General features: G+C 34.1%; 1 protein-coding gene across 2 annotated transcripts; it reads left to right on the top strand.

The window, feature by feature from the left end:
- Positions 1-36,504: 36,504 nt before the first annotated feature.
- IFNAR2 (interferon alpha and beta receptor subunit 2) lies at positions 36,505-71,624 on the top strand. Of its 2 annotated transcripts, XM_051984953.1 has the most exons (10): positions 36,505-36,825; positions 49,462-49,549; positions 51,286-51,321; positions 54,026-54,149; positions 56,996-57,165; positions 58,084-58,241; positions 63,281-63,443; positions 67,234-67,367; positions 68,521-68,571; positions 70,557-71,624. In XM_051984953.1, exons 2-10 carry the CDS (start codon positions 49,495-49,497, stop codon positions 71,238-71,240), a joined length of 1,575 nt encoding a protein of 524 aa, XP_051840913.1. In that variant the 5' UTR covers positions 36,505-36,825; positions 49,462-49,494; the 3' UTR covers positions 71,241-71,624. The 2 variants fall into 2 exon arrangements, with proteins under 2 accessions (XP_051840913.1, XP_051840914.1); XM_051984954.1 differs by lacking the exon at positions 68,521-68,571.
- Positions 71,625-72,089: the final 465 nt, after the last annotated feature.

Raw genomic sequence — 72,089 nt, 5'->3', positions numbered from 1 at the left:
TCTCTTTGTTGCCCATCCCTTCTAAATCTCATCCTCACTACGACCTCTAATCACTTTGTCCTCTGCTTTCCCAGCTCCATGCATCATCTCTGCTCTGGCCTCACTTATATATGATTAGGCCAAATAACTCATTGGCACTCCTATAAAAAAAACCAGCAAAATCCAACAAGAAGTAGAAAGAGAAATTCCATTTGAAATAACTATGGAAGTTACAAAATATTTGGAAATTGATCTTCCTAGATTTGCCCAGGGTTTATATAAATCTAATTATAAAACACTTTTTGCAGGCCTAAATAATTGGAAACATATACATTGCTTATGAGTAGGCTACAGCTTGATCCAGCTGTGTCTCTACTGGGTCTGTATCCCAAACAGATCATTAAAAAGGAGAAAAAATTCACATGTGCAGAAATGTTTGTAGCAGCCCTTCTTAACTGAAAACTGAGTGGATGCCCATGAATTGGAGAACAGCTGAATAAGTTATGTTATATGGGTCCAATTATTGTTCTATAAGAAACAATCAGCAAGCATATCTAACATATATAGGACTGCTTGCCATCTAGGGGAGGGAGTGGAGAAAGGGAGGGGAAAAATCGGAACAGAAGCAAGTGCAAGGGATAATGTTGTTAAAAAAAAAAATTACACTGGCATGGATTCTGTCAATATAAAGTTATTATAAAATAAAATTTAAAAAAAAGAAACAATCAGCAAGATGATTTCAAAAAAGCCTGGAGAGACTTACATGAACTGATGCCAAGTGAAGTGAGTAGAACCAAGAGAACATGGTGCACAGCAACAATAAGATTATGTGATGATCAACTATGTGGACATAGCTCTTTTCAACACTGAGGTGATTTAGGCCAGTTTCAATATACTTGTGATGGAGAGAGTCATCTGCATCCAGAGAGAGGATCATGAGGACAAAATGTAAATCACAATATAGTATTTTCACCTTTGTTGATGTTGTTTGCTTGCTTGTTTTTTTCCTTTCTCATTTTTCCCTTTTGATCTGATTTTTCTTATTCAGTTAAATGTGGAAATATGTTTAGAAGAATTGCACATGTTTCACCTATATTGGATTATTTGCTGTCTAGGAAAAGGAGGGAGAAAAATTTGGAACACAAGATTTTGCGAGGGTAAATGTTGAAAATTATCTTTGCATGTATTTTGAAAAATAAAAAATTATTCTAAAAAATGAGTAGGCTAAAGCAATATAATAAAAAAGATAATACTGCTAAGTTAATGTGCTATACCAATCAAGTTCCCAAAAGAATGGGTTCTAGAACAGGGAGGGAATAACAAAAATCATATGGAGCAACAAAAGGTCAAAAATCTCAAGGATAATAATTAAAAATACATAAAGACAAAAGTTGGAAATGAAAGGAATGTCCTTCTATTTTGGGAATGGCTAAACAAATCATGGTATGTAAATTTAACAGAATGTTATTGTTCTACAACAAATTATGAAATAGACCATTTCAGAGGAAATTGATATGATCTTTATGAAAAAGCACAAGTGGCAAAAGCAGCAAAATAACTTATACAATGATAGCCTTATAAAGTAAAACAATTTTTTAAAATATTGGAACTTGATTACCACAGTGATAAACCACAAGTCCAAAGGAATAAAGATGAAATACAACACCCATCTCCTGATGGAGAGGTTGTGAACTTATAATGCAGAAAAAGACAGACATTTTCAAACATGGTTAAAGCAGAAATTAGGGTTGCCAAACTATGTAGATGTGCATTAAGAGATTTCTTTTCTTTCTGTTTATTGAGGAGAGGGTAGTAGGAGAAGAAAGTTAATTTTAAAATAATTATTGAAAAATTGTAACAAATTTGGGAAGGAAAAAAAGTTCAATACAACAGTCCAAAAAAGCTACTGTGACATTATACTGTATTAGGAAGCATAGTATAATAAATGATAAGCTAGATGCTCTCAGAAAAACCAGAAAAGACTTACATGAACTGATGCAAAGTGAAATAAGTAGAACCAGGAAAAAATTGTGAACACTTACAGCAATATTGTAAGATGATCAATTGTGAATGATTTAGCTATTCTTAACAATACAATGATCTAAGACAACTCTGAAGGACTTATGATAAAAATACTTTTTACCTCCAGAGAAAGAACTAATATAGAGAATCTATATAAATAAAATAAATAAAAATACAGAGGGGGAAGGAGGCATAGTATATAGAAAGAGAAAGGTCATAGCACCTCTATAGTCTAACCTGGTTAAGACCAGATTTATAATATTGTCTTTAGTTTCTAAGATTACATTTTAGGAAACACAATATTAAATCCAAATGTGTCCAAAGTCTCAAAATAAGACTTTAATGATGACTTAAAGAAACTGGGGAAATATAGAATTAAGAAAAGAAAATTTAGCAAAGAAATTATAATTATCTTCAAACATTTAAAAGACTGTTATATGAGAAAGAATGAATTTCTCTTGGCCCCAAAATGCTTCAGAACCAGCACAATAGAATGAAGTTTCAGAGGCAAATTTTGACTTGATAATAGAAGTAACTTCCCAAGCACTAAAACTGTTCAAAAGTGGAATTGCCACTTTGGGAGATAGTGAGTTCTACTTCCCAAGGGGTCTTTAAGCAAATTGGACCAAGAACAAAAGGGACAGATTTAAAAAAAAAAAATGAGTCTCAGCAAGAGAACCAGCAAATAGGGGTCATCAGCCACAAGTGTCAACAGTTTATATTACACTGTACATAGAATCATTTGAATTTTCCTCATTCACTGTATTACCACAAACTTTACTGAGTGGGCTGAACTTTGAATTTTCTCAGAATTAATATTATTTTTCCCTCTCCCCCTTTGTTTCTGTAATGAATCACACCCTCCAATTTAGGGAGTTTGCCACTGTGACTTTGTCTGGAGTCGCATAAAAATTTCTTGGACAAAAAGGAGTTGTAAGTGGGAAAAGTTTAAGACACTCTACAGCATACAGTTTTCTTCACTTAAAATATATGAGCCATTTGGGGAGGTCTAATAGGGTTTGCACAACTTGGAACTAGAATTAAAAGCAAGAACAGACACAGAGTTTAATGTTAAACAAAGAATTAGATACAAAATTAGGGCTGGACATGAAATTAAATGCAGAAATGTTTGAGAAATGGAATTAGGAATAGATATAGTCCCGTGTTCAGGGAAACTATGAAGGCCTGGTTGCAAGCTAGATAAAGCAAGATTAGGGTAGAATAAGAATCAGGAAAACATGGCTTTATCTTTTGCTGAATTTCTGCTCAAACATTTTATCTAATATTCTGATATGAAGGAATCAAAGTCAAATTCTGAGGTTACCATTCTAAGGTTGAAGAGTCAGTCAGTGGCCTTTTAATAATTGTCACAGTCTTCCTCTCTGTCTTCAGGAGGCTGAATGGATGGTCAAAGCTTGTTTTTGCAATATCCTACTAGTATTTTATATCAGCTAGATGGGGCAAAGAATAAAATGCCAGACCTAAAGTCAGGAAGACCTGATTTCAAATTCAGCCTCTCCCATTTGCCTCAATTCTTATCTATAAAATGAACAGGAGAAGGAAATGGCAAACCAGTACAGTTTCTTTGCCACAAAAATCCCAAATGGGGCTGCAAAGAGTCATACATTACTGAACAACAACTAGTATTTTGATCAGAATGCGATTGATTCCAATTTGTGCTGATATTCCAATGATAGAAAGTAGATTTAGACCTACTCATTGCCCTGTTAACACCAAAAAATCCCTTGAAGAATTTTAAGCTCACTTTAATGGATCCCAGCTATGGGTAATTTTTGTCACTTCATGTATTATCACTTCCATTCAAAGACTGGAGAAATATTTTTCTCATGTCTCTTACAAAAAAAATGGAACAATGATAATCTTTGCATTATTCTGTCTAGGACAATAATGCAGTCCCCCCCCCCCTTTCAGTAGTTAGCCATCATTTCCATTTAGGGTCTTATGAGTTCAGGTGAGATAGATAAGGAATTTATGATGAAGTCATGCTACTAAATTTTAAGTTCCAGAGGACCATCTTTCCCTGGCTCCAGAGGATGCTCTTTCCCTGGCTCCATCTCCTTTTCCTAATGTCAGTAATATATATCTTAGCTTCTGCTACAACAACACTACATTACACTTATGAGGGTTTCCTGCCTATATATGGCTATCTTCTCTGCTATTATAATAGAAAATAGTTCTTTCTCGCTTTCTCTGATGACAGTATTCATGCATTAATCTATCATAGTTTTCATTCTCTATTTCTATTAACTTTACTTCCCATCCCTCACTTCTTGTCCCTCACAACATATACAAACATTATAAATATTATCTTAAAGAAACTGGTTTCTTTTGGATGAGAGAATCCTTGGATAATACAGAAAGTGAATGGATTTTTTTTTAAGAAACAAGAAATGAAAAATAGTTTCAGAGGAATTGCCAGTGTGAATTATGAAATGGGGGAGAGGAGAAAAGAGAGAGGAATGAGCATTTATTAAATGTCTATTATGTGTCAGACAATTTACAAGTTTTTTTTCTTATTTGATCCTCAGATCAACTCCAGAAGGTAAATTTTATTATTATCCCCATTTTACAGTTTAATAAATTGAGGCAGAGTGCCCAAAGTCACATTTGTCTGAGGCTAAATTTGAATTCAGATAGATCTTCTAATTCCAGGCCCAGCTCTCTATCTACTGCATCACCTAAATGGTGAGGGAGGAGTTGCATTATTGCTGATTTTGACAGCAAGTTAGCATTCCTTCCTTTCCAATTAGTTTACAATCAGAGAAGAAAAAGCAAGAGCAAGAACTCAGTAATGCTGAGAAGCAAACACTCTTTTGTCTTCTCTCTTTTCCTTATTTTTCTATGTAGTGTTCCTATCCCATCAAGAGCTTATTCACTCTTGAAAGATTTCTCTTCTCTTTATCCTTTTTAGAATAGAAGAATAATGAAAACTATCCTTTCAAACATGATCACAGCCTCAATTCCCAGAAGTTTACACAAATGATAAGAACTTTATATCTGCCATTCATCACAGGTCTCCATAGTTTTTTTCAGTGCTTTCTAATAATCTCATCAATATACACAAAATTTGTTCCAAATATCTAAGCACACGTGGAACAGCAAAGAGCTGGAAGAAAGAAAGTCAGCAAAGAGATGATCAAGAAAGAAGATGAGCTAATCAAATGAAAAGTATGAGGGATTTTCCATATGTCAAGAGAAATAGAGTATGACCCCTACAATAGTGGATTGCCCTGTGGCAACCTTATAAGAGCTTACAAGCAAGAAGTATACAGGATGGATTACAGTCTGCATAATAACCCAGAGGGAACATGTCAATGCATTACACTTTGTAGCTCCATTTGAATATTTAAGTAATATTACACAGTGCTTCAAAATTTATAAAACATTTTGCATATATCATCTCATTTAAAAATGTGAAAGAAAATAACCCATGTAACTTGAATCTGGGCAAAGAACCTCTGGTACTTGGAAGTTAGTTTCAGGAATCCACTACAGAGTGCAATAGAATGCTTCCTCAAGACTAGAAAATGAAAGCCTTAAAATAATCACCTGAAAACAATGTATATGTTCCTTTCATCTAATTAGGGAACCTGCCCAGGTGTTTAGCACCAAAACATCTCTGCCTTAATTGGAAAAAGTCAAGGACAGAAGCTAATTAGCTGTATTAACCCAAAACAAAAGTCTAATGATTGTGAACTACATATCACTATTACAACCATGTCTTTTTATTCTAAGACAGCTTCAGAAGGTGGGGGAGGGGGAAAGAAGGTGGAATTGTTTTTTAAAGTGTTATAATGCTGATTATCAACTACTCTTTCACCAAAAATTTCATATATTCTCTCTCAAGGGGATTGAGGAAAAAAAATGTCAAGTATCTAAACAAACCAAAAAGACCTTAAAAAGATCTCGGAGATTATGTAGTCCAACCAAATGATAACAATTTCATCCTACTAATGAAGAAACTTAAAACTCTTAAAGTGTAGGGACTTGTCCATGTCACATAAAGTCACACAAAGTAATGAGGCAGAATCAAAAGGCAATTTTACTCTGAATCTGACTCATGTTCTTTCTACTACAAAAAGCTACTATCAACCATTTTATAAGTAATAGATTATTTTATCTAAATGTTTTCTGACGATAGCTGTCTGAATTATGCTACCAAAAGACTTTGGAAGCACTAGTGGTTTAAACATTATCAGCAATTTATTGGTAGCTATTTTATGTTCTGAAATTTTTTAACTAAAGGTACTAGGATTTGCATCCTAAAAACACAAGTCTCAGACATTTTCAAGAGGGAGCTGGAACTTTATGAGTTTTAAGGTACTATACTCAAAATCTCTTCATTAATATCTTTGTTTGCCATTAAAATGTGAAATGAAAATACAATTTCATGAGGAAGACAGCATTTCAATATTTAAATGATGAGGACAGGTGGAGAGAGAAATCCCTTTCATATGATTCTTACCAGGAAAAGCAAAGGATCACATTCTAGCCAGCCAAATCAAAGAAACCAGTGAGTTAAGAAAATGCTGCTTAATATTATGTAATAATCAACTATGATAATTTTAGTGTTTCTTAGAAATACAATGAAAGAAAAGTTAGATGGAGTATTCAATTGAAGTAAAGGCCAAAGAAAACTCTCTCACAAGATCAAGGTAGTCAGGAATCCTCATCCTAATATCTGGATAATATTATCTATCTGTATATCTATCTATGCACACACACACACACACACACACACACACACACACACATATTCAAAACATTCCTAATGTCCTTATTTACATAATGCTTAGGGACTTATTTTTGTTAGTGATGTTTATTTTTAATCTTTTAAATCCAATTTCCTCTGTGTGACCATCAATAAACCAGCTTTCCGTGTACTTGAATTTGAACCATATTAGGCAATAGATTTAAATTTTTTTAAACTGTTTCCACTCAAACTCTCCCACTATACCTATTCCATCCTATACCCCTAACTTTTCAAGAAATCAATCCTACAAATTTGCATGTTGCAGAATTTGCCCTTTGAAAAAAAAAATCTTTACCTTTCTTACTTTCTAGAATATAAACTGACTTCGCATTATGAAAACATCCCTGTGTTCCAGAGACCTGGTCCTCCAGAGGTTAAAGCTTAGAAACAGAAACATGTAAATAAAAACCTGTGTGTAATGTAATGCTCACAATAGTCACTATATGAGGTTCTGAAGTGTTTTTAATTCTCTTCTTGCTTGAGAAATATTAGGCTTTCCTGAATTCATATAGTGCATTGCTCATGTCTAAGGGTTAAAATAATAGGGTCATTATTGGACTATTCCCCAGGAATAGGCAAAAAAGACCTGCTATAAAATAGCTGCAGCTGTTCTGTGGCCCTAGTGCCACACCTCAGGGAATTCACTTATTTCTATTTTGCTGTAACCCACCTTTATAAGAAAAAGAAAAGAAACAAAAGAAAGAAAGACACCTATTTCATTTGAACTGTGTGCTAAGAATAATTGCCACCAATATTGATTGGCCCTTAGGGACAGGGTTCAATTTTAAAATTACAAACCGTGAAATCCCAACTGATACAGTCAGCCTTTAGGTTCTTGCCTATTTATGACATGTACCTATGTTTAACTTAGCTATGAAAACTGTGAAATTAATATCCACACATTTAGTACAATATGCCAATACACCCTGCTGAAACTCCCAGCTCAGAAATAAATGCTGGCCTTGGGTTTTAGCATAGTTGAAATCCTGATGATAACGATCTGCAACTGTATCCTTTAAGAAGTCAGAGTATGTTTATGGTTTCAAGATTATTTCCTTCTCCCTACCCTCCCCTCCTACCCACCCCTGCCCCTGAAGAGTTTGGAAGTGATAAAAAAAATTTTTTTTCCCTTTCTTTTTCAACATCTTTGGAAATGAAATGAGTTTTCAGCTTAAGAAATCCTTCATCTCAAGATGTAAAATTGTTAATATCACCTTCTCAGATTTACCTTCAATTTAAAGTTCTTACACAAGAGGCAGAAAATACAAAAGTACAAGTTGCCTAGAAATGGCCTTCCATTTTTAAAAAATCTCTGATCAGAGGAGAAAGAATGTCATAACCTTAGACATTAAATCAAAAGGATTAGGACACACATAGTAGCTTTAGACACCTCCACTATGGGAATTTCAGGTTTGTGGTGAAATGAATCACTACTTAAAAAAAAAAACTGCCTTCTACAAATAATACAAAAATATGCTTTTACTGCAATTTATACAGAAAGAGAGACAGAATAGAATAGTGGGTAGAGGAAGCAAGAAGACCAGAATTCTAGCCTTGCCTCTGATACATACTAACTCTGGTACCATAGACAAGTAAATCACTTAGCTTCTCATCATCTTCTAATTCTCTGAAACTTTTTGCATCAGTGAAGGAAATTTCCATACTCTGAGTTCCCCCACTTGTTTCAGATATGTCTGAATCTCTATGACTACATTTGGGTTTTCTTGGCAAAGATATAGGTCTGGTTCACCATTTCCTTCTCTGGCTCATTTTACAAATTAGGAAACTAGGGCAGAGTTAAATGACTTGTTAAGGGTCATGCAGCTAATAAATGTCTGAGCCCATATTAAAACTCAAGGCTTTCAGATATCAGACCCTCTCAAAGGGATTTGTTCCTATGTATCTACTGCTCCACCTAGCTATTTGTCAAAACCAAGAACAAAAATACAAAAATATCTGTAACACAGAATAATAAATAATTCCCATTGTCTTCTATTTCTATACACTAGGCATCAGGAGACACATTGTGTTAATACTTGTCTGGCAATTTATTGACATGTGGTTAATTGAGGGGGTGGGGGGAAGAAATCTTAATCTTCCCTGTCTCCCATACTCACTGACTCCCCCTCCCCCCTCTCAGAATACAAATTAAAGCAATTAGTTTAAAATAGGACTTGGGACTTTCTTCTATTTTTTTTTTAAAAGAAGAAAAGTAAAGCACTTTGGCTAACCACACTAGGTATGTATTTCACTAGTAAAAGCTTGGCTACAGGGAGGTTAAGGAAGCAGTAAGAAATGGTGTCTGAATCCTGCCTTAGACATTTATCTACTAGCCATGTGATTCTGCATAAATTATTAACCTCTTTGTGCATTAATTTCCAAATCTATAAAATAAGAAGTTTGGGCTAGATGAGCTACCAGTTCTAAATCTAGAGTCCTATGATACAAATCTGTAGAGTTTACCAAGAACTCCATATAGTTTCATATATGAACTGTCTTTATTCATGAAATATATTTATAAGCACAAAAAGTTAAACTATGCTTGTATTTTTTCCTCTCATTTTTTTCCTATTTGATCTGATTTTTCTTATGCAGAATGATAAATGTGGAAATATGTTTAGAAGAATTGCATATGTTTAACCTATATTGGATTACTTGCTGTCTAGGGAAGAGGACAGGTGAAGAGGGAGGGAGAAAAATTTGGAATACCTAGTTTTGCAAGGGTGTATGTGTTTTTGAAAAATAAAAAGTTATTATTATTAAAATTATTATTTTATATATATTATTATAAATATTTATATATTATAAAAATTTAAAAGCTGTTATACCAAAAATATTTATTTGTAGAATTTGAATTTAGAGTTGTCCTCTTTATCATTATGCCTTTAGTTCTATTTGGTCAGTTATCAGTATGGAAAATTATTGTTCTACTACAATTCCTGCTGGTTTGGGGATTTCATAGCTTGCCATCACTGTTTTAGGTTTTATAAAACTTCTTTAGTTGACCATCATGGAAATGAGAATGCTTTTAAATGGACACTATTTTACAAATTTGAACTAATAGTAATGATTTGAATCAATAATAATGAATGCTAAAGAAACCTATGTAATTTGAAGATCCAAATTTTTTTAAAAAGAAGCAAATTTTTCCATTGGTACCATAATCCTAACTTTGTAAAACAACATAAAATCATTGTGCCTTCATTATGTCTCTCTTCTCTTACATTATGGCTGAGCAAGTTGTGATTTATGATTGTGATGGAATACTTTCTGTGCTACAAGAAATGATGAGCTGAATGATTTTAGAAAAACATGGAAAGATTTTCATGAAATAATGAAGAATGAAATGAACAGGACCAAGCAAAGACTGTAAATAGTGATAGTGATATTGTCTTAAGAATGATTTTGAATTAATAAGTAATTTTTACTATTAAAAATACCCAGATTAACTATAAAGGACAAATGAAGAAAGATGCTAATTGTATCCAGAGAAAGAATGACAAATATAAATATGTATGGGGTAATTTTACATATACATACATTTTTGTGTTTAATGGTGGCCATCTGGGGGGAAGGGGGAAAAAAGAAAAAAGAAGCAACATGATAACTTTGTTGTAAGTTTAAAGAGTTTAAAGTTGTAAGTTGTCCATTATAGATTTGTAGTTTCATATGGAATCATTTTTTATTATGCTATTTTGTGGAAATGCTTGTTCTATTCTATGGATTAAAAATAAAATTAAACTTTAAAAAATTATGGGAGCAAGTGAACTCAAATGCTTTGACTACTTTTTTAAAAGTATAAGGCAAAAATAACTGTTTGGACATGTATACTTATTTTGTATTAAATTTATACTTTAACATATTTAACATGTATTGGTCAACCTGCCATCTGGGAGAGGGGGTGGGAGGAAGGAGGGGAAAAATTGGAACTAAAGATTTGGCAATTGACAATGCTAATAAAATTACCCAAGCATATAACTTGTAAATAAAAAGCTATAATAAAAAAAGTATAAGGCAATAAAGAATAAATAAAAACTAAAAATGTTCTTTGATAAATTGCAATCAAAATCACAAATATATGTTGTATAGTTACATTTCTTATTCTTAGATGAAAATAGAATATAATGGATGAAATCACTAAACTCTACAAAAGAACTATTTTATGCTAGGGGAACTGTGGGATTCTTTTACTTAAAACACCTGTTTGTTTGTTTTTTTAAATAATGCTATTGCCAATTTTATTTGCATATCCTTTTTTTTTAAATTACATCACCCCACTGTGGTTTTTCCACTTGGTAAACTTATAACATTTTCAGATCTAGACATAAGACTCTAGACAGGTTGAATTACATATCGCTCTGTTGCCATGTGATGAGGTCCTGAGTTGGCAAAAGCTCTATCTCCCTAAGCATGCAGCAATTCTATAATAACCTCCCTTTGGAATGGCTTCTTATATTGTGAAATTTAACAACTGTTTTGTTTGATAGTATAAATCATTTTTAATGAAAATTAAAGTACAATGAAATCTCAAGTATAGATTTTTTCAAACTGATCAATTAAATGATTTTCTTTGGAGTTTAGTTTGCTTTATAATTCTCATTATGCAAACATGTAATGAAAACATGAAAGGATTAGGCTCTGGGACCTTCCTTCAAAGTCTGGTCTGTCTAGTGTTAGGAATGATAATTGCCAAACAGTGATGTGATGCTGTTATCATTTCAATAAGCATATGCTTACTAATAGTTTTGAAAAGAATATCAGAAGTATTTATACTTCCCTGAAATTTGGAAGTCTAATAACTTGAATCTGAATTCAGGTGCAGAAATATTCTTAATATCACTGCCACTGTGTATTGTGTGAAAATTGATTGTAAAATATATTTAATATAAAGACTCTTATTTGACTCATAGGAGTCAGGCACCACTCCTCTTCATTATTCAATCATCTTACCTGTGGTCCATATTCAGTGCTAGGGAAGCCTTCCTCTAACTTCTGAATCAAGCATCCTTTTTCTCCTATTCACTGGTTCATTAAGCAACACCCCAACCCCCAGCTATTTTTTTTTATTTTAAGAATCAATCCTTTTTGAGTCAATCCCAGGATTTCATCAAAAAAAAAAAAAAAAGAGGAAGTAGAAAAGGGGATACTCAATAGACAACATGAATTAGATATAGGAAAATTAGCACCTAAGTGGTGCAGTGGAGATAGTGCCAGATCTGGAGTCAGGAAGAATCATCTTTTTGAGTTAAAATCCAACCTCAAAAAAATTTTAGTTTGTATAACCTTGAATAAATCACTTAACTTTACCTCAGTTTCCTCATCTGTAAAATAAGCAAACCACTCCAGTAACTTTGCCAAGAAAACCCTAAATGGGTCACAAAGTCAGGTAAGATTGAAATGACTGAACAATATGGGACAGGTTGTTAATTCTCCTACTCAGAAAAAAAAAAAAAGAACGCCATCATAGAAAGAATTACAATGTATGTTAATAAAACTGTTAGAATAGCAGTCTGTAACAACTTATAACTATAGTTACAAATCATTTGAGAAGCTTAAAATATTAGCATTCAGCAGTTGTGTTATACTACCAATTAGGCATTCCAAGTTACACCTCAACTCTAGGAATTGTAGAATCAAATAGTCAAATATGATATTTTTTTCTGGTAGCTGAACTTACTGACGCAGAAGAATCACTTGCTTTCAGTTTCATAGAACAGTATTACAATCTGGTGCCAGTGGTTACTGCTGCTGTTGCCACAGCCTCAGACCTCCAGCCCTTTGAATACTCACAAGGTATCTTGAACTAGTTATTTGCCAAAATCAGAAAAGAACAAATACAAAGAGAGGCAAAAACAGACAAGGTCCCCAGTGAAATCTCTCCTAGTTGGGGGCTTGCATGTACCTACCTTTAAAATGGGATCACCATTATATGAGAATAGAAAAGGATCCTTCATTAACCATCACTGGGATCGCGCCTAATGCTTTAGAGAGCCACAACTAAGAAACTAGTCAGATGTTCTCTCTTCTCCTAAAGAGCCATCAGCTTTCCAACGCAGAGCCAATTAAGAGACTTTGTCAACACACAGTGAAAATCCTTCAGTTATATATAGCTAAAAGTAAAATTCCCCCAGATTTTTATGATTCCATAAACTAAAAACAAGCAAAGCAGATCTCTGCAAGTTCCCAAAAATGTCTCTCATTAACCCATATTCCATAATCACAAATTTCTCTCACATAAATTTGATGAACAAAGACAGAATTAACAGCTATTTCCCATTGGGTAACTTGGAATCTATTGACTTCAAAATAATTCCATGTTTTTTGCATAGACATTATATTAGCAGCTGCTTCAGTTTCTTTTCCTCTATTATCTTACTTATGAGTGGATGTGAATTGTCACATGCAAAAGGAATAAAAATTTGTTGAAATCTTCAAGATCTCAAAAGTATCATAGTTAGTCTACCATGAGAAAGTGTCAAGTTTGCATAGTCCCTGGCCCAGCATAAAAAGAAACTGGCAAATAAAATGCAGTAAATTTTTCTCCTAATATTGATTTCTCTCACACTTTCTCAGGAATTAGTATCAATGGGAATATTTTTAGTATCTACTTTTTATCCTGATCAAGAATACCAAATAGTATCATTCTGATAAAGGCCCATCTCTGTGCTAGTCATGAATTATTGATATTAATCTAAAGATACAACTTTAGTTGTGAGGTCAAAGAAATACTGCCATAAACATATACTCCCCTCTTCTTATTTCCAGAGTAAGGTCTAGATGACTCTATATAACTTCTAAATGACTAGATGACTTCCTTACCACCTTCCAGCATTAAAATTATAAGATTTCAAAATCTCAAGAAAGCCAAATTCATTGACCTCTTTATTATTTTTCATTACTAATAGCAGCAGACTTAAAATAGAAATCTTTTCTATCGTGGTTGAGCACTACATTCCTGATGGTCACCATGTAGTAAAAGCTCTTTTAGCTCAATGATATGGAGAGGAAGAGAAAGGGATGACTTTTACTAGCTGGCCCAAGTGGGATGGGAGGTTGATGAAAGGCATGTTGGAATAAAGAAGAGTACTATTTGAAGAGTCAGACGACCTATGTTCAAGTTTCAACTCCGTTATTACTTGGATGATTTGGGGTAAGTTACTCAGTTTTTCACCTGTAAAATGAAGCAGTTAAACTAGATCATCTCTAAGATTCCTTCTAACTTACCAATATGATTCATGAGGACACCACTTCTGGTAAGATATTGATGTGATGATCCCCAAGGTTCATTAAGAAAGTAAAAAATCTCAAAGTTCAAAAATAATTCAGAGGTCTAGTAACTACTACAAGCACTTAATCCAATTCATGATATAAAAGTCTATGTAGTTAAAACTATGATTCTTCTAGTAGCAATGGATGGCTGTGAGAGCTGAACAATAAAAAGAGCTTAGTGCCAACAGATGAACACTTTCACATTGTGGTGCTGGAGAAGACTTTTGAGAATTCCTTGGACATGAAGGAGATCAAATTAATCAATACTTAAATAAATTAATTCAAGCTATTCACTGAAAGGTCAAATACTGAAGCTAAAATAACATAGAACTCCTTGGAAAAGATCCTGATGTTGGGAAAGATTGAAGTCATGATGGCATGGATAGACAGTGTCATAAAACAATGAACATAAACTCAGGTCAACTTTGAGAGACAGTGGAGGATAGAAAAGTCTGGCTTGCTATGTTCCATGAAACCACTAAGTGTTCAAAAAGTCACATGGCTGAAGGACTAAATAATAACAAATTCTGTTTGAAAGTATCAAGTGATGAAATAATTTATGATTTCAAAATAATTGACAGCATTAGGGCTTACAAAATACTTTATCAATGTTATCTCATTATATCTTTCTAACAACATTGTATGTAGATGCTTTGTTATCTCTGTTTTACAGTACAGAAACAGAGCTTGAGAGATTTAGTGATTTGCCCAAGATCATCTAAGCAGTAAATGCAAAAAGCAAGATATGGCTCCAGTCTTCCTGATTCCAAGTCCAGCATTCTACCCACTGTGTCATCTACCTGATTCATGCTAGAGAAATAATACTGGGCCTTTATCCTATTGTGACCATAAATATTACAGAAGATAAACACCAAAGAATATGGAGAATCATAGACCACTCTTTAAATCCTCAGTAGAAGAGAATTTACAAATCTACTCAGAATTTCTGCCAAGTCTCAATTTTTTTTTTTACCCATCTGCTTTCTACAAGAAGTAAAATAAACTTCATTTTATATTTTCACATAAATATGTCCAATGTGATGGTCTTCTTGGAAAAGAAATCCTTCTTATAAATTCTCTTTTAAATGAATCCTGGTATTGCAGTGAAAATGAACATAGGAAGGAAAAGTTATTTATGTTTATAGGAAAGAAAAAGTATATTTATAGGAAAAACTAAATTCAGAAGGACTCTTTATGAGATTGCCTATCAATCTATATCTTAACCTATCAGATATATAGATATAGATTGATAGGCAATCTCATAGAATCCTTTTGAATTTTGTTCTGATGCTATCATGTTGTTATCTATGGGAGAAAAGTTAAATGAATTAATATATTGTGTTATCTAAATTGTGATTTCTCCAGACTTAAATAATTTTGAAATAAACACAATCTTTAAAAAAAAACTTCAAAGGCAATTATGGTGTACAGTAGGAAATAAGCTCTGACATAACATCTATTATGTGTTAAATTCTGTGCTAAGCACTTTACAATATTTATCTTAATCTTACATTTGATCCTTATAACAACTGTGAGAAGTATTATTATTATTATATTATTATTATCTCCATTTTACAGTTGAGGAAACTGAGGCAGACAGAAGGTAAGTGATGTTGGATTCGAAGCAAGCTTTTCCAAACTTTGGGCCCAGTGCTCTATCCATTGCAGTATCTCACCGTCTCTAAATTCTAGAATTTGAAATCAAATTCCAAAAAATAAGAAATAAACTTTCTTCTTGAATTTGTTTATAGGATAAATTAATTTAGCATTAATTTACCTATATACACTATGAAGAAAAAATACTGTAATTGTTGGAGTATAGTGTAAAAAGGAAAGAGATTAATACTTGACTGATGGTTTAAAAAAAAAAATGACCTGGATTCTAGTCACAATTCAGCCATTAACTAAAAGTATGCACTTTATCAATGTCATTTAACTTCTATGTACCTCAATTTCCCTAGATGAAAAATAGATCTAATAAAATGATTTCCAATACTCTTTTCAGCTTTAACTCTATAACTTCATTAAAAAAAAAAAACTGAAAATAAAACGAATTAAATCTTCTAAAGTTTTAAAAATAAAAGCTAAATTTATAAAAAGTGAATTTGTTCATAGACTAAATTTAAATTAAAAATAAATCCTTGTAAACCAGTAGGAATTAAGATGCGAGTGACATTTTTGTTTTAAAACCATCAAGAATGGCAACATAGCATTCTAAATGTTTAATACTTCATTAATGCATTACTTAACAGATTCTTTCCTTGAGAAACAGCACCATCTTTAGGCCACAACAGTCACACAGCTAATGATAAAATGCAGTTGTTTCCCTAGTCATTTGTACTAATCTGCAGACATTCTCCCTTGGCAAACACACTTGAGACAGCTGATCAATATTAAGGTCAAATGTACACAACCATGGAACAAATGAAACTTCCACTTCTTTAGGATATGGAATCACTGACTTTGAAGTCCTCAGTAATACCAAGGATAAACTGAACCTCCCAGCCACATACAATTATACAGAAGAATTCTATATCTAGTCATAAAATGAAACTTCAAGAAGACATAAACTAGTTTATAAAATAACATATGTGTGTTTATTATTTGGATGACAGTAGAAAATGTTACTTGAGAGCAGAAACTATTTTACACCTATATTTCTATACCCAATATATACTCACTATACCTTGTACAGAACATGACATATGGTACTTAATAAATGATTGCTGATTGATGTTCCATTTTTAAGGTACTCTTACTTCTTTTCTTGTATTAGAAAATTTTCAGTAGCACAACTTTATGTATATATGTTATATGCATCATACATTTTTGCAAAATTATATTTATATTTGTTTAAAAATCACATTGAACTTTAATATGAATAATGATATAAGGGAAAAATACTTACCTTGTTTTGCTTAGACCAGAGGCTAGAAGAATGACAGAAGAGCCTCTTGTAGATGATAACAATGCTTACTGAAAAGAAAAAGTCCACAGTCAGAAGGGTGAGCCTTGCCTGAAAGGGACCTTGAGGGAGTTGTTGAAATTGTACAAAACCCAGGTGATGATAAGAATGACTTTTCAGAAGTTTTGCATGTTCTGATGTTTTGTAATGCCGGAGAAACTGAGCAAGACAGAGATTAAAAAACAATTTAATATTTATTAAATGGAGAGATTTTCTGGGACCAAATGATCCATGTTTGGTCCCAGGGCTAAATGAAACGGATGTCTCAAAGAATCCAGCCCCAAGTATTGGGACAGCAAGATTTTTTATAGGATAATAAGAACAATGACATAATGGGGGATGTACCTGTTTAGGGATAACCTAATGGGGGGAGGCATCTAAGATGACACAATAGAGAGAGGTACTGGAGAGGTTACTGATATTCTAATGATGTCTAAAATGGATAGACCTTTATCCTGGCAAACATTAAGAAGGAATGATTATAGCCTAAAGATATAAAACCTTTATCTCATCAAACATTAAGAGAGGAAGGTTATAACCTGAGGTAGAGTAACTAAATAGGACAATTGGAGAAACTGGATCAGGACATTAAAAGGGAACTGTGGCATAACAGTTTTTAAGGTATTATAGATTCCTAGTTCATATTATGAACTATTATTATGTCAATGAGTGCTTAAAAACATTTTGTGTTTAAGGATTTTTGTGTGTGGAAGAAGTAAATCGCTATTGTACATCTGATCTCCATTGTACTAAATTGTATATCTGCTCTCTTTTGGGAAAACCTTAGCTATGAATCAAAACCAACATATTCTTTGGGCCTCTTGAGGTAGGGCCAATAAGAGTCAGAAAAGAAAAGAAAAAGAATGACTCTACTTTTAAATGTTCCAGGATCCTCCAGGCAGGTACCCAGTGATGTAGACTTGAGTCAAGATTTAAAAGGGCTCTTAGTGAAGAGAATACTCTGCTAAATCAGCACTATCTACTTACTCTCAAAACATAGTTTGTTTCATAAGAATTTTGTTTCATAAAATTCTTTAGCTAAGATAGTCTCTATATCATAGATATATACCAGTCATGTCCTATCCCAGGCTCAGCTCCTACTGTGGACACAGTGGTCTTGGAATTATGGAAATTTTGTAGAGCAAAGTTTCTTAAATTGTAGGTCATGACCTCATATGGGATCAAATAACTGAATGGGGGGAGGGGGAGGTCATAAAAACTTTTGCAATGGTAAAAGGTATTATATATTCTACCAAGATTTAATTCTTTATGTAAAAACAAATGAGTACATCTAGCTCATTAGTATGCAAGTTTGCTTTCATCTTTAATAAATGGAAAAATTATATGTATATCTAAGAATTGTTTTAAGATGAATTTCTTTATGTTTCATTATCAGTGAATGTTTAATTTGTATATTTTATATACCTATGTATCTGGGGTTGCATTAAAATTTTCTCAGGCAAAAATGGGTCACAAGTTGAAAAAGTTTGAGAAACCCTGTTGTAAAGGAGATTCCCATCAAATAAAGGTTAAACAAGATACGCTGCTATATATTTAGCCACCAGATGGCATTGCTAGCCACTGTTCCAATCCTATTTATCACAAAAGAATTTTGGAAATTCCCACACTCATCTCAATGATTTTGTTTTCTTCCTTACTGTGGGTGAGTATAAGGAAGTCCTTACCTCTCTATATTTCTCAGAGAATGAGTTATCTTTTATCCACTCATTGACCATGAGTGGTCAACCATTTCATAAGTTTAAGGAATATAGTAAATTGTAGATTTACCCACTCAGAATGGTTTCGAGCTTATTAGAAATCCACTTATTAGAAAATCTTTCCTTTTCTCTGAATCGCCTATTTCACTAAGTCCTAATCATTAGACTTTAGTACAATGGAGTGAACACTGACAGACAGCATTCTAGAATACTATATACATGACCTGGTTGAGATGGAGCAATTAGATAAGTAGGAAAACAGTAACATCAAAAAAAAAAAAAAAAAAAACTATAGAAAAGAGTATCAAGCAGATGGTGATGAACAGTGTCAAAAGCTGCATGCAGACAGATCAAAAAGGATGAGGATTGAGAAAATGCAATTGCAGAAGCAGCTACACCCAAAGAAAGAACACTGGGAGATGAATATAAACTGCTTGCATTTTTGTTTTTCTTCCCGGATTATTTATACCTTCTAGATTCAATTCGCCCTGTGCAACAAGAAAACTGTTCGGTTCTGCACACGTATATTGTATCCAGGATATACTGTAACCTATTCAACATGTAAAGGATTGCTTGCCATCTGGGGGAGGAGGTGGAGGGGAAAAATCGGAACAGAAGTGAATGCAAGAAATAATGTTGTAAAAAATTACCCTGGCATGAGTTCTATCAATAAAAAGTTATGAGAGAGAGAGAGAGAGAGAGAGAGAGAGAGAGAGAGAGAGAGAGAGAGAGAGAGAGAGAGAGAGAGAATATGCCATTGGATTTGGCAATTAAGAGGTAATTGTGTTGAGGGGTGAAAGATACCCTAACGGTTATGGGATCCCCGGCTAGTGTCGCAGGTTTTTGCAAAAGAATTCACAGTCCCAATCTGCAAATGAGGTATTTTGTTTTTTGTTTTGTTTTGTTTTTTTTTGGGGGGGGAAGGGGAAAGGCTTTATTTTCACACTGAAAAGCTACCCAGTGGATCAATTCCTGATAGAAATTAGTAAAGGTTTGTGTACAGAATCTTGTCTTTTAGCAGCCTTCTATGGTTTGGGGCTAGGGAGCAATTGGAGCTAATTTTCAAATCAATAAAGGGTGCTGATTGTTTCCCAGACTAAAGTGATTCCCAGATTAATTGGAAGTGGGAGATGCCAGTGGGAACCAGAAAGGAGGTTGGGGAAATTTTCCCAGGGAAGGTGGTTCACCAATCACCATCAGAGAGAGACAAGAGTCACAGATTGCATCAATTGATAACTTAGAGCAGAGTAGTTTGGGCAATTGAAGATGGATTGTAAGGATTAAGGAGTGAAAAGAGAAAAAAGGCACCTATTGTAGATGGCTTTTTCAAGGAATTTGGCTACATAGGACAGAAGATAGCTGCTGGCGGAGATGGAAGGAGATGAGGGTTTTGGTTTGGGAGGGCATTTAGGGAGGAGTTTAGTCTAGGAGAGAAAAGGGCATGTTCATTAGCAGTAGGGAAGAAGACAGGAGACAGAATGAAAATAAATAAAAGAGAAGGTATGATAGAAAGGGCAAATTTGGAAGAAATAGGATATAATGGAATTGTTTGGTAGCTACTTGTAGTGGGGGGTTTTTTGGCATGAAAAATAGAGGAAACTAGTGAGCTATCACAATCTGCTATCCTAGAACTTAAGGAAATATATCATAGGTCAATTGATTTCAAATGAATATTTAGAAGTATTTTTTCTGTGTATATGTATGATAGCATGGTATCAGACAACATTTAGTAAGGAACAAATTGAAAATACAGCAAAATATGAGTTTGGGGCTTTGAAGTAAGGTGACTTCTGAGTTCATTTCATGAATGAATGTTAGCTCAGGAGGGCTTTCTGTACCTCTAAAAATCTAGAAAGTATAATCCAAGTCTTTTTGTTGAGGTGTGAGAAATGAGAGTCGAGAGATCCCCTGACAGCAATGGGGTCCCCTAGCCGGTTGCAGGATTTGTGAAAGAATTCATAAATTCAAATGAATACAGGTGAGAGATTTGTGGCAAAAAAAAAAAAATGGATTTATTACACTAAGAAAACTGTTGTGATATGGAGCTACCTGGCAGTGGCTGCTGGAGGTCCAACTCAGACCTGTAGAATGGATATCTTCACGTGAGCAGATGATGATGATGATGATACAAGGAGACCGAGAGACAATTGCTGTTTGTTCTCTGACCTCCCTACTGAGAGGCAATTTCGTTGTCTGAACTTTCTCTCCTTTCCTTTCTGCCTCCAATTTATTTCATTCCCAGTCTACAAGCAATCCCTGTGTCAGTAAAGGCTGCTTTGCAACTCCTTCAAATGTTATGTTCCACAGCTGTGGAGGCTCTAGAGGAATTGACCTGCCCCTTCACTTAGGCATGGTCCTTAACAGAAAACAACTTTCTTAGCAGGCGCAATTCTGTTAGGATTTTTGCAAAGGTTATATTGAGGTTTTTTTGCCCAAAGCTGGAGACCTATCTCCAGATGAATTTGAGGGACTAATTTTCAACTCAATAAAGTGTGGTGATAATGCCCATCCAGGCCAAGATCTCCAGTTGAATTGAAAGAGATTACGATCTGGGAGTTTCCCCTGTGAGCTGGAGGATGAGGCCCCTCCCAGAGGCCAGGAGGGTTTGAAACCTAGGACCACCCTTCCCCCAAAGACAAAGGGGACATACTTTACATCATTTTCTTACCCTTTTCATAATTGGGATTTGAATCAGCAAAAGATATAGATTTTTTTAAATTGATCTCTGAGACTTTTGCTTTTCCACAAAGGTGTATGTTTATTTTGTTGTTGCCCTGTTTTATTTGTATCCTGTGCAGTCATTGTGTCCTGACTTTTTGAACATTTTAAGGAATTTGTTTTTATAATAGGAACTAATAATAAAAACAGCACATCAAAAGAGACTTCTCTATAAGAACACTTAACTGAGCCAAGGAAAACAGAAAATGAAAAAAGAAATTAGATCATCTAAAGATTTTTCCCCTTTGTATAAAATGACTACAAATGAATACAGTTTTATTAGACATCACAAACATTTCAACCCTTCTGATGTCTCTACCTAGAGAAGTAACATCCCTATATTTGATGAGGACCCCAGAGCAATAATAGATCACTTTAAGGCTACATTTAAATATTGATTTTATTAATAAATTTAATTTAATATGTCTATATAACTATATATTTATATAATTTAATCAATTTAACTAATATATTTAAAGTTATCTATAATCTTCGAGGAGATATTGTAATTGAAAAAAGACAAACAAGTCAGTGTGAAATGGAAATTCATGATTTCATATTGAATATTTTTCTCCCCTGAGGCAACTGAGGTTAAGTGACTTAATCTTAAGTGACCTAGTGTCACACAACTAGGATGTATTAAGTATCTGAGACCATATTTGAACTCAGGTCTTCCTGACATCAAGGTTGGTACTCAATCCACTGCAACAACTAGCTGCCCCTTAAAGTTTGTTTGTTTGTTTTTTAAGGCAGTGTGTAAGTATTCTGAGTACAGAATTGAACTCAAGTACTCCTGATTTCATGGCCAGTGCTCTATCCACTGTGCCATCTAGCTGCCCTGAATCTTCTTTTCATGTTATGCTGTGTACATGGAAAAATTTTGTTTGTCTTTTTGTATGTAAATTCAAAATGAATAGTTGTTGTTTGTCCTTCATACTCGAAGAGGGCAACACTCAAAGTGTTGCCATTGACATGCAAGTGAATTGGATTTAAGTGAGGGAAGGTTATGTAAGGTCACCTGTCTCACTTTCCCCTCCAGAGTCATCTGGATCCAGTGGCAAGATATAGATCAAGATGACTAGAGATGGTCCTGGATGAAATCCTAGAGTTTACTGAGTATAGAAATGCCATGGTCAGTCATACTTGCACTTTGGGAATGTCACTTTGGTAGTTCCCTAGCAGATAGGCTACACAGAAGAGAAACTTGAGGAAGGGAATCTAATTAGGTAGCCTATTTCAATAGTTCAGGTAAAAAGTGATGAGGGCCTTCCATTCTTCTCCCAACTACACTTCTCTCTCACTGTAATGCCGGAGAAACTGGGCAAGATATAAATTAGAGAGTATTTAATAATTTATTAAATGAGAGATATACTGGAACCAAATGGATCCATTGTTTGGTCCCAGGGCTGAATGAGACTATAGTCTCCAAGAATCCAGCAAACAATGTGAGTTCTCAATGACCTATATATACATGGCTCAGATGCAAAGGGTAGACTGAGGCAGGGGCAGAATCAGGATACTGAGAGCAGGAACAGAACTCTGACAGGGTGGGGTGAGCCACCGGAGATGGAATCACATAGTCAGAGGGAGGCACCCCTGACATGGAGAGAGGCATCTTGATAAGACAGTATTTGACATTCCAATAGTATGGGATGGGGAGAGGCATTCTGATATTCTAAAACATAAGATCTTTTATCCTTATCAAGTATTCTGATAAAGAGGGAGGGGAGGTTTTACAGAACTGAGAAGCAGGAAAACTGAGGCAGGACTAAGTCAAGATAATTAGGGAAACTGAGTCAGGACAATAAAAGAGAACTGTGGCATAACATTACCACCGTGACTTAGTTACCCTCTCACCCACAGTCCCTGAATCTTGTCACTTTGGACATCCTTCACCATATCAGTCCTCTTTGTTGAATTCCTTCCAGGATCTTCATATTGGGTACCAACCCAATCCTTGCTCACTGCATTTCTAATTCTCTAGATTCTGATGACTCAATTGTCTTCTCATCCAGGAACTTTTCTAAATATCTGGACTCTTCCTTCTACCTCTTTTGTTATTAGTAAATACAGTCTCAGCTAATTAGTATTTAGTAAAGTCCAAGCACAGTGCTAGGCATTGAAGATACAAAAAAAGCTGTGCACCTGATGCAAATCGTCTTCCCCTTGAACTTTTGGGGCAATGGGGGGAGAGGGGGACTCTGAGGAACTCTCCTCTGAGGAAGACCCATCTCAGGGAATCAAGATAAGTTATTGTAGTGGTGACCAACTGCTGTACCCTCTATTGAGTTGAAAATGGTTTGTTTTTACCTGAACCTGTCTTTGTATCCTTTTTAACTTAAAGAAACAGAGCCATCCTGGTATTTTCTGCATCTCCGTGACCCTACCTGGGTTTTCCTTGGCAAAGATACTAGAGAGATTTGCCATTTCCTTCTCCAGTTCATTTAACAAATGAGGAAACTGAGGCAAACAGGACTAAGTGACTTGCCCCAGGGTCACACAGTTAGTAAGTGTCTGAGGATGGAGTTGTACTCAGATCTTCCTGTCTTAAGGCCCATCATATATACACTGAGCTAATTAACTGCCTCTTTTAAAGGAAAAAAGAAACATTCATAAGAGATATTTTAAGGTATAAATGATAGAACTAGGTAACAATTTGGATATGGGGGATAAAATAAAATGAGGTATCGATAATACCAAGGAGATACCCTTGAAAGTAATAAGAATGGGAGGAAGAACTAAGATGGAGAAGCAGCAGGAAAGAATAAAAACCATGCTCTCACCTAACTTCTCTAAACAGACCTAATAAATGCACCAGACCAAATACTGCTAAGGAAATCCAGAAAAAGTCACATAAGTTCTTTGATCAAACCAAGTCAGCTTAAGGACACACACAAAAAGATCTACAGACACTGGGGATGGGGTCGACTAGGAACATACCATATGTGGAGCACACCTTGGCCCAGGAAGAAACCATGTACCTGGCAAGAGGAGGTCTCAGATCCAGACAAGGGAATCCTCAGAGCTACTGTCCTGCAATGCAATGCAGCGTAAGGGAGACAGTTTATCACTCTTTACCAAGATCTGGGTCATAAATCCAAGGTTTATTGGAAAAGGACTTGCACTGGGATATAGCATTCCCAGGGAGAGAGGCCCTGCAGCAGCCTAGGTGTGGTTCAGAATCCAGAAGCACAACAGGATCCCAGTTCCAGCATGTAGCTAGTGCAAAAAAATAAACAATACAAGAATACTAGACCAAAAAAGAGCCTGCAATTCTGCCTTTCTGAATCAACAGAGCTTTCTAGCTAGCTCGTAGGAAATAAATCTAGAAACATCTACTTTTTTAAAAATTTATTTTATTTTCAAATCATGGAATAAAATAAGTATTTACATAACCCAGTACAGAATTTGCACATGCAACTGCAAATCTGCCATGTACAGCTTTCTATTTTCTCCAAATTTACAACAAAGTTATGTAAATTTCCATCTACTTTTGCTCAGATGCATAAATTTGCAGAGTTCAGACAGGAGGATAGCAATTAGACCTTAGGAAAGTTTTCAGGTTCCCAGCCTGTCTTTTAGATACTAGAATAACACAACACTTAATAAGCCAAGAAAGCAGACACAGACAAAACAGTCCAGAATTTCCCTCCAAAAGTATAGCAGAGCCCAGACCTAACATTAATTGAGAATTAGGCTAAAAGAATGGATAGAATTGGTAACAGTGAGAAAAAAAGAGATACCTTGACTTTTCTTCTGGTTTCCAGCTTTAAGAGAAAATAAGTGATACCAACCTCTCTTCAAGACACTGAAAAGAGAAAAAGATGCTAAGAAGAAAGGCTGGCAGCTACTTTCATGTTCGGATCCCCAGTTTGCTTCACTAGAGACTTCAGGGAATTTCCCTTTTGGTGAGATTTGGGTCTCTCTCTCTCTCTCTCTCTCTCTCTCTCTCTCTCTCTCTCTCTCTCTCTCTCTCTCTCAGCTGAGCTCAGTTGCCACTCTTCCAAAGGGACAGCATAATAATTCCTTAAAAATTAGAATTGGGCAAGTGGAAGCTAATGAATCAAGATACAATCAAACAAAATCAAAAGAATTTTAAAAATAGAATAAAATATAAAATAGCTTATTGAAAAAAAAAGACCTAAAAATAGTTTGAGGAGAAATAATTTAAGAATTATTAGATTACCTAAAGCCATAATCAAAAAAAAGCCTTTCCTCTTTCAAGAAATTGTCAAGAAACACTGCCCTGAGATTCTAGAACCAGAGGGTAAAATGGAAATTGAAAGACTCTGCTAATTATCTTCTGAAGAAGATCCAAAAATGAAACCTCCCAGAAGAAAGAAAAAGAGAGAGAGAAAGAGAAGGATGGAAGGAGGGAGGAAGGAAGGAAGGAAAGAAGAAAGGAAGAAAAGAGGGAGGAAAGAAGAAAGGGAGGAAGAAAGAAAAGAAAAGAAAAGAAAAGAAAAGAAAAGAAAAAAGAAAAGAAAAGAAAAGAAAAGAAAAGAAAAGAAAAGAAAAGAAAAGAAAAAAAGATTTATATATACAAAAATGTTTATAGTAGCTCTTTTTGTGGTGGCAAAGAATTGGACATGGAGGAGATATCTATCTATTGGGTAATGGCTGAACATGTTTGGATATATGATTATAATAGAATACCATTGAACAATAAGAAAATAAGCCTAAAATGAATTGCGTGCTTTGATTATAAAAAGAATACCAAGAAAAGAGAGCCCAGATAATCTTAAAGGTCATCAATCAAAGAATGAGAGTCCAAAGTAAACAGAAAGAGAAAAGGGATAATGAAAAAAGTGAAAGAAATCCTTTCTGGAAAGGTCTGCCAAAAAAAAAAAAAAAGACATTTAAAAAATTAATGAATAGTAAGTACTAGCTGAAGGGAGAAAACAGAGAAGGAATTTACTTGACTAACAGAGGAAAAGGGGGAGGAAGGAAAAAAAAATAGTTAAAAGCAAGGGAGAGAAAGGAACTAAAAAACAAAATCCCAAAGGGAAAAGGGTAACAAATGAGAAGAGGGAACCAGGAGTAAGCAAAAGTGAGCAAAAGAAAACAAGGAGAACCAGGCCACCTTAAAAAAAAAAAAAAAAAAAAAAAAAAGATGAAAGTAGCTGAAGGCACACAATTATAGCAAAAAAAAATGAAAAAAAATTATAACTTGGGGGAAACAATTTTAGAGGAAAATATAAAACAAACTAATAAGTTTAAATGTGAATAGATAAAACAATCTAATAAAACAAAAAAAGAATGATATTAGATGGTAAAACAAAACCGTATTATGCTTTTATTACATGCATATCTAGGCAATGATATTAGAGATTTTCCATAAGACATATGCCTTGCATGTAACTACATAAATTTAGTTATACATGTAATTACTACATGCTTAAGTATGATTATTTCTTATTTTACTGTTTTATGTTTGACTATTTTGTGCTATATTCATGCAATAGCAGTAATGATTATAGTTAAAGGCTCTATTTTTATAGGACCACTAATGGCATTTTTGTTACAATTAGCTAGCTTTGCCCTATTAATTAGCCATACTTTGTTAGTTTTTCTTGATTGTTGTCCTATGGCTATTCATGAACTTTTGAAATTTTCGTGTATTGAAAAGAAAAGAGAGAAAGGTGCTTGTGTTATGATCTGTGTTATAACTGCATATAGTTATGCATCTCATCACTGCGGTACCCTGTCAAGTATTGATGTATTATTATTCCTGCATTTTATTTTGGTTTCTTTGATGCTATCAATTAGATATCCAGGATGCCAAGAAAATCATCCTTATTTTAAAGTGGTGATGTTTCTGTTTTCATTACATAGTTTCAAGTTATAACTAATTTTGCAATCACCTGTAACTTTGATTCTTCAGAAACTTTGGCATTCCAAAATTTGTAACAATGTGGTATCACTGGGAGAATATGTATTTAAAAGTTTGATTTTTGAGACTGAGTGGTTTGAAAATTGTTAAATACACTGTAATTTACATCCTTCAGGATAATTTCTAAAAATGGTATACCATCTTTTCCAGGTAATATATAACATTCATCCATTGTCTTTGCTCCATAAAACTCTCTGCTTTTAGTTCCCCACCATGATTTATCTTCTCATGACTCATAACAATCCTGCCTGTGTCTCTGAAGGTAATGTATTCTTGTCTGCAAAAGATATATAGATATAGATATAGATATATACCTTGAAATTATCTTCATTGCAGGTGTTTTGGTTGTTGTTTTGTTTTGTTTATGATTATCATGGGTACTATGAGATAAAATGACCAAGAGTCGTTGTGAAATGATGCTTCTTTTCATTCTTGGACAGAAGAACATAATTCCTTTAGTTGCCTCTCCAAGATGAGCCTGGGAATTTATCTTTTTGCTTAGTTAAAATTTCCTCTTTGTCAAGAAGATCTAATTCAGTTCCAATCCATCAATGATGGACAGAATCAGCTACACCCAGAGAAGAAACACTGGGAAATGAATGTGGACTACTTGCATTTTTGTTTTTCTTCCCAGGTTATTTTTACCTTCTGAATCCAATTCTTCTTATGAAACAAGAGAACTGTACAATTCTGCACACATATATTGTATCTAGGATATACCATAACATATTTAACATATATAAGACTGCCTGCCATCTAGGGAAGGAGGTGGAGGGAGGGAAGGGAAAAGTCGGAACAGAAGTGAGTGCAAGGGATAATGTTGTAAAAAATCACCCATGCATATGTTCTGTCAATAAAGTTATAATAAAAAAAAATTTCCTCTTTGTCTTCTAGTTTCACTTGTTAAAAGAATATCAGATTTTTCTTTTAATAATATAGAAACATGTTGTACACAAAGAAAAATATCTCTCATTTACAGAAATAACAGTTAATAATTGTCAGCATCTAAAAATTTTGATGCATTTGATTTGACCTGTTACATCTATAACAAAGTAGTAACTGTTACTCTACTACAGCACTAGACTATATAAAGTATGCATAGCACTCAGAGACCATAAGAGTGTTACTTCCCCCTGAAGCTGTGCTAAATTTCAACTTCAGAAAAGATCATAGTCACAGAAGCAGCTTGAATCATAACAGACAATCATGCGGTGGGCATATTTCTGTCTGTAATGAGGCCCTGTAATATCTAGACTTAAGCAATTCTATGTATCATATGACTGAAATACTGAATGTGGTTACTCTCCTTCCTACCCCCCAGATACCTGACTAATTGATAATAGGATTTGTTTTGATGACTCAAGAAAAGGATCTGAGTATCAGAAGCTTAAAGTCTTTCTCAGGTTTTGTCAGTCAGGGAAATTACAAGAAAGAGTTTTCTCTGTCTTTCCAAATTTTGGCAGGTTCTAGAAGTTTTGTTTCTGCATTTTTGACAGGAATAACAACAAAAGAGACCCTAAGAATGCAAAAAGTGAAAAACTTATCATTGTTGTTAACTCTTGACTCAAGCTATAAATCTATTTCCTTTATCTGTTATGTTGTTTTTATTTGTCTATATTTATTATAGAGAGTAAAGGTTAGAGGATTGGTATGAGGTAATAAAATTATCTGGCCATGGCAACCCATGAAACAAATATCTGATTAAAGACACAAAAGGGACTTACATATGCAAAATCTTATTTAAGATTGTCCAATTTTCCTGTTTTGCCCAATTTTCCAGTTTTTCTTATCCTCCTTTCTTTATATAAACATCCCAGTCTGTTCGGATGTCTACCTCCCTTAAGGAAGAAATTCCTCTGGGTCCATTACCCCCACATAAATTACTTTACTTGATTTGGAAACTATCTGAGTCTGAATGCTTTTGAAGATGACATTGGAACATACATCTGATACCTCAACAAATTGAAACCCAGGTTTTTCATACTTCAACTCCATCACTCTATCTAGTATAGTATACATCCTATGCTGTGTAATGATGATTTTATCAAATTCAAACTCAACAAGAAACATTATTTCATGGAAAACTTGGTTGTGGGAGGCTCTGGACCTGAACCTCCTGGAGTGAGTTGAGGACTCCTTTGTGTCAGGACCCACCCTAACCCAGGATTCCTTGATTACCACGGGCTGAAGTGGTGGAACCTGACCCGTGGCGGGAGAGGCACAGAAAGGATGGGCTCTTCCTTTGGGGAGGGATTGGGGAGTAGTCTCTACCCTGATTGGTGAACGGCAGATGGAGGGAAAAGAACTATAAAAGGAACTGACACGGGACAGTTTGCAGGAGATACCCCTGACTTGTAACATCATTGCGTTCTATCCACCTCGGCTCTCTGTCTGGTGATTCCCTCCTCCCGTCTCCACGAGGAGGGCCGGGGACAACCGAAGCCCCGTCTGTCTCGGGGAAGCTGGAAGAGGCAGTCTCTGTTAAGGTTCCCTGCGACTAGGTCTTGGCCCCCGACACTTGGTTATCTTAATTTTTAAAAAGAAGTTTTATTTGCGCTTTTTAAATTTTATACCATAACCAATTTTCTTTACATGCTCTGCTGCCTTTGAACCCTTTGTTACAATATAGAAAAAACCTAGCATTTAGGTAGAGATTTTATTGTCTGCCTTCATTTAAGCATATTTATCTCTAGTCATTCTCTGGCCCTTTTATGTTTGGGACACAATTCAGAGTATCAGGAACATCTGGGTTAAAAAAAAAAAAAAAGGAAATAGAATGTGTTATGATGTCTTTTAAAATTAGCAGTGAAAATGGTTGAGTGGAAGGGGAAGGCACTTTGTTCTGGAACTTCCTTCAATTCTTGAGAAGGAATATGTGGTTTTCCACTCCTGTCAAGATGCCAAGAACCAGTAAGGTTCATTCCTCAGTTTTTCTGCCACAGCTCAGTTCCATTTTTTTCTTTCTCCATGTGTAGCCAGTTCTTTCTAGTGTAGTCCTTGAGGTCCTCATCCCTTTTCTGCAGCTAGATCATCAAATCTCCAATTCCAAAGCAGCTCAGTACACTTACAGGATATGGCTAAATCCTTTTATCAATCCAGAGACTATGTTGTGCCTAAAGGGTGTCCAGGCCTAGTTCATACCTAGTTTACACCTTTTGATTCAATTACGGTATGTTTTTACCTGAAAAAAAGTACCTGAGAGAAGGTAGAAGATCAATCCTTAACCAAGCCCCATACCTACATCAACATGTCTTTCATAGACTTTTGGAAAGGAATTACAAAAGGATCATAGATTTGGACTTGTAGAGAATTTAAAGGTTATCTCATTCAATTCCTTTATTCTATAGGTGAAGAACTAAAGGTCCAGAAAAGTTGAGTAATTCACCCAAGACTACAATTGGTTGTAAATGTAAAAGCCAGAATTTAAACCTAGGTCATCTAATTCCAAATCTAGTTCTCTTCTCACTTTGCCACATTATCTAATTTAGCAGGCCTGACAATATCAGCAGAGAAAAAAATTATAATGAAGGGCAGAGTTGCCTGTCTAATCTCTACCACTGGGGAGACTGAGCTGAAATAGGCTAAATAGATTTAACTGTCTTCACCAAGCCTGGTATCAATATAGGCAGAAAGTAAAAAAGGAGATGCCTAAAGACAGAACCCAGGTCCTTAATTGATGATGGTGATTAGTAGTGGTGAAAAGATAAAATAGGCATCAGAAATGGTAATATAAAATAGATTTAGGAGAGCAATTGATTGTTAAAGATACTGTACAATCAACTTGAAGAAATCAAGTCAGGCATCCATTACAGTTTACAAAAGTTTGCTATTTTACTTCATGAGCAATTAACAAAGCGAAAGACAAAGTTCCCTAATAGAACTTATAATTAATGAGGAAGAAGAAGTGATTAAGATTAAGATTGGGAAGATGCTTTGACATGGGGAAAGTACCCCACATTAGGCTAGTTGTAAAAAAGGAGTTAGCAAAGATCTATAGTATTAGCAGGTATTTTATAGGGGAAATATAACCTCGGGAGTTTGACACCATAACTTTGAAAGTCTCAGGGGATGAGGGAAAATAAAGGCAGGAACTGAGATATTGAGACTATCTTAAAGATAGTCTGAGAATTCTAATTGATAAAGGAGCAGGATGGGCTTGCTCCAGCAATTCTCAAAGGTTATTGTCTTTAAATATGCTAAACGAGACAGTCTTGGGGAACTTAAATTTCCAAGATGGAAAAATAAGCTGGAGTCAGAATTCACATCAGTGGAACTGGCCCCAGTGAGTAACCCCTGCACTTCTAGCCCAAGTAAAATAGAGAGACCTAGTCTTTCAAAAAAAAAAAAAAATTCAATGAAGCACTGTGATAAAATAAATGCAGAGCTTCTTAAACTTTTTCTTCTTGCAGTCCCTACCCCCTTCTCTGAGAAATTTTTACATAGCTCTGGATATATAGTTATATAGAATAGATTTATAAATCAAACCTTTACTGATAATAAATTATAATTTCACAACCCCACATTCAATTATATGATCCTATATGGGGTTGCAACCCCACAGTTTAAGGAGCTTTGTAGTAGAAGAAAGAATCTAATTTGGACGTATACCAATTTAAACCTAAGTCATCCAATTCCAAATCTAGTTCTCTTTTAACTTTGCCCACATTATCTTATTTAATAGCCCTGCCAGTATCAGCAGAGAAAAAATTATAATGAAATTATAATTTCAGGCTTAGTGGTATCTGTCTACTAATCTCTGCTATTGGGTAGGTTGAACTGAAATGAGTTAAATAGATTTAACTGTTTGTAACAAGCCTGGTATAATATAGAACATAGAAAAAGAGAAGCATCAGTTCACCTAAAGATGAACTTAATAGGGTTTAAGCCCTAACTCATGCCTTTTATCAATCAGGAAAGTCAGGGCTTTTGGGGGAGTTAGATTTTCTTAGGTTTAGGTTCTTGTGCCAACATCATTGGTTTATTGTGAGATTTAAATGAGCTAATGTATATGTGTTCTTAGTCAACATATACTTAAGTATCTACTATGTACCAAGCACTGTGCTGAGCTCTAGGTTTACAAGGAAAAGCAAAACAAAAGATTGGATATTAGAAGTTGGGAATGAGAGAGTGAGGTTTGGAGGTTGATGCCTTGCTTCCAAGCCTGGTTATTGGCGAGGAGGGGATGCTTTCAACAGTAATAGGTTAACTGAAAAGAAGGTGGGACTTGGGGAAAAAAGATAAAAACTTCAATTTTGAATATGTTAAGTTTAAATGTCTCCTAGGCATCCAGTTTAAAATATTCTATAGGCAACTGCAGATGTAAAAGTTGAAGAAACTGAAACCCAGGTAGGATTCAACTTCTTGAGTAATTGCCCCTGATAAGCCAGCAAGTTCAAGAACAGCAAATAGTGATAGCACCTCTTAGGCCCCTGGCCTTACTTTTCAGCCTGGGTCTGGTAGCTTTCATTAAAAAGAGTAATCACTGTGAAAAAGGAATTCACTTTTATCAACACCAACTGAGGTTGAGTTGGTAACTTTAAAAGTTCTAAGAGTAGTACCATGTTGTGATACAGCCACTTGCCAGTGACTGCTGAAAGTCTAACTAAGACCTATAGAATGGATCTCTTCATGTGAGAGGAGGAGGAGGATGATGATAATGATACAAGGAGACTGAGAGGCAGTTGTATTCTCTAACCTCTCTCCTCTTCCCTTTGCCTCCAATTTATTTCATTCCCAATCCACAAGGAACATTTGTGAAGGTTGCCTTGTAACAATAAACTTTCATTTTGCAACTAATAATCGGGAATGAGTGAATTCTTTCACTCCTAAAACCTGCAGCCGATTTAAAGGGGATTCTTAATAACTCTCTTATAGCCACTATCTTCTCGACCACCAGGAATCTAGCCCACTCTAAACCTCAGCAGCAGCAATGTTGCTGTGGCCCAATGATCAACATTGAAAGTCTTGCTACTTGGATCAATACAATGATCTAAGACAATTTCAAAGGATTGTTGATGAAAACATACTATCCAACTCCAGAGAGAGAACTGATAAACTCTGAATGTAATTTGAAGTATAATTTTCTTGCTTTATTTTTCCTTTTTTTGACATAACTAATTGGGAAAATGTTTTGTATAATTTCACATGTATAACTAATTGGCATCATTTTGCTTGCTTTCTCAGTGAGTGAGGGAGGAATAAGAAGGGGGGAGAGGATTTGATTCTCAAAATTTAAAAAGAAAAAAATGTTAAAAATAAATCATAAATTAAAAATTATTCCAAGTTGTCTTCTAGGATCATGAGATCAATTCTCAGCTTTTTTTTCCCTTCATCTGAAAACTACCTATTCATATCTTTTAGCTATGTACTAACTGTCTATATTTTTACAATATCTCCAGTATTGATGACTGTTATGACTGTTATCTTTGATCATCTTGCTGTCAATCTGTAGTTTCCAATTTGCTTGGCTCTTCAACTATTTTCAATATTAAATGTGTGTGTGTATGTGTATGTGTGTATTTTAAGCAATTATCTATTTTCTCATTTTTGGCTAAACAGAGAACCTATATTATAGTCATATGCCACAGCTTATTTATCCATTGCTCAATCCATAGCCTTGGAGCTGGATTTTTGTACTTGTGTTGAGTTTGGGAAGGGACCCCAAAAGGTTGGGGTCACAGACTACTGTCTAGAAGTCTCTCAAAAGAATTTGCAGGTTTGAACCCATGTCTAAGTCAAGGGGCAAAGTTTTTTGTAACTCTAATGCCAATTGAAGTGGGCTTAGTTCCAAAAGAATGTAGCAAGGAACGAAGAGCAAGGAGACAAATTTATCCAGTTCTTCATGTCATTGATGTGCTAATTTTATGGCTTCGAGATAGAACTGAGGCATGGTCTCAGGAATTTTGTTATCATTGACCAGCAGATGTAGCACTATCCTAAGACCAGAAGATTTTAGAATCATTGACAGATTGTCAGAATAATAGTACTCTAAGGTAAGAGAGTCTCGGGATCACTAATATATCTTCCCTAAAATCTATAAAATCTTTCACAATCATTGACAGACAGATTGTTAGAACAATAGCACTCTAAGGTTGGGGGGACCTCAGGATCACTGATTCTAAAGCCAAAAGACTTCAGAATCATTGAAAGATTGTTAGAACAAAAGTACTCAAAATCAGGGGGGACCTCCTTACTGCTGTTTTCCCTAGAAGCTATATACCATATCATTTTTTCCCCATCAAGCAGTTTGAATCACAAATTTATTTGGGATAAAGGGACGGAAATCTCATCTACTGGAGCTGCTTCGATAGAACTGTCCCTTGTCTAATGAGGTCCAGACTGAGTAGGAGTGGCATTCAACTTGAAGATGGCAACAGCAGCATTCAGTAGAGTGCTGAGTGTCAGAATCAGCTGATGGTATTCAGGTTGAACAAGTAGTTGGAAGTTTATACCTTGGAGTCTGGAGAAAACAAATATTACAGTAGGTTAAAAATTCAGGGGTCAAATATGAGCAAAAAAGATAATAAAAAGAGGAGGTGGGGAGAAGGGTACTCAAGACTATCATGAATGTCTCACACCAAACAGCTTTTCTTAGGATAAATACCAAAGAACATTTCCCTAGTATCCCTGCTTTTGTCTCCTCAAAGTAGTAGAGATAATGGGTAGAACAATGACATTATACACAGGAAAAGGAGTGCTCAGGTGGCCTAGGATGCAAGCACCATAATGTTTAAAAGGCATTAAGTATTGGGTAGAGAGGATGGCATGCGAGGTGGAGATAATAAAGATAACAATTAATCTTAAATGGATTTGATCTCCTTTAGCAAAAACCTCTGAGCCTTTTTCAGTATTACAAGGGAATTAGTAAAGGTGTCAACAAAAAACAAAAGCAGTTTGAAGCCCCTAAGAGGGGGCATGTAAAATCTGTGCTCCCATAAATTTGTACCCCTACTCCAGATAGGCTGCAGTTGCGGGGAAGGGGGTTAACAGCCCTTTCAGAATTTACTTGGGCACAAATTTGGCAGACCTGACAGATCTGTTTGTTTCTCCTAGATTGTGAACAGTGAAAACAGGTTTCACAAAGGCTTTGGAGAGCATTTTTTTTTCCACCCAAATGAGTATATGCCAAAGAGAAGTTTCCACTGGCTGGCTTCAGGATTAGAAGTTGGCCTGAAGATGTTTGAAATCACTCAGGAGAAAATCTATATAACATAGCCTTACATTTTTCCTTTCCTTTAGTCTTCTTAAAGCTCATAGACCAACAATCCAATAACAATGACTTCCTTGCTATTTCTTGGACAAGACAATCAAACTCCCACCTCCCGGGCATTTTCACTGACTTTCCCTCTTGCATAGAATACTCTCTTTCTGGACTTTCCCAGATTCTTTCAAGTCCCCCCAAAAAATTTCCTCCCCACCTACTCAATAAATTCCAGTAGCTTCCTATTACCTGCAGGATCAAATATAAAATCCAGTTTGTGGTTTAAAGTTTTTCATAACCTGTACATGTACATAACATGTACATACTTTCCCAATCTTCTTACACGTGTACTTCATCCATAGACTGTGGAATAGTGACATTGACCTTCTGCTACACCCGCATAAGGCTCTCCAAGTTCTCCCTCCCGACGTTGAAACTTGCCGTCTCCTCGCTTGGAATCCTTTTCTTTCAAAAATTCAATCTTCTAGATTCTTTTAAGTGCCGGATAAAATCCCATTTTCTACGAGAAATCTCAATGTATTTCCTCAGTCATCTCCAATTCATCTTGTATATATTGTTTGCACATCACCTCCCCATTAGACCCTGGGCTGCTTAAGATTAGTCCGTCTTTTGCCTTTCTTACAGTATTTGGCACATAAGTGTTTAATGACTGACCAACTGACCACTGAAGTCCCACTCATAGAGTTCTAAAAATACTTCAGTACCTCATTCTTCCCTTCCCAATCACTCAGCACGCTTAATCAACCGGCAAGGAGAGTTTTTCCCTCTCAACCCCAGGAAGAGACGGATTCATAAAATGGTCTGCGGTGCATTGTACACATTTCAGAATCTCTCTTTCACCACGTGGGGGCTCAATGCACCTTCTTTAAAGGATTGCTCCGAAGCTAACTTTTCTTCTCATTCTCCCCGCCTATTTCCCGCCCTCTCTCAGCCGCCCGACTCCACCTTCTCAACCCTCCCCCATCCTGGGCTCTCTTTCACAGTCTCTCCCTGGCTCTCGGCCTCAGTAGGATTTTCCCAGCTTGCGATGTGAGGAAGCCTGAGAAACTCATTTCGAAAGCTTCTGTAATCGCCTTCTAAGATTGAGATCCGTGATTCTTCCCCACTGCCGACCCCACGGCCTCCTTCTCTCCCCTAGATTACAACCACAGTCCCACCAACGCGTCCCTATCTCTCTTCTCCCAATCCCTTACATCCCCGGAGGAGGACCGAAAGCAGGCGGAGACAATGACAGAACCTGAGAAGCGGAGACTCTGCGCTGCAAAGGTAAAGTCATAGTTGGGTTGTTTTTTTTTGTTTGTTTGTTTGTTTTTCGGGTGGACGAAAGGAGAGGATCTAAAAGCTCATTTTAAAAATGAAGCCGGAAGTGATTCTAACCTAAAATGTCTATGACCCAGTACTGACTCTTCTCCTTTCTACTACTCTTTCGCAAGAAATCAATAAGCAATTAAACTTCTGTAGATTAGGCACATAAAACATAGTGATTATCCAAAGACTCCAGCTTCTGTCATAAGAACTCATTATTTGACAAAAACTGCGGAGAAAACTGGAAAATAGTATGACAGAAACTAGGCGTGAACCTACATCTTCACACTGCATACTAAGATAAACTCAAAATGGACACATGATTTAGACATAAAGGATGATACCTTATAAACTAATTAGGAGAGCAGGGGATAGTCTAAGGAAGAGGAAAGAATTTATGATAGAAATAGAGAATATTATGAAACTCAAATGAGTAATTTGATTACATTAAATTAAAAAGGGATTGTACAAACAAAATCAAGCAACCAAGATTAGAAGGAAAGCAGAAGCATGAGAAATAGTTTTTACAACTGTTTCTGATAAAGGCTTCATTTCTAAAATATGAAGAGAACTCAGTCAGATTTACAAGAATGCAAGTAATTCTCCAATTGATAAATATCAAAAAGGACATAAACAGGCATTTTTCTAATGAAGAAATCAAAACTATCTGTAGTCATGAAAAAATGCTCAAAATCACTATTGATTAGAGAAATGCAAATTAAACAACTTTTAGGTACCACCTCAGAGCTGATTAGTAGCTGAACAGGTTGTGTTACATGAATTTGATGGAGGATGTGCTATAAAAAATGATGAGCAGGTGGATTTAAAAAAAAAAAAACTGCAAAAATTTACATGAACTGATGCTCAATGAAGTTAAGGAAAATACTATGCACAGTAAGAGCAACATTGTACAATGATCAATTGTAAATAGCTCTTCTCAGCAATATAATGATCCAAGACAATTCCAATAGACTCATGATGGAAAATGCTAGCCACATAATGAAAATCATGAAATCTGAATGCAAATCAAAGCATACGTTTTTCACCTTCATTTTTTGTGTACCTCATCATCCCACTAGCTACCCACTGATCTACCACTTTAATTTTTAGCCAGTACCAAATAGTTTTGGATTTGGTACCATCAGGTCACATTCTTTTGACTTTTTTTTCATTAATTCTCTTGATATTATTGACCTTTTGTTCTTCCAGATGAAATTTGTTATTTTTTTTTCTAGCCCTATAAAATATTTTTGGATACTTTGATTGGTGTGGCACTGAATAAGCAAATTAATTTAGGTAGAATTACCATTGTTATTATATTAGCCCAGTCTATTCATGAACAATTAATATGTTTGCAATTGTTTAAATCTAACTTTTTTTGTGAAAAGTGTTTTGTAGTTGTGCTCATATAGTTCCTGGGTTTGTCTTGGCAAGTAGCCTCCCAACTATTTTATTTTGTTTACTGTTATTTGAATTTCTCTATTTCTTGCTGCCAGGCTTTGTTGGTAATGTATAGAAATGTTGATGATTTATGTATTTTATGTCCTGTGACTTTTCTAAAGTTATTGATTATTTCAAGTAATTTTTAAAGTTGATTCTTTAAGACTCTTTAAGTATACCATCATATCATCTACATAGAGGGATAGTTTTATTTCCTCACTATTTATTCTGATTCCTTCTATTTTTTTTTCTCTTATTGCTAAAGCTAACATTTCAAGTACAATAATAATGGTGATATTGGACAGCCTTGTATCAACCCTGATCTTATTGGGAAGGCTTCTAGTTTATGGCCATTACACGTAATGCTTGTCATTTCAAGGAAAACTCCATTTATTCTTATGCTTTCTGGTGTTTTAATAGGAATGGTGCTGTATCTGTATTTGTATTTTGTCGAAGATTTTTTTCTGCAGCTATTCAGATAATCATATGATGTGCTGTTAGTTTTGTTATTGATATAGTCCATTATGTTGATACTTTTCCTGATAGAACCAGCCCTGCATTCTTGGTAATAAATTGCTATAATCTCTTTACTAATTATTTATAACTTTTGCATCAATATTCATTAGGAAGATTGATCTATAATTTTTTCTCTCTTTTGGTTCTTCCTAATTTAGATAGCAGCACCATCTGTGTATTATAAAAGGGACTTAATAGGACTTCTTTGGCCTATTTTTCCAAATATTTATATATTATTAGAATCAATTGTTCTTTACATTTTTTTGATAAAATTCACTTGTAAATCCATTTTTTAAGGGAGTTCATTGATAACTTGTTTGATTTCTTTTTCTAAAATAGGGTTATTTAAGTATTTTGTTTCCCACCTGTTAATCCGGACAGTTTTTTGGGGGAGGTGTTTTGGTTTTTTTGGTAAACATTCACCCATTTCACTTAAGTTGTCAGATTTATTGGCAGACGGTTGGGCAAAATAATTCCTAATTATTTCTTTAATTTCTACATTGTTGGGGAATTCACCCTTTTCCTTTTTAATACTGGTAATTTGGTTTTCTTACTTTTTAAAATCAAATTAAGCAAAAGTTTGTCTGTTTCATTGTTTTTCCTTACAATCAGCTATTAGTTTTATTTTCAAAATTTCTTTGATTTTCAAAATTTCTGATTTAGTGTTTAAAATGGGAATTTTAAATGTGTTCTTTTTGACTGCATGCTCAATTCATTGATCTGCTTTTTCTCTATTTTATTCATGTAAACATTTAGAGATATAAAATTTCCCCTCCATATTGCTTTGACTGCATCCCATAAGTTGGTCCTTGTGTATGTTGTCTCATGATTGTCATTCTCTTTGATGAAATTATTGATTATTTCTATGATTTGTTGCTTGATTTACTCATCGTTAGATTATTTAGTTTCCAATTAGTTTTTAATCTATTTTTCCATTGCCCTTTATAATATATAATTTTATTGCATCAAGATTTAAGAAGGAATGCATTTAATATTTCTGCAGTTGAATGTGAGATTTCTCTCATATATGCTCCCTTCTCTTATCACCTCATGCCAGGATTCCTGAAGTCTCCTGTAGGTGGGCCTGCCTGCCTCAAGTCTTTCTCCATTTCTGTCTACCCTCTATGCAGCCACTAAAGTGATCTTCCTAAAATGCTGATTGAGCATCTTTCTCTGAGAGAGAGAGAGAGAGAGAGAGAGAGAGAGAGAGAGAGAGAGAGAGAGAAGAAGGGAGAGAGTATATAAATTATAGATATGGATATCTCCTGTGGCTTCTTGTTGCCTCCTGGAACAATAGAAAATTCTTTTTTTTTTAGCACTTAAACCTTCTGTTATCTAGCCTTCTTCTCTCTTTCCATTCTTCTTATGTTGTACTCCCAAACATGTACTCTTCAGTCCACTGCCACTGGCTTTCTTCCTTTTCCTCATATAAAATACTTCATCTCTCAGCACTAGATATTTTCTTTTTACTCTTTTTCCTCAATAGTATTTTTTTTTCTAAATACATATAAAGATAGTTTTTACCATTCATTTTTGTAAGACTTTGTGTTCCAATTTTTCCTTTCTCTCTTATCTCTCCTCTCTCCAAGACTGTAAACAATATGATATAGGTTAAACATTCATAATCCTTTTAAATATATTTCCATATTTATCAGGTTGTATAAGAAAAATTAGACCCAAATACAAAAAGCCATGAGAAATGAAAAAGAAACAAAGCAAAAAATTGGTGAAAATACTATGCTACAATCCACATTCAGCATTGGACATTTTCTCTAGTTGTCTCCCATACCTGAAACATTCTCCCTCCTCTATTCCAATATTGATCTCTGATCGCTCTTTTTTTACCCTTAAGTCTCAACTAAAATCCCACTTTCTAATAGGAAGCCTTTCCAACCTTTTGGAATTTCAGTGTCTTCCCTCTGTTAATTATTTCTTATTTAACCAGCATATAACTTTTTCTGTATGTTTGTTTGCATTGTGTTTTTCCTATTAGATTATAGCTCCCTGAGGGCAAGGACTGTCTTTTGCCTCTTTTGGTACTCTCAGAGCTTGACTTTGTGTCTAGAATATGGAGATACATAATAAATATTTGATTGATTAATGCTGGCTAATATTATTATCATATTATTGTCAAGAAGAGAAATGCTGAGCATTGTTAATCATATATCTTTGAAAAGCAAATTTCATAAAATTCAGAAGGATGATATGGCCCTATATATTAAGAGTATAAAAGGGAGAACTCCTCAAAAAGCACAGCTGTGCTTTTTCCTAGATTCTTCCCTGCTGGTCATTGATAGATAGAAGGTAGAAAAACTTAGAATTAAAATAGATGCCCATTTATTGGAGAGAGGCTAGAGAAATTATGGTGAATAGGATAAACTGAGTGAAGATTTCTCATAAGAATGTGGCCTCGATTTATGCCCTAATTGTGACTTGAAACTTTGCAATAGCAAGTTGAGCTATAGCTAAAAGTTGAAAGTATTTGATTATCTTAGATAAACTTACATTACTTTTCATTACCATTAAGTTCCTAATGTGGTAAAGAATGTGTCATGGGTTAGTATTCTTTGTTTCTGAGGTATATTTTAAGTCTCTGGGTTGATTTCCATCTTAGAATATCAACCTGAATTCTCCCAGCTAATGGAAGAAAAGATCAGAAGGGAGTGGGATTTCCTGTATTTGTAGCTTGTGTGCTTTGCACTCCTCTACTGAGATACCTTGTCTGTTGGGAGTTCCCCTTTCACATGAGACCATAGTTCTTTTTTTGCTTTTTAGCTTGAAGGTCTCTGATTTTAATTTAGATAAAGGACATTGTCCCACACAGAGATACATGAATATAATGTTATATGCTTGCATTATGAGAAAAGATGAAATAATGAATTCAGAGAAACATGTTTTGCATAATGAAATAAACAAAGTCAGGAAAACTATTTACACAATTCAGGGGGGAAATGTAATGACTAAAATTAGCATTAAAAATAAGTTGTGGACATACTTCCTTCTTTCTGTTTTTGTAGCCATAGAGATCTATGGGTAGAAAGTACTGTTTTAAACTGATAGTCTTTTGAAATTGCCTAGAAAGTAAGGGGAGATTCCTAGCAACCATTTCTTTCCAACATTCTACAATTCCTCAGGACTGTCCTTACCTCAACCCTCCTCAGTCCACCCCTCCAAACACCTTCCATTTTGTAGCTACACACAGCTGCCTGAAACCCTGAAATAGTTTTACTCAGAGACCAAATGCTAATGGACATGATAATCTACCTGAACTCATAGCATATCCACTCTTATTTATTTTCAGTCTCTCCCTGTACACTGCCTGTTTCCCTACTGCTTGCAGATATCCCTTTTCTCCCCTGTCTTCAAAGAACCCTCACTTGATCCATCCATAAGTGCTAATTATCATAGGATATGTTCTTCCTTTTGTGGCTAAACTCCTTAAGATGGCCGTCTCCAATTGATGAGCATACTGTCTTTCTTTTTACTCTCATTTGGCTTCTGACCTCATCATTCAGCTGAAATTGCTCTCCCCAAAGTTTCAAATGATATTTTATTGCCAAATCTAATAGATTTTTTCTGTCCTCATTCTTCTTCACTTCTCTTGTAGCCTTTGAAACTGTTTGACCCTTCTCCTCAATAATCTTTTTTCTCTAGTTTTTATGACATTGCTCTTTCCCACTTCTCCTCCATATCCAACTACTCTTTCTGAGCCTCTCTTGCTGGATCTCCATTTAGTGTCACACCCTTTAATCATGGTTACTCCCAAAACTATTTCCTGACGCCCTGCCTCCATCATTAGCTTTCACTTTACATATGCAAAGTACTTTTGCAACTTCTCTTTACTTCTTTCTCTCCAGTCATTTAGCTGCCACCTTGGTGCAGGCCCTCTTCACCTCATACCTGGTATTTTGGACTAGCCTTCTGGGCAGTCTCCCTGATAATTCAAAGTCATACCAATTCATCCTTCACTCAACTGCCAAAATGATCTTCCCAAAACACGGGTCTAACTATATCACACATACCTTATCTCATCTCCAACTCAGTCAACTCCATTGTCTCCCAATTAGCCACAGAAATGTAAGTGCTCTTTTTTGAGTTGTAAAGCCTTTTACAATCTCACTCCTTTTCTACATTTCTAATTTTATATTTCACATTCCTCCTTCTACTCAATAACCCAGGTGCATGATCGGCTTATTATTTGTCACATAGGATACTCCATCTCTCAGCTCTGTACCTCTTTATTGACTACCTTTTATTCCTGGATTCTCTGCCTCATGACTAATATGGCTTTTCAAAATTCAGCTCATATTCCACCTTCTGTAAGAGACCTTTCCTCTTATACCTTTCCTTTTAGTGGGACTTTCCATTCATGTATCTTGCATTACATAGTTAGTTGTATGTTCTCCTCCCATTACAAGATGAGTTCTTTGATCGGAGGGAATAGGTATTTGAGGGAAGGGAAAAGAGAGAGGAGAGGGAAGGAGAGGTATATCCTCAGTGTTTAGCAATGTTTTTATTACTGGTGGTAATCAGCAATAATATTAGAATTACTAATTCTAATTATTAGTAATATTAGAGCAATTTCAATTAAATGATGAAATTAAAAACATTTCTGAGTATTTAGAAAAAAGAAATGAAGTAGAAGCACTAAATATAATTGGCTTTCTCAAAAAGCTAGTCAAGACAACTCTGAAGTACCACTTCACACCTCTCAGATTGGCTAAAATGACCAGAAAAGATAATGATAAGTGTTAGAGGGGTTGTGGGAAAACTGAAACATTATTGGTGAAGTTGTGAACTGTTCCAACCATTCTGGAGAGAAATTTTGAACTATGCCCAACGGGCTATAGAACTGTACATACTCTTTGATTCAGCAGTGTCTCTAATGGGTCTGTTTCCCAAAGAGATCATTTAAAAAGGAAAAAGGATCACATATACAAAAATGTTTGGAGCAGCCCTTTTTGTGGCAAGTAACTGGAAACTGAGTAGATGTTTATCAGCTGGGGAATTGCTGAATAAGTTATGGGATATTATTGTTTTATAAGAAATGGCAAGCAGGCTGAATTTCTGAAAAGCTTGGAAAGACTTACTTGAACTGATGCTAAGAGAAGTGAGTAGAACCAAGAGAACATTGTACATAGTAACAACAAGATTATGTGATGATCAACTGTGATGGACTTGCCTCTTTTTAACAATGAAATGATTCTGACTACTATGAAGGACTTATCTATCCATACCCAGAGAAGAAATTGATTTGTCTGAATCAGACTGAAGTATCCTGTCTTTCTTCCTTCCTTTCCTTTCTTCTTTCCTCCCACCCTCTCTCCTTCCCTCCCCTCCTTTAATTTTATTTTTCTTTATTTCATGTTTTTTCATTTGACTCTTCTGGAAATGTTTTGCATAACATCATATGTAGTTTCTTAATGGGGGGTAGGATAAGGGAGAGAATCTGGAACTTAAAAGTTTTAAAAACAAATTTTAAAATTGTTTTAAATTTAATTGGAAAAAGTTAATTAATTTTTAAAAACAAACAAACAAAAAAATACAATGAAGTGATTCAAGGCGATTCCAATAGATTGGTGATAGAAAGAGCCATCTGTCTCCAGAGAAAAATCCATGGAGACTGAATGTGGATCAGAGTAAAGTATTTTCACTTTTTTGTTGTTGTTTTTTCTTTCTCATGTTTTTTTTTTTCTTTTGATCTGGTTTTTCTTGCACAGCATGATGAAAATGGAAATTCTTTACAAGAATTGCACATGTTTAAACTCTATTGGGTTGCTTGCCCTCTAGGGAAATGGGGGAGAAGAAAAGGGAGGGAAAAATCTGAAATATTCATTTTTGCAAAAGTGAATGCTGGAAACTATCTTTGCATGTATTTAGAAAAATAAAAATCAATTATTAGAATTTTGCAATAAAAGTTTTAATTATGAAAAAAAAAGTTAGTTAAGAACTATAGGATGCTTTCATTGAATAGGGATAGTTGGATCAAATGAGAATTTTTAAAAATATATTTATTTATTTAAAACTTAAATACAAAATAGAAAAAGAAAAAATTGTCATGCACAGCAGAATATGAGAAGATTCAAAATATAAAATAATAAACTTCTATTTCAAAAAAGCATATATAATGAATATTACAGTCATTCTTTTTTCTCCTTCCCCACCCCCCTAAGTTAGACTCAGATACACACACACACACACACACACACACACACACACCGTCTGTAATTATACACATATATACACATATACATTAATTTACATCTATGTAAGATTATACTACTCTTGTTTGTCCTCTTTTTCTTTGATGGTAGATAGCATTATCCTTGTTAGGTATAAATCTTTCCATATTTTTTTAAATCCACCAATTTATTATTTCTTACATCACAACAATATTCCAACTTTATGCCATCTAAAAGTTTGTTTTAAACAATCTCAAACAATATTGATTAATATGGCTGACATAGTGTAGTTTCCCTATTTTTCTCTTTTGATTGAATCCATTTTTTTTAGCTTTGTCTGAAATCAATGATTACTCTATCCCTGCCTTTTTTCTAATAAATTCTACTGTTGATCATTATAATTTGTATTAGTACTATCTTATTATCTCTGATTAATTTGTATTAATATTATCTTATAAGAATATTCCTATTCTTGCTGACTCCTCTACTTTTGCTTGTTTCCTTGATTTGATATCATTTAATCTACCCCCCATCCCTCTCTTATTCTTTTCCCCCAGCCTTTTCTTCCACTCTTTCCCTCCCTCATTATCCCATTCCCATTAAACTACACATCGTTCTATGCCCCCCCTTATCCTATTCCCTCTGCTTCTTATTTCTTAATAAATTTAGAAGACTTTTATACCCTTCTAGTTATATGTATTATTCCCTCTTTAACCCATTCCCCCATGTGAATAGGATTCCAAAACTATCAGTCTTCCTCCCCACCTAGTTCCTCTGTGTTAGTTCTTGCTCTCATACCTCATTTGTATAACCTAATTATTTTTCTACCTTTTCCTACACAATTTTGCTTTTTAGAATCAAATCATATTTAGTTCTACATCAGTCTTTCTTTTGAACTACCCACTTGCTAATTAAAATTTTAGTAATATGGTTTATATTTACACATATAAAGCATAAATAACTTGTCCTTGTTGAATCCCTTAAAATTAATCTTTGATGTTTACCTGATTTTTCTCTGAAGATTCTCTTGAATCTTAACATGTCATATTTTCTATTAAGTCCAGGTCTTTTTGTAATAAAATCCTGAAAGTCTGACAATTCATGAATGTTGATTTGGGAGGCAGTGGGAGGGGTTTTTTTCATTCAGAATTATGTGTAACTTTGCTGGGTATGATATTTCCAATCACAGTCCGAGTTCTTTTGCTCTTCAATATATAGTGTTTCAAGCTGTAGTCTTTTAATGTAGCCACCACTAAGTCTCATATGATTCTAATTGTGGTTCCATTATATTTGAAATGTGTTTTTCTTTTTATTTGTAATATTTTCTTCTTAATCTAGGGGCTTTGGAATTTACTATGATGTTCCTATAGGTTTTCCTCATATCAGATGGTAATCGATAGCTTTTTCTTTTCTATTTCTAATTTCCCCTCTTGTTCTAACACTTCACAACAATTTTCTGTAATTATTTTTTGTATTATTATATCAAGATTTTTTATTTTTAGTCATAGCTTTCAAGTATAATACTTTAATACTTTCTTGTTCTCCAGATCTATTGTTTTTCTTATGTCTCCCCTTCTCTTTTATTTTTTCATTCTTTGTATTTTTTCACTATTTCTTTAATCTCATAACTTCTTATACTTCCCCTTGCCCGATTCTAGTTTTGAAAGAATCATTTTCTTTCTTAAGATTCTGGATCTCTTTTTCAAATTGATTGACTTTCTTTGTGTCATCTTGTTTTCTTGGAACGATATTTCTTTTTGTTTTTAATTTTTTTTTCAATTTCTCAAAAGTCTTCTTTGAGTTCTTCTATGAATTCTCTTTGGACAGATGACCATTTCACTTACTTTTTGGGATAGGAAAGGCTTTTTTTTTTTTAATTTCAGTATCTTCTTCTGATTATAAATCCCAATCTTCCCAATTACCAATGTAATTTTCTATGTTTGGGTTCTTTCTCCTTTGCCTGCTCCTTTTGTGGTAGAACACCTCTAATCCTGAGCTATGGGAGTGGTGCCTCAGAATTTCTTTCAGTTCTCTTCTGTGTTTTAGAACCAGAAACTAAGAACTCTGCTCTATTTTAAGTGTCAGCAGTGTTTCTGCCTCACTATTTCTGCCCTCACCTAGTAGGAGTTGGTTCCTTTGAACAGCACTGGGTCTAATGTTCCTTATCAGCAGAGATTCCCTAGTTTTTTCCTTACTCAGATGCTTGTCTCCACACTGATCGGAGGGCAAAGTTCCCATGACTAGGGATGAGGCTATCTCTCAATCCAACTAACCCCTGGATTTAGCTGCTTACTCTTTCAGAAGAACTATATTGAAGGTGTTTAGACCTTTGACTTTTGGATCTTTTCCACCACCAGCATTTTGCCCCAGCTCTTATTTGTCACCATTTACATTCACTCTGAGGTGCAATTTCACCTTACTTGTGGGAAAAATCTGGAGCTCTTGGAACTTTCTACCCTACTTCACCATCTCCCCAGAATCCTCTCCAAATAAGAATTTTTTTAAAGATGGGAAGATATAGTTGTGTTCGTAAGCAGCACAGAAGAAGCCACTAGATAGAGAGTGAAGATTAGAAAGAGCAAATGGTGATTATAAAGGGACAGCAAAAAGAACAAAGGAAGGGATAGAATGCAGGGGTCCTCAAACTACGGCCCGCGGGCCAGATGCAGCAGCTGCGGATGTTTATCCCCCTCACCCAGGGATATGAAGTTTCTTTATTTAAAGGCCCACAAAACAAAGTTTTTTGTTTTTACTATAGTCCGGCCCTCCAACAGTCTGAGGGACTGTGAACTGGCCCCCTATTTTAAAAGTTTGATGACCCCTGGAATAAAGGGTGCCTAGAGGGTTTTGCTTTAGCAAATAGGACTATCCCTTCATGGGAGACAAAGCTAGAGAAGAAGATACCCGAATGATATGAAATGGAAAGGAGAGGTATAGAGGAACTCTTGGCAAATTAGTTTAATTTGGGGGGATAAAATATGAGGTGGGATCTTTTGCTGGGTTGGGGAAGGGAGAGAGATTGGGAAGATCAAGGTGGGATTAAAAGATTTGGAATAGTGGCTCTGATGAGCTGGATAACAAATCGATTAGGGAGGTATAAAAGGTTTTCCTTGTTTCAGTGGGAGCCCAGTTGAAATTACATAACAAGTTTGTAGCCAGAATCATTTTGTTTCTTACAGTCTATTCAAGGGACTTGGCTTTATAAGGTAGTACAAAGTTAAACTAATTCAAGACTGATGCTAAGTGAAATGAGAAGAACCAGGAAATCATTGTACATAGCAACAACAAGATTATATGATGATCAATTCTGATGAACATGAGTCTTTCCAACAATGAGATGATTGAGGCCAGTTCCAATGATCTTATGATGAAGAGAGCCATCTACACCCAGAGAGAGCATTCACTGAGTGAGTGTAGACCACAACATAGCATTTTCACTCTTTTTTTTTTGTTTGTTTGCATTTTGTTTTCTTTCTCATTTTTTCTTTTTTGATCTGATTTTTCTAGTGTAGAAAGATTATTATATAAATATGTATACATACTTATGCCCCAAAGAGATATTAAAGAAGGGAAAGGGACCTGTATGTGCCAAAATGTTTGTGGCAACCCTGTTTGTAGTGTCTAGAAACTGGAAAATGAATGGATGTCCATCAATTGGAGAATGGCTGGGTAAATTGTGGTATATGAACGTTATGAAATATTATTGTTCTGTAAGAAATGACCAGCAGGATGAATACAGAGAGGATTGGCGAGACTTATATGAACTGATGCTGAGTGAAATGAGCAGAACCAGGAGATCATTATATACCTCAACAACGATACTGTTTGAGGATGTATTCTGATGGAAATGGATCTCTTCGATAAAGAGAGCTACTTCAGTTTCAATTGATCAAAGATGGACAGAAGCAGCTACACCCAAAGAAAGAACATTGGGAAATGAATATAACCTGCTTGCATTTTTGTTTTTCTTCCCAGGTTATTTATACCTTCTGAATCCAATTCTCCCTGTGCAACAAGAGAACTGTTCGGTTCTGCACACATATATTGTATCTAGGATATACTGTAACCTATTTAACATGTATAGAACTGCTTGCCATCTGGGGGAGGGGGTAGAAGGAGGGAGGGGAAAAGTCAGAACAGAAGTAAGTGCAAGGGATAATGCTATAAAAAATTACCCTGGCATGGGTTCTATCAATAAAAAGTTACTAAAAAATAAATAAATAAATATGTGTACATATATAGTATTTCACATGTATGTTTAACATATTTTGGATTAGTTGCCATCTGGGCGGGGGGAAGGAGAGAAAAATTTGGAATGCAAGATTTTGTAAGGATCAATGTTAAAAAATATTTATTGAATTCAGCCTTTTGTCCCTATTATCTTGGCTCTGTTCATTTAACATTTGTATTTAGTAGGCTCTTTAAAATCAAATAATATTTTCATTTAATGTCATTTCAGATGTGAAAACAAAATAATTTAATCTTAACAAAAATGCTTCTGAGCCAGTGGACTTTATTTATTGGATTACTATTTTTCTTTCCCCAGGGTAAGTCTTTTTTTTTTAATCTTACATGCAAAATCATGTGATCACTAAAAGTCATGTTAAAGGATTACAGGCATTGGTAAATCTCCTTTTGGCCTTTGAGGAATAATTTGATATTTGAGTATACCTGTGAAACACTCATTGTGGCTATTCCCTTCACAGGTATAGATTGCAACACATCTCTGCTTTCAACTTGTGAAATTTTTTTTGTCTATGTTCTTCCATATGAAGAACATTTTCTGAGTACCAGTATAATAGTTGGGCTGTCTATCCACTTTCTTCGGATGTCATTTTATCATCAATTTATCTTTTTTTTCTAATTTTATATTTCCTAATCTCTTTTCTGCCATTTCTTGTTCATAAATTATCCTTGATGATTTGTTGCAGTCTGTTTACATTTCTCCTGCCTATATACATATGTATATGTATATGTGTATATATATATATATATATATATATATATATATATATACACACATATGTATATATATATACACACATATATTTTTACATACACACATACAAACACATTCTACTGCATATAAGTTTACCAACAATTTGGATTTTTTTTCTTGAGTTTGTAGTATTACATGATTTGCAATTTTAACCATACTATATTATTACAGAGAGAATATTTGTGTTAAAACAAGTTTTTGTGTCAGGAAACAATTTAGGATCTTTGAAGGTACTGTTCAATTCCCTCAGTGTGATCCAGTCTTCTTATTCCCCCCTTCCTATTCCTATTCCATCAGCTTGATGTCTATCTGTAACACTCATTCAGGATGAATTCATTATAGGCAAATTTAGTGGAAGCCCATCTAATTGCTTGTCATAATCTGAACAATATACACTTTATTTTGCCTCTTAAAATTAGCTTATTTTGCTCATTTATTTTGACTTAAGAAATATTTTTAGTATTCAAAAGCCTGATACAGTCAACAGACTATCATCTGTATATAGAAGCATATAGAAGATGTTATGATCTTTAAAGAATTATTTTTCCATTTGAACTCTGTGTAGCACTGTCTTCAGAACAGAGAGCCTCTCTCTGTGTTTTCATACTTTGGTTTACACTGATAAGAGAATCAGTGAACAGTTGTTAGATGAACCAAAGAATCAAGGATGATCTCAACAAGTATAGATGACAGTTTATTGGAGCAGAGCCTTTAAAGATTGTTTTGCTCTACCAAATTATATGCTTTTTATAATCAGCAAACAATAAATACATCTGGATCATTCCTTTTTGTCAGTTGTGTAACTGTGCAAATAAACCCTCCCAAAATAGACTAAAATGGCCTACCTCCCAGTAAACCAATTTCTGTGAATAGTTTGTCTTTCCATTTTCTAGTAGGTTATTGTTCTTTTTTCCCCCCACCTTTTTTATTGTGTCTTTTATTGTCTTTCTCTGTATTCTTCATTGTCAGCATCACCATACCATCTCTCCCACTATCATCATCTCAATAGTTAACAGCTTTTTACTCTCTTCCACTTATATTTCCCTGTAAAATCTATTACTTATTAATAATAAATCACATTTTAAGAATTTTCCTGCCCTCCTAAACATATATTATGTCTGTGCATATGTATGTTTCTTGTTCTAATATTGCTTACATCAAAATTTTCTTTATCCTAACTGATTTCCATTTTAATTTACTCAGATTACATATTGTAGTATTGTAAATTTAACTTACAGAAATATTTGCTGTAATTTTAATGCATTATCTTCTTTTTTTTTTAAGAGTCCATCTGCCTTAGCTCTTCATGCACTTCATTGGGTAAGAAATTTTTAAGTGGTTTAAATAAACTTTCAATAGGAATTGAAGTATTTAGGAATAAGTATACAGTAAAATGTAGAAACAGTCAGAAAGAAAGAATTTAAGTACCAAGGAGCCATAGTCAATATCAGACATGATTTGATAGCCACTACTTTAAAGTACAGAAAGATGAAATATATTTGAGAAGGCAAAGACTATTGATTTATAACCTAGAATAACTTACCCAGAAAAATTGAGTACAAGCATTGTGGAGTGGAGTAATAGATCTTAATTAAATAAGCATTTCTTTTTCAAAAAACTTATTTTATTTTAAAAAGTAGAATAAAAAAAGAGAAAAACAGAAAAGGAACACAAAAATAAAATAAAAGAGAACATTGTCATGTAATCAGGGAAGATTCGAAATATATAACACCAAATTACCAATATAAGAAAGCATATATACATATATGTGTGTATTAGTAGAAGAAATTATATTCATGAATGTCCATCTTTTCTTTGCTTCCTTGTAAATTGTTCTTTTGTTCTTCCTAAACTGACCAGTAGTCAAAGGAGCATAGTCAGTCTAAGCCAGCAATAGCCATATTAAAAAAAAAAACTCTACTAAATCACTAATAAGTAGAGACATATAAATTAAAATGACTGAAGTACCATCTCACACCTTGTCTAAGATGACAGGCAAAAGCTGGAAGGGATGTTGGAAAATAGATATAATAATACACTGTTGGTGGAATTTTGAATGTCATTTTTTTTTTTTAAAATAGCTTTTCATTTTCAAAAAGCATGTAAAGATATTTTCAGCATTCACTTTTGCAAGATCTTGTGTTGCAATTTTTGTCTCCCTTTCTCTCACCCTTCTCCCCTAGACAGCAAGTAATCCAATTTATGTTAAACATGTGTAATTCTACTATATATATTTACACAAGAAAAATCAGATCAAAAAGGAAAAAAAAATAAGAATGAAAAAGCAAGCAAAAACAGCAATAATTAAGGTGAAAATACTGTGTTGTGATCCACATTCAGTCCTCTTCCTGGATGCAGTTAACTCTCTCCATCACAAGTCTATGAGAATTGGTCTAAATCACCTCATTGTTGAAAAGACCAAGTCCATCACAATTGATCATCACATAATCGTTTCTGTGTACAATGTTCTCTTGGTTCTACTTATTTCACTTAGCATCAGTTCATTTAAATCTCTAGGCCTTTCTGAAATCATCCTGCTGATCATTTCTTATAGAACAATAATATTCCAAAATATTCATATGTCATAACTTATTCAGCCATTCCCCAACTGGTGGGCATTTACTTAGTTTCCAGTTCCTGTCACTACAAAAAAAGCTGCTACAAATATTTTTGTACATGTGGGTCCTTTTCCCTTTTTTATGATCTCTTTGGGATACAGATCCAATAGAGACACCGCTGGATCAAAAGATATGCACAATTTAATAGCCCTTTGGCCCTAGTTCCAAATTGCTTTCCAGAATGGTTGTATCAGTTTACAACTCCATCGACAATGTATTTGTGTCCCAGTTTTCCCATGTCCCCTCCAACATCTAGCACTATCTTTTCCTATCATCTTAGCCAATCTGAGAGGTATGTAGTAGTACCTCATAGTTGTCTTAATTTGCATTTTTTCTAATCAGTATGAACTAGTCTTTTTTGGAAAGCAATTTGCCCCAAAAAAACACAAAACCAGGCATAACCCTTGACCTAACAATAAACTATCAACTATCAAATCTATACTTCAAATAAAGAGGAAAAGAACCCCTATATATTTATTTAGTATTGTTGTTTAGTTATTTTAAGTTGTGTTTAACTCTTCATGACCCATTTTTGAGGTTTTCTTGGCAAAGATATTTGGAATGATTTGCCATTTACTTTTCCACCTCATTTACAAATGAGGAAACTGAGGTAAACAAGATTAAGTAACATTAAAGTAGAAGAATCATTTTGTTTCAATGAAGAGCCATTTGAAAATATATATGAAATACTGCTCTTTCTTCTTGTTTCCAAGATCCTCAGAATCTTATGGGGAAACTCTACCTGAACTAGTGATTGATAGGTCATGACATATTGGTCTATCGTGTTTAAAAAGTTTGAGAAACATATCATTTATTAATAATGCTTGCATTTTAGTAAAAGGTCAATAACACCCTCAAAAGCCAAAGACAATCATGGTGGGCTCACTGTTTGTATGCCCTTGGAAAAGCAGGTATTCCAGAGGATTGCAATCAACATTAATTGGCTAACAAATAATAAGAGAGAATTTTACCATGAGGGGCTGGATCTATTTTAATGAACTTTGATTCTGCCATTTATTTCTAAATTACCATTCTAAATTCTACATACAATTCTAAATTGGGCAGTCTAATCAAAGAACTTATCATTCCCTAAACCTGAACAGACTACAATGGCCTCCCTATCCTAGATTAAATTCCTTGTAAGGTTAGCTGGATTGAAGACAGTTAATTCAATCTCATCAGTAATGTCCTTCAAGAGAATGAACTTTGAGCTGAAAACTATAGAAAAAAGGAGAATATATGGGTCTCCTCAAATCATTAGTGGTTAATAATCATTTCTCTCAGGTCTTTGTGGGCTACTTAACAACTTGGTTAGTAGTGAATAGATTAAGAAATACTTGAATGTAAGACTTTTTTTCCTCTTGTTCAAATATTCCTGTTGTGATTAATTTTTTTTCTTTCCTTAGAAATGCCAGTGAAGGATGACATTTTAATGATGACATCTCATAATTTTCAGCACATTTTGTCTTGGAATTTAAGCAGCAATGCCATTATACCAACTCACTATACTGTGTCTTACATAATTATGAGGTCTGTTTTACAATTTGTACTTTGCTAAATTGTTCTCTTTTTCTGTTTGAAGGATAATACTATTGAGGGAAATCTAGTTGTATTGGATCTAAACATTAAAATAAATTTATTGGCTTTTTTCCTCCTTTTTAAGCCAAGATACTTGAAATGTAGAAATGTAGTAAGCCAGAGGGAAAAAGAAATCGTTTTTATAAAACAAGCCAAAATCTTCAATTGACCAATGCATGTAGAGTAACCAAACTCATAGATTTGCCAAGTACACTAAGATAATAAGCCAAATCCATAGATTAATCAAATATATTTTCATATTCGAAAAAACTGGTCCAAATTCTTTAACAAGTCAAAATAATAATTTTCAGTTTGAGTCATTTTGCTCTCTTTCCTTAATTTGGTGTATTAAACTGGTCTATTGTTTTGGGGAGGGAATGGAAGGGGAGAATTATTCTCTGTGTGTCACAAGATAGATCTGAACTGAGCATCCCAGATATTACGTCTCAGAATTATAGAATGTCAGAGTTGGAAGGAATTTCAAAGGTTATCTAGTTCAACTCATACCTGAACAAGAATCTCCAACAGATCCATTCTTTCATTGAAGATGCCAAAGGAAGGAATCTTCCAAAGTAGGCCATTCCGGTTTTAAATAACTCTCATTGTTAGGAAGTTTTATCTAAATTTACATCTTGCAACTCCCAGCAATTATTCCTTTTATTGCTTTCTGAGGCCAAGTACTCTTAAGTTCAATTCCTCTGCTACTTTATATAGTATTGCAAATACTTTTAGACTATTATCATAAGCCTCTCAAGTCTTTCTTTTTCCTATCCATTTTCTTCTCTCCCTTTTTTTTCCTGAGGCAATTGAGCTTAAATGACTTGCCAGAATCACACAGCAAGTCTTTCTTTTTCTAAACTAAATATTCCCAGTTATTTCAGTGGGTTTTTCTTGCATGAACTCAAGGCCTTTCACTATTCTGATTGTCCCCTTCTGGGGATACTTAGAAGTGAACGCAGTACTCCAAATGAGATCTGAGTACAATGAAACCATCAACTCCCAAATCTTGAACACTTGTCTTAGTTCAGTTTAAAATAACGTTAATGCATACTGGGGGACTTCAACATCTGTGATTAAGTTCTCTCAAATATCTTAACCCTTTAGTTCCTCTGTGTTTTGAGCTACTTTTACACTTATCTTATCTAAACACAAGAATGGTCTCACCTTTGTTTTTACCTTATTCCTCCTAAACTTTTTTTTCCTCCACTGTGACTTCCAGTAACTCCACCCTTCCATGTTTTCCTAGGCCATCACTCTTACTCTAACTATATTATTCTCTCTTCCCTATCTCAACCCCTTATTGAACCAGTTGGACCCTGCTAGTCTCTACTCTTGAATCACTTATATAGTTTCCTATCACTGTTCATGACTTGTCAAATTGCAATCCTACATTACTCTTACTATGTTCCCTATGTTCCTACTCACATCTTTCTGAACAGAATAGAAGAAATCCCTGAAACTGATGATTGGATCCACCAGAATCTCAACTAGTGTTACTCATAGTGTCATCCTCAATTCTTCACTCTCTCTCAACTTCCAGTATCCAATCTGTTGCTAAACTCTGGTGAATTCACCTTTACAGCTCTTAAATATACCCCCTTTTTACCTCTGGCACTTTCATCATGCTGGTGCAGATTTTCATCACTTCACACCTGAACTCTTGAAACAGCCTGCTGGGTGAATCTTCTTACCTCAAGTAGCTTCACACCAATCCATCTTCCATTCAACCAACAAAGTGATTTTTCTAAAGCTCCAGATTTGGTCATGCCATTTCTTTACTCAATAAACTCTAGTAGCTTTCTATTGCTTCCAAAACCAAATATAAAATCTTCTGTTTGACATCCAAAGCCCTTAAAGATCTATCTCTTTTATATGTTTCCAGTCTTCTTATACTTTATTCCCTACAATGTATTCTTATAACCAATAACACTGACCATTTGCCTGTTCCACAAACAAGATGCACCATCTCAGCTCTGGGCATTTTCTCTGGCTATCCTCCATCTCTGGAATGCTCTCCCTCCTATATATCTACCTACTAAATTCCTTTAAGTCCCAACTAACATGCCATCTTCTACAGGATGCTTTTCCCAATCTCTCTTAATTTGAATACCTTCCCTTTTTTTATTTATTTCCTATTTCATATCTATAATTTATACTTTTTTTTTTTTTTTTTGCTTCTTGTTCCTTCTATTAGACTCTGTGCTCCTTGAGGGCAGGAACTATTTTGCCTCCTTTTTGTATTCCTAATGCTTGGCACATTGCCTAGTAAATAGTATATGCTTAATAAATGTTAACTATTATTTACTTTCATTCACCATATAGGCCATTTTAATTTTTCTCTTTCTCTCACACCTTCTACAGCACATTTTCCCTCTATCTACCCTTATGTAATAATAATTCCTTTGTATCATCTGCACTATTTCCTTCTCTCTTCATCTCTGATGAGAAGGCAACATTTCTCTTCACCATGACCAATCCTCTACATCTACCCTTGACTCCAGTTGCCTTCAGTTTTCTCTAGAAGTTTATTCTCTCCTCTGATTTTTCCCTACATACTGGCTCTAGCCCATCTACAATCAGTCACTATATCTCACCATCTTCCTAGTTATCATCCTGCTAAAATTATTATACCCAAAGTTACTAGTGATTTCTTAATGGCAAATATGGCTTTTTTCTCTTGCGGGGAAAGAGAAATTCCCCTCTTTTATATTTAAAGTTTAAGGTATTGGCTTAGTTTGTGATTTACTTTACAGAAACATTAGATTAATCATTTCCTATTTCTTTTCCCTTGAATATAGTGCTAACATAGATTGGAAGGCTGTTGAAAAGTGCACAAATATCACAAAATCATCATGTAACATGACAGATATTTATGAAATCCATGAAACCTACCTTACCAGTGTAACAGGCTTCAATTCAAAGGAAAAATTATTTGAATGTGTGTTTGAATTCTTACCCATAACTGACAGTAAGTTGGCCTTTATTGATGTTTGCTTTCCTATAAGATTAGAGTAAAATAAAATAAAATTGACTTCATAGACCTTACATCTCTTTTTAGCATGTCTAGTTTCTTTCATTTCCCAACTCACAACAAAATATCACTCTTACATGTACATTCATATGTGATTATGTGTAAGCATATTATCTAAGCATTTGCAGATGAAAAGGATTGTATCGTATATGAGTAATACCACTTTCTGCCCCAAAGGAATAGGGAATTTGATCATCTGCCATTAAATGGCTCCTGAAATATTGTTACTGTACCATTCCCCATCATATATGCTCTTATACCCTATATTTTCATTATCTTATATATTAGACATACTAGTGACACCAGATATGCTTAACTTAGTCCTGGAAGCATTTGGCAAAAGAGATTATTGACCCACCTTACACTGACTGCTGTAGTGCTTTTCATCAGCCTCTGGCTATTTCATTAAGAGAGGTGATTGTCAACTTCTAGACTGAGAATGTTGCTAACTTTTTGTGATAACAATATTTCACATAAATAATTTGGAAGACTTTGAGATTCACTGCAATAAAAAAAATAATAAACTGCATATAAAGCATTGATAGAAATGAGTCTGATCTGGTTACATTTAGTAAAATAGTTGAGAAGTTAGAACATGTGGTTGAATTCTGTTCTTAGGGCTCTCATGACTCACTTTAGTATCTTGGGGAATTTACTGAGTGTTTATATCCTTTATTTTTCCTACTAGTAAAATGAAAATGATTTTTGATTCAGCTGGAATTTTAGACAAATTGAAAATAATATGTATGCAAAATACTAAAATTATTTCAGAAGTTCTTTGTGAAGCAAGTATTATCATTGGCCTTTAGATGATTCCTCAATTGTGAACCATTCATGTTTGTTTTCTCTAAACAGCAATTATAGATCCACCAGAAGTTAGCGTTTTTTATTTGAAGGATGCCATCAATGTCACTGTGCATTTTCCAGAATCCTTATCTGAGATAAAGAATAAAGAAAAAGAACTTTTTTCATTAGTAATCATTAAAGTGAAGTCGCATGACATGTCAGAAGAAGTAAGTAGATTTTATATTATGATTACAATAGTTAGAATCATTTAATATACTGTACTTAATTATTTTATTTTTATTTTTAAAAATTAATTCAAAGTGTACAACTTGAAGAAAAAACTATTGAAACAGTGTGCTGTGGATTTCCCTGCTTCAAGAATCTCCCCATTCAAAACCATCCAACATTCAGCCACCAAAGTGATTTTCCTAAAGTGCAAGTTAACTTTGTCACTCAAAATGGCCTTAATTTGGAAGGGATAAGCCTCTTTTCAAAGAGTATTGTTTAGAATATTTGGCATTAATATTTGAGAAAACTATTCCAAGCTTTCCTATTTTGTTAGGGCATCAGCATCCTTCTAATCATCCAGCTTCACAAACTTTGTGCTATTTTAGACTCCACACTTTCACTTATCCAGTATAGTTGCCAGATCTTATATTTTCTCTCTTCATAACTTTTCTTGAATATGTCGTTTTCCCTCCAAATAAGTCAGACAATATATTTCAAGAAATCACAAATGATATTTAACCAGTGTTACTCAAATTACAGGAGAAGGTAAAAATAGAATCCATTGATAACTTCCTGATGGAAAACCCCAAATGAGAACTTTCAAAAATGTTATTGTCATAATCTGCAACATCTAGGTCAAAGGGAAAAAATTCTGCAAGCAGCCAGAAAGAAAATTCACATATGAAGGAACCATAGGTCCAACTCACAAGAATTGGAAATTATTTCTTAAAGGAAAAGAGATCTTGGAATCCAATATTTCAAAAAAAGTAAAAGATAAAGACTTAAAGAAAAAATTTACACTGGAAAATTAATCCAAGCACTGGAAAAATAATCATAAAGGGGAGAAAAGATATGGATCTTTATTGCAATATAGAACTTCCAAGAATTCTTGATGAAAAGACCAGTTCTGAGTAGAAACTTGGAAATTGAATCAAGAAAAACCTAAAAGAATAAATACATTTGAGAAAATGAAATGGGCTTTCCAGAATAGATTGCTTATCTTCTCTCCAGGTGTTAAGTGTACATTAAATAAGACAAGTACAGAATGAGGGGAGAGGAAACAGATTTAGTGCAATGGTCATAAAAGAAGAAAGAAAATGAAGAAGAAAAGGATTACACTAGAAAAGGAGGGAATTTACTAATTCTTATACTTAGATGTGTGAGAAGCATATCCAAACACAGAGAGGGTAGAAAAGAAGGCACCGTGTAAACTGCATTTTAATCTTAACTGCGCAGAGAAAAGTTTAGCACACTTAGAATTTAGTGTAGAAATATTTGATTTAATGGGGAAATAAATGGAACAGAAGGACATGTTTAAGAGGAAAAGTCATGTCACACAGGGAATAGTCACAAGCAAAACAAATTTCAGCTTTCAAATATGGATTATGAAGAGGAATAAAAAGATTAAAAAAGAAAATGTTAAGAATCTATAGACAAGGGGAGAAGATGGCTCAGTGAGTAAAGCACCAGCCCTGAAGTCAGGAGGACCTGAGTTCAAATCCTCAAACACTTAACAATTCCTGGTTGTGTGACCATGGGCAAGTCACTTAACCCCAACTGCCTCAGCAAAAGCAAAAAAAAAAAAAAGAAGAAGAAGAAGAAGAGAAGAATCTATAGACAGAATCTATTAGAAGAGAGGAAAGGCTGTGCAATGAAAGCCAATTACAAAAAATATAGAGTAGTAGTGTCCATCATTTTTTTCTTTAATACTAAACTGTCCCTTGTCAATACTGCTGTTTGATATGTCTTTATAAATAGTACCAAATCAAGAAAAAAGAAATTGAGGGATTGGGCATAAGAGAACAAGAAACAGTTATCTATTTTTTTTTAATATGTCCATATGAATCATGGACAAGAAAGAAAAATCAGAACAAGAAAAGAAAATCAGAAGAAAGAAAAAGCAAACAAACAAAAAAGGTGAACATAAGCTTCAATCCACATTCAGTCTCCATAGTTTTGTTTTGGGTTTGTTTGGATGTGGAAAGTATTTTCCATCCCAAGTCTATTGGAATTATCTTAGATCAATGTACTGCTGAAAAAAGCTAAGTCTGTCATAATTGATCATCATACAATTTCGCTGTTATTATATACAATGTTTTCCTGATTCTGCTGTCTTCATTCAGTATCAGTTCATGTATGTCTTTTCAGACTTTTTTGTAATCAGCCTGTTCATCATTTGTTATAGACCAACTGATCTATTATAATAAACCAATTCTTTACCACCACAAAAAGAGCTGCTACAAACATTTCTGTACATGTGGATCCTTTTCCCTGTTTTTTGATCTCTTTGGGATACAGACCCAATAGTGGTACTGCTGGATCAAAGGCTATGCATAGTTTAATAGTCCTTTGGGCATAATTCTAAATTGTTCTCCAAAAAGTCTACAAACAATGCATTTGTGTCCCAGTTTTCTCATATCCCCTCCGACATTTATTATTATCTTTTCCTGTCATTTTAGCCAATCTGATAAATGTGAGGTAACTATCTCAGCATTATTTTAATTTGCATTTCTCTAATTAATAGTTATTTGGAGCATTTTTTCATATGACTAGGAATGGCTTTAATTTTTTCACCTGAAAATTATCAGTTCATATCCTTTGACCATTTTTCAATTGGGGAATGATTTATATTCTTATAAATTTGACTTAGTTTTCCATATATTTGGGAAATGAGGTCTTTATCAGAAACACTGGCTGTAAAAATTGTTTCCCTGCTTTCTGCTTCCCTTCTAATCTTGGCTGCATTGGTTTTGTTTGTGGCAAATGCTTTTTAATTTTATCAAAATTATCCATTTTGCATTTGATAATATTCTCTATTTCTTATTGGATCACAAATCTTTCTTCTCCAAAGATCTGACAGGCAAAGTATCATTTTTCTCCTAATTTGCTCATAGTATCACCCTTTATGTCTAAATTATATATACCCATTTTGACCTTATCTTGGCATAGGTGTAAGATATTGGTCTCTGCTTAGTTTCTGCCATACTATCTTCCAGTTTCCCCAGAAATTCTTGTCAAATACTTGAGTTCAGAGTGATCTATTTTTGCAGATATAATGGTCTACCTTAGAGATTCAACTAAAAATTAATAAAATGATAACTTAAGCAAAGTAGCAGGATACAAGAATAAGGAAAATAGATAAAATCCTTACTTTGTCTCTGCCTTGTGACATGGGGCAAATCATTTCACTCTCTGGGCCTTGAGTCCTCACATTTTTGTGTGTGAGGCAATTTGCCTGGGGTCACATAGCTAGTAAGTGTCTGACGCCAGATTTGAACTTAAGAAGATTAGTCTTCCTGATTTGAACCTTGGTACTATAGCTATTGTGCCACTCAGCTGCTCCCGTATATAAACATAATGTTCAATAAACCCAAAGACTCCTGGTATTAAAATAAATGCACACAATTTGACCAAAATTGCTATATAAATCAGAAAGCAAGTCTTGTAAAAATTAGGTTTAGACCACTATTTTATGCCACGTGCCATAATAATTCCAAGTGGATACATGTCCTAGAAGTTAAAGGTCACATCATAAATAAATTTGAAAGGAAAGAAATCCTTGGATATATCCATGGATATAAGAAGAGTCTATGAACAAAGAAGGGATAGGAGGATCACAGGAGATTAAAAATGGACAGTTTTGATGGCCTTAAATTGAAAAGCCTCTGCAGAAATAAAATGAATACTCTTAAAATTAAAAAAGAAACAGTTCATTGAGACCAAAAAAACTTTGTAAAATATGTCTCTGATAAAACATTGCTATTTCAGGTATATAAGGAACTTATTCAAATATATAAGGATAACTAATCCCCTGTAGAATGAAAGATCACAGGAAATGAATAAGCAGTTCTCAAAGGAAGAAATTTAAACTATTAAGAGTCAAATGAAAAAAGTGTTCCAAATAAAAATGCAAATTAAAACATCTCTTAAAATTAAAAAAAGTAAAATATTTCTTAAAAGTCCCAGGTGTCACTCATCAGATTGTCAAAAAAGGCAAATTATATATATATTTTTTTGCTGAAGCAGTTGAAGTTAAGTGACTTGCCCAGGGTCACACAGCTAGGAAGTGTTAAGTGTCTGAACTCAGATCCTCCTGACTTCCTGACTTCAGGGCTGGTTCTCTATCTACACTGTGCCCCCAAATTATAAAAGTTTAAAGGGACATTGTTACTAAAGATGAGAGCTGTGAATTAGTCCAGTTTCTATTTAAAATAGTTTTAAATTACTCTCCAAAAAACATTAAATTGTACATGCTTTTTGACCCAGCAATATCGCCACTAAGCTATGTAATATCCCTTTTCCCTGCCTTGCTGGTAAAGAAATTGAAAGGACCCATATGTATTAAAGTACTTATTAGGAAGAAACTGTTTCTGTAGTAAAGAATTGAAAACCAAAAGAATGTCTATCATTTTGGGAATGACTAAACAAATCATTGTAATGGAATATTATCATACTGTAAGGTATAACAACAGAGATGGATTCAGACAAACCTGGGAAGAATTGTATGAATGAGCTAAATAAAGTGAAGAAAATCAGAAGAACAATTTATACAATATCTAACATTGTTAAAAACAACAACAGCTTTGAAATTCTCAAAAACACTACTCAAGAAGACCAATAAGTATGAAGAATGTTACCTGACAATTCACAGAAAATTCAACATGCAAATTGAGAGATATATATTTCATGTTTATGGCCAACCTAAAGTACCTGTTTGGGAAGGGACAGTTCTATGCTACTGACTTTCACAGAGGGATTGGCAGAGAATGCTAAGTAAGATCAATGTTGCTTATCTCCCCTAAGAAATTTAGCCAACTAGATTCTAGACCACAGATTTGCAAATTATAAATCAACATCTTCCATAAACCAAAATCTTCCAATTTAGAGGGAGTTATAGAAAATTTGCTATGGCATTTTATGCATTGAAATTGTCATTTAAATATAAAGTAGCTGCAAAGCAAACAATTAACTACATTGATGTTCTATATTATGTTCACAATAAATCTTTTTTAAAGGTAAATATTTGTTCCCATTTCAGGAATTACGCATTGAAATGGATGACAGAGAAAATGTAACTATTGTAATTGACCCTCCGATTCCAAATTCAAATTACTGTATATCTGCTCAGTGGGAGACATTTTCTAATAATGTACCACAATCTCCCTTAAAATGTTTCATGCTTTCTCCTAACCAAGAATCAGGTATGTTGTAATTTTGCATATTTTACTTCTGAATATTTCTTGAGGTTACACAAAATAAGTGGGATTAGAAAGTAGATTTTCTCTTCTGCTTTCACAAACAGCTAATATATGATTTTTCCATGTATATTCACTCATCATCTCTGCTATCACTGCAGCATGTGATTCTCCCACTTAATTTCCTTAGCTGTTCAAATTTCTGGTATATACCCTTAATTATCATAAAAGGTTTCTCAACGATGATCAAAAATTCTCCAAAAGTCTCCCTAAAGAACCTTTGTTCTTACATCTTCCTATTTGCTGGAGTAAAAATATAAAGCAGTGGGAAACTTTGTATCTTACACAACATATATCATATTAGATCTGAGCTTCTCGTTTCATCAGTGTAAGAACATGGGATCCTTCCACTCCCAAAGCAAAGTTGCATGGAAGACCCTAGAGATAAATGAATAATTACCAATGGTCAGAAATCTATGTCAAATGTAAGAGCTGAACTCAATTCCTTATTCAAGATTGGGGTTCTATTGACTATATGACAACTGTTTTTCTATATTTTTTGGAGTAACTTTATATTGTGAATGATTTCTGTGTTATTTTCATTTTTCTATACTTTAGAAGCCTCTATAATAGATTAGACATCATTTTTAGTTGGTGTTATGTGGTGTTGATGATTTATTTAACATATTAGGTATCAGCCCTTGGTCAGAAACATAACTCATAGTTATACCATTGTTTCTGTGGAAATAAGATTCAATTTACATCATTTTGACTTACAATGTTTCCTGTATCTTCCATCTCCTCTCTATTTATTTTTTATAGACCAATTTATTTCTATGTTATATCGTTCATTAGAATATAAGATTTTTGAGGTCGGGAATTGTTTGTTTGTTTTTTTTTTTCCCCTTTAGTTGCCAGAGCTTAATATAGCAAACACTGGACAAATTAGGGTTGAAAGATCTGGAACAAGTCACTTAACCTCTGCTTGCCTAAATCTACTGGAGCAAGAAATGGCAAACCATTCCCCCCTGCCAAGAAAACCCCATGGCCAGTATAATCTATGGTCATGAAGAGTAGAACATAACAATTGAACAATAATAGAAAAAAGATATAAGAATAGCCTGAGGAGGTTTCAGAGTTAAGTGGATTTTATTTATTTAGGATAGAGCAGATTTAGGTGTTTGTAGGCAATAAGACTAAAGATGAGAAAAAAAGAGCAACGATCAGTTTGACAGGTTCCCAGGTGAGAAAGGCATAACTGTAAGATCAAACACATATGTAGGAAGACTGGTCTTGGCAAGGAAAAGATCAACTTTTCCTTTGGTAGAGTAATGGAGGTGGGGAGGGCAGGGAGTTAATATTAAGAGTGGAATATTAAATATTAAAAATGGAATGTCTCATTTTCAGTCCTTCTTATCCCTTAAATACCTTGGTATGATTACATCATTACAACTCACTATGAGAACCATTATATCAACATGCTAAATACTAAGTGTATATATATATATATATATATATATATATATATATATATATATATATATATATACACTAAAGAATCATTATCTCACATTGAGTAGGCGCTTAACTATAAGCGCCATGCTGACCCAGATTCAAGTACACCTTTTCAGAATTCTGGCCCTCTACAATTACATTATTTCATTACATAAATTTGTAGTAGATCTAGTCAAGAAGCAAAGGAAGCAGGTGGGAATCATCCAAAATTGAGAGTGGGAGCAGAGAAAGTGGAGACAGTCATTTTAGATGTCCTTTTTGAGGAATTTAGATACAAAGGGCAGAAGAGAAAGGGGACAATAGTTGTCAAGCATGAAAGAATCAAGTAAGGCTTTTTTCAAGATGAGGGAGACATGGATATGTTTGTAGGCACTAGCAAATGAGTAGTAGACAATGAGAGATTGAAAATAACCGAAAAAGTGGTTATGGCAGAAGTTGCAGTCTGTTGGAGAAGATGGAATGAAATGAGATCCTTGAACAAGGAAAAGAGTTAGCGTTATTAAGGAATAAAGTCACTTCAAGTGAGATTGAGTTGAAGAAGGGAATATTGGCAGAAGCCCTCTGGGTGATAGGAGTTGAAGAGAGGAAAAAAGAAAGTTCATGGCAAATTGCCTCAATTTTTTCTGTAAAATATGAGGCAGGATTCTCAGTTGAGAGTGTGGGGTGAAAGGGAGCCATAGAAAGTTTAGGGATGAAAAGGTTGGGAAAAGCCATTGTGGAGAGTGGGATAGTGAGTTGTTGATAGGCAGCATATATAGGATTACCTACTATGAGAGTCAGTTCAAATCTTGTAACTTAAAGTTTTAGTGGACAGGACATTTCTGTCAAATGTTTAAAGAACATTTAAGACCAATGATATTTTTTTCAAAAATTGAGAAAGAAGATTACAGGACTTTTTTTATGATATTAAAAAAAAAAAGAACCATAGACCAATATCATTAACCAATGTCAAATCTTTGCAATAAACATTTTTTTAAAAAAAATCTTTATTATTTATTTAGTATTTTCCCCCAGTTACTTTTGAAACAATTTTTTTTAACATCTATTTTTAAGAATTTTGAGTCCTAGGTTCTCTTCCTTATCCCCATCCACAATTAAGAAACCAGATGTGAAGTTATGCAAAATATTTCAATAAAGGTCAAATTGTGGGGAAAAAAAATAGGTCTCTCATCCTAATGAAAATCTATAGAGAACACATATAAATATATAGGTCTAAGAACCATTCTCCAAAATAAATAAATGATTGTAAAAGGATATAACCAAACAGTGGTTGGGGAAAAAAGAAATATCAATTATCAATTACCACGTGAAAAATGTTCAAATTCTCATATTGAGTGAAAATCTTGAAAAACTTTAAAACCTTTAAAATGGTATTTTTGTTCCTTGACTGTCTGTGATTTCATTTACATAAAGAACATCAGGTGTTGAACCTCTACTCACAGATGTAGATCAGCAACTGATTTGCTATTTAGGGGACCTCCTAAGGCATTAGAAGATTAAATGATTTCCCCATGACCAGATTGAGGACATGAACCCTGTTAGTATTTATTCGAAAGCTAGCCTTGTATCCTCACAATATAGCACCATTTACCATTTAAAATGGCAATGTTGATTTAAAAAAAAAAAAATCAACATTCTAGTCAAAAAACAACCACCACCTTTGTTGGTAATGCTTTGAATAGTTTCTAGCCTAGTCTAATGCTCTCAGGAGATAATTGTGAATGGAAAAATCCATAATCTGTATAAGAATGTAACCTACTGAACTTTTTCTGATTAAAAAAAATCTGGAAATTAGCTGAATCTCAATTATTTGAGGAATCCCTATACAAATTATAGTATATGAGTTTAATGAAACATGATTTCAGCATAATAAATGAAGAATATGAAAAATATAAAGAAATCTGGAAAGCCATGATATAACGTAGAGTGAAGAAATCAAAAATATTATATAAATTAAGATAAACATAACGACTACAACATTTTTAGAATGCATAGAAAAAAATTCATAAGGAGTCACAAAAACAAAGAGAACTATTTTGTTATGACTTTGTTAAGCTTTTTAAAAATGGTCCACAAATTACTGAATGCAATGAACATGTATAAAATGTACTTTATTTTCTTTTTCATAAGTAATTTAAAATTTTTAGCTAAAAAAATCCTTCATCTATTATAAGTTCACAAAATTTGAATTCCTGGTTTTAAAAAAATAAAGGTTTTTATGTTCTTCTTTAACACATATTGATTTTGTTTTAAATAATTTCAATGATACTTTCATTTGCAGATTCAGAAGAAATCATTGCAATACCGTTAATATTTGCTGCATGTTTTATCATCTTCCCAATAATAATTTTTGTGATATTTCTGAAAAAAACAGAATATATATGCAAGAAAAAAAAACATTTTCCCAAAGCATTGGTATGTACTTTTATGTCATTTCTTTGTTTTTATTCATAGAAGGTTCAATTATCTTTTCATTCTGTCCACAAGTAATCATAAGATTGCTTGTAAAATCTTCACAATGAAGAAAGGTTTCCAAAGCAAATGCTCCTTTGAATTGTTTCTTAACAATTTCTTGGATATATATATGTCTTGTTTCCTCAGTGAAATTAAAAGTTTCCAATGTTTCTCCTACTATTTTTTAAATAAAAAATTATTTTTTAATGTGACTTACATTTCCCAAAAAATTCCTCTTCAACTCCCCTCAGAGTGCTATCACTTATTAATAAAAAAGGAAAATGAGAAAGAACAAATAAACTAAATTAACCAAGATACTGAAAAACTCCAACATCATATGCAATGTATACCCCTAAAAAATGCTTCAGATATTTTACATGAATTTAAGATGAATCATTATAATTACCCAGTATTCAATTTCATTTGTTTGATAGGTTTTGTTCTTCTATTTATTTTGTAGTCATTATGTATATTGCTTATATTATTATACTTTACTTTTTCAGTTCATATAGATTTTCCCATGCTTCTCTGTATTTATTATATTCATTGCTACTACAGCATAATGATATTCCTTGAGAATAGAGATTGTCTTACTTTCCTATTTGTATCCCCAGAATTTACCAGAGTGCTTTGCCCATATTGTTGTTCTGGCATTTCAGTCTTATGTAATGTTCTAGCTAGCTTTCTGGAGGTCTTGGGACCAGCCTTTGTTTCAGCAGAGTAATCACCACGAGAATAGCCTGGGATAAAGTCCAAATGTCTTTATTGTCCCCTTGTCTGGGACTCAGCTAGTTTTCTGGAGGCCCTTCAGACAGGCCTTGGTCTCAGTGGAGAAATGAAGGAAGACAGGCCAGCCACCACAATGGTGGGAGATGGAATGTCTCCCAGTCCTTGTTGGCTCATATACTCTATTACAAGTACATCATCATAAATATCAATCTTGTAGAATTATATTAAGTACCAAGTACATGTAAAACTGGATAACCATTGTATTATCATTTCCACTGAGTTAACATCTTGTTGTAGGACTAAATCAATCATACTGAACCTTAAGAATATTTCTCCAAAGTTCCTGCCCTTTACGGTCTTATATAACTCTTTATGACCCTTACAGATGAGGAAATTGAGGTATACAAGATCAAGGAACTTATTCAAGGTTACTTTGGTAAGTTCAATGTCTGAGGCTGGAATTGAATTAAGGCCTTGACTCCAGGCCTGGTATTCTATCCACTGCACCACCTTCATTTCTCATAAATATGTATAGGATATAATCAATTCTACAAGTCTAAATTCTTATTCTATACCTAATTTCTAACCATACTTCTTCCCAGTTTTCCCAATATGCTTCTTTATCTGATTATTTGTATCACATAGACTCTAGGTTTAAAATCTCAGGTTATTTGAGAGAAAATAATAAAAATAATTTGAAGTGACAGTTAAGAAATTAAATTTTAAAAAAAGAAATAGATTGATATGAAATGCCTTTTCCTATGCAGTCAGAGAAAGGATATGTGCATTTATCTGTGATCCATGAAGATCTATGAAAAGTCAACTGAGAGAATGACTGAAGTACCTCTCCCTATTGAATCAGTGAAACAATGTGTTTATAGATCTTTGAGGATCTATGAAGAATTTGTACTATGTGTGTCTTTATTGAGTCAGTGAGAAAGTGTGTGTTTATCTGTGATCCATGAGGATCTATGTAGAATTTATGTAACAGAGAGAAGGTGAGAATGAATGGACTTCTTATCAGAACTGTTTTCAGTGCTAATTTAAGAGCAGAACCTATAAAGAGAACTTTATGAAGAGTTAGTAAAGAGATAACAGTATATTTGAGGAAAGACCTTTTGTGTGTGTTTATTCAAGAGGAAAAAAAAATACTGATCCTCAAGAGAAATGTGAAGATACTGTTTTAAGAAACTTTAATCATATTTTAGACCAAATTTCCAGTAAAGTCAAATACAGAAATTTTTGAACATGTGAAGTGACTCTTGTGACGATGATGATCAATGACAATATATGGTGTCTATATTTTAATTGCCCTTATTTGTTAATAAATGACAATATATTCAGAAATTCAAACATCTATAATTACTAATTAGAAAGGTTTCCTCTAGTTAAATAATGAATATTTAGAGTGGGAACTTGAGTTAATTAATAAAAGATTTCAGATTTATTAACAAGAAATAAATTATCCAGTATAGCACTAGATCACTATATAGTTTAAGATACATCAATTTAATATATAAAAAGTCATATGTCAGCTTAAGGTTGACTTAACAATGAATGTGATCAGAATCATTTATGTCTGCTACATGTGAGGGTCATGTGAAGCCTGTCTTTCCTAGGTATTTTTATAAGTTAATCAATCAAATGCTGAGTTAGTTTATTCCTGATTTTTTCCTAGCCAGTCTTCTTCTTTGATATACTTTTTAAAAATTTCAGCTAGTCCTCAATGCTTTTAATGATTATTGCTTTATAATATAGTTTGTAATATAATGTCTGGAAGTACTATTCCCCCTTCATTCCGCGTTTTAAAAATGTATATCCCCTCACAATTCTGTATTTTTTTGTTCCTCCAAATGAATTTTGGTATTATTTTATCTGAATCTGCAAAGTAGCTTCTTGGTAATTTGATTTGTATAGCAGAGAGACATCAAACTTGTCACCCTGAACCAAATTAAAATGTAAATGAACAAAATTTTTAAAATACAATGCAACATTGATAATGTTAATTTGTGGTTTTCTAAGTTACTATGCTACAACAGGGATCCATGTTCCTCTTTGACTTTGATATCACTGGTATAGCATTGTAAATCTATAAATTAATAAAGTATCTGTGAATTAATTTTTATAGTAGTATTTGAATATATTGTCACAACACCACCATAAATACTGACTATCCCTCCAACTGTTTAGGTTGTTCTGTATTGCTTTAAAGAACATTTTACATTTCTATATTCAGGTATTAAATATATGTTGGGAAATTAACCCTCAGATACTTTACCCACTTTGTACTTATTTTGAATCTAATATTCTGAGGAGTTTACTGTTCTTGATTTTGAAATTGCAATTATGGTTGTTGGCAAACTATCAAAAGCAAAACTTGAGCATTAATATCTCTTCCTCACACCTTCTTTTCTCTTAAAGGATTTTCCACCTGATATACCTGGTCCACTTCAATTGCCTTATGAGAAGGTTACAAGGGCAGACATCATTGAAAAGACAAAGAAGAAAAAAATATTTAATAAGAGTGATGACAAAAGTGACAGTGATAGTGAATCAACTCAGAAAGTAGAAAGTAACTATACCATGAATGGCTTTAGCCCTAGATCCCTAAGTCAGAACTCCAAATTCACCTGGAAAGAATATAATTTCACTGATTCTGACCCAGATGAAGCTGAAAGTCCAGAGTTTGATCCTCCCCTGGCTGACACAGATAGTGCCACATCATATCAAGTAAAATCTGGCCCAGATGAAAGTAGAATATGCCGTATCTGGAGCAATCTTTCTGAAGATAGTAACTTTTCTTCTAAGTCAGAAGACTGTTTTAATTTTAATGTGAATTTAAGTACTGTGTTCGTGGGAGACCCTGAAAATGATACAATATCTGAAGAAGATGCTGCTCAAATATTATTGCCTGTGCAAGAAGAAAAAATCAATTTAGTGAATTCAGATGAAACTGAATTAAAACATATACCTCATGCTACATGTGTAAAAACACCACTTTTCCATGTCCCATCTAAAGATTTCTGGTCTGAAAATGCTTCCTCTGATGAAAGTGTTACTTCAGAGTCAGAAGTGGACTTAGGGAATGATTATATAAGAAGATAACTCCTAACAAGTTAAACTCATAGGCAATCATGAATATAAGATGATATCTTATTGTTTGTGTGTGGTTTTGTGTGTGTGTGTGTGTGTGTGTGTGTGTGAGTGTCTTTCTCCATGTCTCTCTTCTCTGTCACTAGTTATATGTGGTCCCAAAGACTCAAGGGAAAATGAAGGAGATCAGACAATGTGTACAACTCTCATTGTAAAAATAAAATATGTAAACTATATGTATAGGGTGATGTGAAACAAATTTTTTATGAGTAACACTGTATAACATATGTATAACACATAACATTTATATATATATGTGTAGTATTTTAATGTATATTGTGTAAATAATTTAAAGTGAAAGTGCTCTATATTAAATTACTTTTACTAGACTCGAAATTTGTTCAGTGGTATTGCTCAGAATGAAAATCCCTTCATGGTTCACTGTTATATATAAGAGTTTCCTGAGCCAGAAGTTAGATGTTTTTAGGAAGCAGGAAAATTCAGACCTGAGAGAGGGGAGGGAAGGGATAAGATAAAATTAAGAACTACATGGCTGGTTCACATAAGAAACAGATAAAACTAATAAATTGGAACTGGCAAACCTAGGTGAAGTCAAGGAATATCATGGAAATATGGATGCATATAATCAGGAAGAGTAGCAAGTCATTAATTGTTCAGTAGCTTTCAGAAAATTGAGGTGAGCTGTATCAGTTTATTAGTAAGGTGAAAAGTTGTTAATTAAGTAGTTCAAATGGATCCCTTAGGCCAGTTAAGTCAGGGGAGGAAGCATAGCTCCTTTATAATAAATGTAAAACAAAGAATTAGGTAAATAAGGAAAATAATGCAACTGGCTACAAAGCA

The sequence above is a fragment of the Antechinus flavipes genome, chromosome 3, assembly GCF_016432865.1.
Source record: "Antechinus flavipes isolate AdamAnt ecotype Samford, QLD, Australia chromosome 3, AdamAnt_v2, whole genome shotgun sequence".
Lineage (NCBI taxonomy): Eukaryota > Metazoa > Chordata > Mammalia > Dasyuromorphia > Dasyuridae > Antechinus > Antechinus flavipes.
Note: the sequence above shows the minus strand (reverse complement) of the source record. Positions and strands in the feature narration are given on the sequence as shown.

Coding starts and splice junctions, on each gene's coding strand:
- IFNAR2 (XM_051984953.1), top strand. CDS start 49,495: ATGCTTCTGAGCCAGTGGACTTTATTTATTGGATTACTATTTTTCTTT. Junction 58,242..63,280: donor CGCATGACATGTCAGAAGAA/GTAAGTAGATTT, acceptor TTCCCATTTCAG/GAATTACGCATTGAAATGGA. Junction 68,572..70,556: donor ACTTATTCAAGGTTACTTTG/GTAAGTTCAATG, acceptor TTTCTCTTAAAG/GATTTTCCACCTGATATACC.